The sequence below is a fragment of the Papaver somniferum genome, chromosome 5, assembly GCF_003573695.1.
Source record: "Papaver somniferum cultivar HN1 chromosome 5, ASM357369v1, whole genome shotgun sequence".
NCBI lineage: Eukaryota > Viridiplantae > Streptophyta > Magnoliopsida > Ranunculales > Papaveraceae > Papaver > Papaver somniferum.
In genome coordinates this window covers 159,734,255-159,806,343 of record NC_039362.1, presented here as the reverse complement: position 1 = coordinate 159,806,343, position 72,089 = coordinate 159,734,255, and the positions used below count along the sequence as shown (strand labels likewise).

At 34.7% G+C, this 72,089-nt stretch overlaps 4 protein-coding genes and 1 long non-coding RNA gene across 11 annotated transcripts in view; 3 read left to right on the top strand and 2 right to left on the bottom strand.

Annotated features, from left to right (window-relative positions):
- Positions 1–3,012, top strand: part of LOC113283405 (protein ROOT PRIMORDIUM DEFECTIVE 1-like) — a 5,145-nt gene extending 2,133 nt beyond the window's left edge. For 5 of the 6 annotated variants that reach the window (XM_026532646.1, XM_026532643.1, XM_026532642.1 and 2 more), the window contains one exon: positions 870–2,650. In XM_026532646.1, the coding sequence (XP_026388431.1) occupies positions 1,023–2,225 (1,203 nt within the window). In that variant the 5' untranslated portion in view covers positions 870–1,022 and the 3' untranslated portion in view covers positions 2,226–2,650. Of the gene's footprint in view, positions 1–869; positions 2,651–2,770 lie in introns of those variants that run through there. The other variant, XR_003327451.1, reaches the window with a different exon arrangement.
- Positions 3,013–9,803: 6,791 nt separating this feature from the next.
- On the bottom strand, positions 9,804–11,042 carry LOC113278031. Its single transcript, XR_003325271.1, has 2 exons — positions 10,767–11,042; positions 9,804–10,447 (listed from the first exon to the last, which is right to left on the bottom strand). It is a non-coding gene; the product is annotated as an uncharacterized LOC113278031 (long non-coding RNA).
- A 15,577-nt stretch (positions 11,043–26,619) lies between these two features.
- Positions 26,620–31,831, top strand: LOC113283403 (magnesium transporter MRS2-I-like). 2 transcript variants are annotated; one of them, XM_026532640.1, is made up of 13 exons: positions 26,620–27,128; positions 27,215–27,244; positions 27,775–27,928; positions 28,177–28,298; positions 29,724–29,798; positions 30,127–30,351; positions 30,428–30,472; positions 30,565–30,609; positions 30,717–30,746; positions 30,878–30,997; positions 31,089–31,260; positions 31,448–31,533; positions 31,641–31,831. In XM_026532640.1, exons 1-11 carry the CDS (start codon positions 26,889–26,891, stop codon positions 31,173–31,175), a joined length of 1,173 nt encoding a protein of 390 aa, XP_026388425.1. In that variant the 5' UTR covers positions 26,620–26,888; the 3' UTR covers positions 31,176–31,260; positions 31,448–31,533; positions 31,641–31,831. The 2 variants fall into 2 exon arrangements, with proteins under 2 accessions (XP_026388425.1, XP_026388424.1); XM_026532639.1 differs by having other exon boundaries at positions 31,448–31,806.
- On the bottom strand, positions 31,711–32,759 carry LOC113283404. Its single transcript, XM_026532641.1, has 2 exons — positions 32,558–32,759; positions 31,711–32,378 (listed from the first exon to the last, which is right to left on the bottom strand). The coding sequence occupies exons 1-2, from the start codon at positions 32,748–32,750 to the stop codon at positions 32,164–32,166; spliced, it is 408 nt and encodes a 135-aa protein (XP_026388426.1). The 5' UTR covers positions 32,751–32,759; the 3' UTR covers positions 31,711–32,163.
- Positions 32,760–59,356: 26,597 nt separating this feature from the next.
- On the top strand, positions 59,357–64,164 carry LOC113283402 (cystathionine beta-lyase, chloroplastic-like). The gene is made up of 14 exons (XM_026532638.1): positions 59,357–59,554; positions 59,801–60,037; positions 60,137–60,293; positions 60,378–60,493; positions 60,777–60,847; positions 60,977–61,068; positions 61,163–61,250; positions 61,333–61,444; positions 62,296–62,392; positions 62,487–62,568; positions 63,007–63,124; positions 63,210–63,317; positions 63,603–63,705; positions 63,844–64,164. The coding sequence occupies exons 2-14, from the start codon at positions 59,978–59,980 to the stop codon at positions 64,017–64,019; spliced, it is 1,380 nt and encodes a 459-aa protein (XP_026388423.1). The 5' UTR covers positions 59,357–59,554; positions 59,801–59,977; the 3' UTR covers positions 64,020–64,164.
- Positions 64,165–72,089: the final 7,925 nt, after the last annotated feature.

Sequence of the window (72,089 nt, the reverse complement as noted above, 5' to 3'; positions counted from 1 at the left end):
AATACTTTGGCCATGGGCATCTTGTGATGAAAAACTTGGCAGAGTGAAGAGAACCCCTGCCAAGAAGAAATAGAAGGCCTCTTTCTTTGTTGTTTGTTGCTGGCCTACGTCGGTTTAGGCTTGGGTCTAGTACTTCAGGTTGTGTTTTTTTTGTGTTTGGGTTTACTTTTGTCTAATCCCTTATTTGCGCTTCGATTTATTGCTATGTAGTTACGATACAATTTTCGCATGCTAGTGTTTGTGAATATATTTTTCGACGTGTCGATTTAAAACCTTTGGGTAGTTTGCTTACGAGATCTCTAGATTTTTCGACAATAATGTATTGTTTATGGCACCATATCAAGTATTCTTTGATTATTAACGATAGGTATGTACCTTTGTAATTGTAACTTCACTATGGAACACTGGCATGGTCATCACCTGTCAGGTTTTTCTATATAGACTCATAGGTATGCGAAATGACACTGTTGACTCTAACCACCGACTGCAGAAATCACTGTTGACTCTAATGTACCAAACACACTGACCCTAGAGCTGCTGCAATTCATTCTCGCGAAATGTACCAACTCCGGAACACCACCATTTAATCAACACCAGAACTAGTGCCACTTTCTAAATCTCAGCTAATATGCATCTGTTGTTGCCATGTTTGTCCATATAGATTTTTTATGTTTCAAATTGTGCTGAATTTATTGTTAATTTCAAGACTTGTATGTCTAAATTCTTAAGTCAGGGGATAACAACTGTTTTGAATTGAAACATATTTATTAGTTATTGCTAGGCTTGTATTTCTGAATTGATTTATCAGTTTCTGCTTTCATTGAAGTGCAGCTGATGTTATTGATCTACTGGTTCTCTTTACGTTTCAGTATAAATCCTGGATGAGTACTGATAGAACGAAAAAACGCTATAGAGAAGGAGTCGCGGTGTTTCTGCGGTATGCTGTCAACCATTCTTCATTTTTTACTTGGCAGGAAATACAAAGAGAGAGTTACATGGTTCTATGAGTGAAACCTCCACTAATGGCGATTCAAACCCTAACAAGAATCAAATTCGTCTTCAAATACCCGTATACTAAACTCATTTCTATCAGATTCAAAACAACATCAGCTGAATATGTAGCATCAAGAGCTAGAGACCCAACTTTTGATAAACTAATGAAAAATTACAAGAACTATCTAAAAGTTGTTTCTGTTCAAGATCTTTTACTTGCAGACACTACCAATAACTCATCAATATCAGTCCATTTTCTTTCTAAACTCTCTCAAAAACTTCATCTCAATCATGGTGCTTCATCTTTCCTCCGTAAATACCCTCATATTTTCAACATCTTTTATAATCATTCAAAGTCTGAGCCTTTCTATAAATTAACTGATAAAGCTCTTCAAATCTCCCGAGAAGAAGCTGCAGCGATCGAAGCTTCGAAACCCATTGTTATTGAACGATTAGTTCGGATCCTATCAATGTCAGTATCTAAATCTTTACCACTTCGTGCAGTTTTTAAGGTGTGGAGAGAACTTGGATTACCAGATGGTTTTGAGGAATCGATAATTTCTCAAAATCCTAAGCTTTTTTCACTTTCGGATGCCCCAAATGAACCCAATACTCATATTATTAAATTGGAATCTATAAACCCTAATTTTATTACTGCAGTTGAGAATTGGAGAGAAGATGAGTGCAATAAGAAGGATTCTAAGGTTGATGAATCCCAAATTAGATTTGCTTTCAAACAAGGGTATCCACCTGGGATGAAACTTGGTAAAGTATTTAGAGGAAAAGTAAAGGAATGGCAGACGTTGTCATACGTTGGACCTTATGATCAGATGGGAGAGAAAGGGAAACCGAAAGCTGGTGTCAAGGCGTTGGAGAAAAGGGCTGTAGGAATTGTTCACGAGTTCTTAAGTTTGACAGTCGAAAAGATGATAGAGGTGGAGAAGATTAGTCATTTTAGAAAATGGTTTGGTATTGATTTGAATATTAGGGACTTGTTTTTAGATCACCCCGGAATTTTTTATCTATCTACTAAAGGTAAAACACACACTGTTTTTCTAAGAGAAGCTTTTGAGAGGGGTTGTTTAATTGAACCAAATCCTGTATACATTGCGAGAAGAAAGCTTCTTGATCTTGTTATTATGAGTCGACGAGGTTTGTTTTTGACACAGTCGGATACAAGGAACATAAGAGCAAGAGAGGAGGTTGAGTTGACCGAAGATGACGATGATTAGCATTTCCTGTTTGAGAAGTTGGATAGTGAGAAAGGATGAGATATCTTTGGTTGGAAAGGAAGAGACAATTGGCTTGCAGGAACAGAACCAACCTTGATCGTTTACTTGAAGATAAATTTGGATTTGGTGACATATTAAACCTTCACAACTACACCAAGTCTCCTCTTTATGCCTTGGTGTATTGGTGTTTGATCACTAGGCATTACATTATGCTATCTGCTTCAACTTTATCATGGTCTGTAATGAAAGCTGTGTCAGTATGTTTGAGGAGAAAAACTTCGAGGTAGTTGAATGCTCTGCCTTGCCCTATGTGTGGAATACTGATCTAATTAAGTGTCATTAGTTGTTGCATTTGCATGGATTGTAACTTTGAGATTTTTGTTCGTATGGCATAAATTCATTTTGAAGATCTTTCTTTCTAATGATACTGTGAAATCTTGGTATGTCATAACTCGTAAGAAAATGATTATGGACATGCCTGCTTTACTTCTTGTCCTGGTTTCTTAGATTTTTTACCCGTTTCTCACTGTTTAATCTAATGCCAGGATTGAAGTATAGTTCCAAACAAGTTAGATAATTTTGGAGGAAGTCGTTGCTGAACTATGCCAACTGGAGGTGTTACCCAAATTGGTATCTCATGTTCTTTATCTCTTAAATATAGTGTGTCATTCAGAAAACGCTAAACAACTTGTAAATCAATTACACTTGGTTGTTTTTTTTATAATTATCTTAAATTTTGGACACTATTGAACCCTTACTTGGGACCATAATTTTAAAAGTGACCAGAAGAGGGCTGTCACCAACCATTTTACGACAATTGCATTTTGTTGGTAGGACCGTTTGATAGAATGCTATGCCCATCTTAACGACTTCCATGTTATTGGAGCATCATTCTTCATTTTGTACCCTTTGATAGAATGCTATGCCCATCTAAACGACTTTCATGCCATGCTCAAAGAATTATTTTTTAAATATGTTTAACATTGTTATAACTCTTTTAAATGTTTAAGTGCTTTAATAAACATCAATTTGCTTAGTAGTTGGAGTGGGACTTGATGTGTAGATTGTGCTAATCAAATTTTGTACAATTGGGAGACTGTTGTTGGTAGATGTAATCGGGAAAAGAACACTCCCCTCTCTCTTGCTTGACCATTGTTTTTCCACACTTGTTGCTGCCCTTGCACCAGGGCTGTCAATGAGTATCCAAATACCCGGACCGGATCCGGTGAATTGGATCCATTTTCGGGTCTAATATTAGACCCGTTAGTAGTTTTAATACCCGACCGATAGATCCGGTAAGAAACCGATTACTTTCGGGTCCTTGTCGGGTCTACCCGACGAATACCCGTGGTTCCTGATTCAATTTTAATTAAAACGTAATAGGAGTACATATGTTTATAGCGAATCATCCCACTGCCTCTCAAATTTCTCCGACAGATTATCCCTATATCTCTACTTGGGTTAAATTTTTCAAAATTCTTAGTTGTTCATTTTATTTGACAATCTCTCCCTTATAAACCATAGTTTAAATAATTTAGGCAAGTTAAAGGGTGGTCCAGATTTCTCCCAAGAAAAGCTAAATCTACAGCTGTGAAATGATTAGTTTAATTAAATTTCAATAATAAATGTTCTATTAATATTTCATAATAAATGTTTGTTTAATTAATCAAATAAATATGCTTTCATTAATACAGTACATAATAAATTTATCTTATATTAAATCAGTAGACATTAATGGTGGTTGTGATGGTGGGTGGGAGTGGTGGATCAACGGTGGTGATAATGGTGGTGGGTGGGTGTTTGTGAAAATGGTGGAGTGATGACATTAATGGTGGTGGTGGTGATGGAAGATGTAGTGGTAGTGGGATGAGAAAGATGTCCTAAGATAGATAAATTACTTAGTTACCCTTGGTTTATTTTTTTATTTGATATTACTTTTTTTTTAATTTAAAATAATACTTTCGTTAATACATTACATAATAAATTTATATTATATTGAATCAGTGGACATTAATATTGGTTGTGATGATGGGCAAGGGTAGTGGATCACCGGCAGGATAGTGGCGGTGGGTGTTGGATGTGAGAATGGTGGAGTGATAACGTTAATGGTGGTGGTGCTGGAAGCAGTGGACTTAGAAAATTTTTAGTGAGGGGTCAAACCCTAATATTTAAACTTGAGAGGGGTCAAACACTAAAATATCTAATTAATTAGTACGTGGAAAACAAAATTGAGTGGGGTCTGCTGACCCCATTCGACCCCAGTGTGCGTCCGCCACTGGCTGGAAGAAGTAGTGGTAGGGAAAGCTAAATCTACGGTTGTAAAATGATCAGTTTAATTAAATTTCAATAATAAATGGTCTATTAGTATTTCATAATAAATGTTTGTTTAATTAATCAAATAAATATTGCTTTCATTAATACAATATGTAATAAATTTATCTTATATTTAATCACTAGACATTAATGGAGGTTGTGATGGTGGGTGGGGGTGGTGGATCAACGGTGGGGATAATGGTGGTGGGTGTTAATGAGAATGATGGAGTGATGACGTTAATGGTGGTGGTGGTGGAAGAAGTAGTGGTAGTGGGATGAGAAAGGTGTCCTAAAGTAGATAAATTACTTAGTTACCCTTGGTTTGTTTTTTTATTTGACATTACTTTTTTAAAAAAAAATTAAAATAATACTTTCGTTAATACAATACATACTAAATTTATCATATTGAATTAGTGGACATTAATATTGGTTGTGATGGTGGATGGGGGTGGTGGATCAACGATGGAGATAATGGTGGTGGGTGTTGGATATGAGAATGGTGGAGTGATGACGCTAATGGTGGTGGTGCTGGAAGAAGTAGTGGTAGTGGGATGAGAAATGTGTCATATGGTAGATAAATTACTAAGTTACCTTGGTTTATTTTTTTAATTGATATTAGTTTTTAAATTTGTTTTTCTTTTATTTTTTATCTTTTTTAAATTTCGAATAATACTTTCATTAATATAGTACATGATAAATTTTATATTATATTGAATCAGTGGGCATTAATATTGGTTCTGATGGCGGGCGAGGGTGGTGGATCAGCGGTGGGGATAATGGTGGTGGGTGTTGGACGTGAGAATGGTAATGGGATGACGTTAATGGTGGTGGTGCTGGAAGAAGTAGTGGTAGTGGGATGAGAAATGTGTCATAAGGTAGATAAGTTACTTAGTTACCCTTAATTATTTTATATTTTTTGATGTTAGTTTTTAAATTTATTTTTTTTTATTTTTTTTCCTTTTTAAATTAAAATAAATATTATGGGCCAGATATTTCTCGGGTCGAGACAAGAAAGAAAATGAACGATTGAGGACTATAAGGAAACCAAGATCATTCTGGAAGCTAGATACCAAACCAATATAAAGCGCGGTTATAATTGAAAAAATTATTTTGCATAAAAAGTTGCCTCATAAGGCTTTATTAAAAAACAAAAGAACAAACGTTTACACTGAGTTGATCGGTAGCCGAGCGACAAGCTGGTCCCCAACTGTTTTTGACATCTAAAAAATTATTTACATGTAAACTATAATTAATGTTTTATTTTGCATCCATTCCAGAAAAAAAACTGTAAAATTATCTTTTTGCGTATTAATCTAAATTTTGCATTTGGACAAGTTGGGCAAGATAAAGAGTGGCTGAGATTTGGTTAGAGAAAAGATATATCAATTGTCGTGGTTGTTTATATCATTATTGTATCATTAACTTCACATAATAGATATTTTACTAATCTCTCATTATAAATGAAATATATTTTCATTAAATAAATAATAAATTTGTTAATAATCATTACAGATGATCGGGTGGTTTTTGTGAGTGGTGGTGCATGGAGCCAGTGACGATATTGTTGGTGGTGGAAAAGGTAGTGGTGATGAGTGGACTGGTGATGGTAGTGCAGGTGATCAGTGTGTTAGTGGCAATGTTTATTCTATGTCGTTAAGATATAAGTAACATTTATTATGGAAGTTGCGGTTGATTTTCTTTACGTGAAAGATGGTTATTAATACAAAAGAAACAATTGTACAGGATGACCACAATTTTTTCCAAAATATAACCCCTGAAAAACTCAGCGACGATAGGGATAGGAAATGTTTTAGTTGGTCTCACTACATGTTTCGCCCGGTGATTTTTCCGAGAAAAATATTTAGGTCAACCTAGCAATTCTCAGAAAGAAAACATAACAATTTAAAAAAATGGAGAATAATTGTCATTTTATATAGAGCCAACAAAAAAAAATGACAAAGATTAAAATTGACATAACTAGTTTTTCACCCGTGCGATGCACGGGTCTATCTATTGGTATGGAATATTGGAAACTGGTTACATAATATTATATAAAGAAAAAAGTACAAAAACTGATGGCTAAACAAATATCTTGGTGTAAGAGTATGTAATTTGCTCAATTATTTTTAATAAATTAATAATTATTAATTTATATATTAGAAAATAAAATGAACAAAAAAGCTAAAGTAAACTTCATGGGAAACAATGCAATGAAAAATTATTTCTTCTTACTATTCCTCTTTCCTTTGTCTCCACTTTATCTTGGTAAGGAACGATTAATATCTTGGTAATGGAGCGTATTTCCTATGCAAGGAACTATTGATGTCTTGATTGTGGAATGGCTTTCTGTTCCATGTACTAGTATGTTTATTTTGTAAGCATATTACTATAATCAACAAAAAGAATAGTTATTAGGATAACTGATTTTTGATACCTTTTTATAAAGCTCCTCTATGAACCCATGAACTCTTCTCATGGTCTGTCCATAAGAATGAACACTGCATTGTAAGTGTGATCCACCATTTTGAGATGAAATTTGATAGTTCAAACTTCATATTCTTTTTCTGGAATTTTTTATACGTACACTGGTTTAGTTGACTGGCTCCAACGTTATGCATCCAACGCAGTATGACAGATTATCCTGTGTACGATTTTGGTATCACGTGTACAGCAGTTCATGCAATAACAATCCTTTCTTTCAACCAAACTAACTGCATTTGCTTCACAGAAGAGCGTTTTTTATTTCCTGCACGGACGGTTAATTAAAACTCCATGTAACGGTTTGATTTCAAAATATGCGAGCTTTAAAAAAATAAATTACCTTGTTAGGGATTGCATCCAAGACATATTCCGCCATGTTGAAAACAATTAACAATAACTTGGTATTAAAAATAAGTGAGACACATACCCGAATCTCGAGAAATAGCTTCATATTTTATTTTATTTTTGGTAAGATAGCTTCCTATTGTTTTGATCCAAATCCTATATTTCTTAAATCTCTTTTTGGCCGGTCTCTGCCACTCATTGGACGCCACGCAGATTATATTTCAACAGGATATTATCTTCTCTCTATCCAACTATAATCCAATAACTATGTTAAATAGAATCTTCTCTTAATAAAAATTGTGATTCATCACTCTCAAAAAGAAAAGGGGTTTTCAAGAGTGGAAAATAGATGTGCTGAGAATTGAAGGTCATTGAAGATAAATAACAAATTTTTCAGAAAGAATGAACCAAAATATTCATCACAAAGACAGATAAAATTAATGGGTTTCTTCATTGATTTCATTTGAGAGATTTTTCTATTAAATCCTATTTGTGCTTAACATTTCCAAAACATGATTTAGGTAACGATCATAATAATTTTCTCTTTTTTGATAAGTTCATCAATTATGCCTTTTTTTTCCTTTTCTCATTTTCTGATCAATGATTTATCACTCATCAATTGAATAATTATTTCGTAAAGATGCATCGGTATAAAATTTATTTCCACGATTTGAAAGAACGGGATCTCGAGATAATATTTCTATACTGCTTAAATAAGAGCATCTCCAATGGTGTCTGGGTATATATCTTATGTGGAAACCTAAAATTAGGCATTTAATTAACATTATGTATATATAGAATCATGTTTTGATAAGCATCTCCATTGGTAGTTATATCTATATCTATTTTAATACAATACCATTTAGTTATAGGTTACTTAATCTAAAATGTAGGTCAAACTAATTATAAACAGAATTTTTTTATGACGTGGGTATGGATGAGAGTATCTAAATTTAGATATTCTCATCCAAACTCAAACCACCAACTCATACTAACTTTTGATTATCCAGCTACCGTTGGAGAGAGTTTTTTTTATGTTAAAATATCTAAAATCCTACGTGGAACCAATTTTTTTAGAGACCCAAACTCTATTATAGATGCTCTAAGAATCCAATAAAAAAATATAATATGTTGTAAGATCAAATAATCAATATGGCGACTTGTGAGTGGCCGAGACATGGGCACAAATGGCTTAAGGAACAGAGCATCCGGTGCCAAGCTCCGTATACATACGTGAGGAGTAGAATTAGGACTAAAATTGAGCAATTTTAATTTGTATTTACAACAACAAAGATCTCTGTTTATAGAAAAAATTATGGAAAATATAGCTACGAAAATTATTTATCTTGTAAAATATTGTGAAAAATATATACTATATTATTACTCAATTTTCACACGTTGTCATAATTAAGATTATGGCAGCAAAGATCATAATTATGATTCTCACTCTAAGTATTTTGATTATAGATTAAATAGTTTTAATTTCATAAGAATTGTAATTTTTATCGCATTAGGTCTAGTTTAATTATCAATAGATTAAAATTGTAATTATGATTAGTTTAATTGTAAAATGTGTAATTGGACATTTTTTAGTATTATTCTTATTTTATGATTGATTTAATTTTTGAGATTAAATCATGATGGTGATGTGACTTTATTTTAATTTTGTTTGAGAATATATTTTTGGATTAAATGTATCCAATTTTTTAATATCTTTTGTATGTTAAAGTTTTTATCAAATTTTCTTAAGGTAAAATTATAAGATTTTATTTTTTTCTTGAATGAAGTTGGCATATCATGGGATAAAAAAAATCTCTTAGAATTTTTTTGCCGAAATTTTTAACATTACCAAAACGAAAAAAAAAAGTAAAATGGTGGGGGTCAGATACTTGGTTACGAAAATTTGGCAATTTTATTTGATAGGTAATACATGTTTCCGTTTTGAATCTTTTGATAAAGGATGGTGGACCGCAAATACTTTTCTACCTCTAAACTATCTTTCTCTGTTTAGAGAACCACATAGACCAGTGTGCTACTCTCACCTAGTCTCCATGAAAAAAAAGTTTGATTAATTAAGTGATGCAGCATTGTGGTTAGTAGTCTTCCCCCTTTTATACAATTAATAAGGGCCCATGATTACACTGCGAGGAATTTTGATAAGGTGACACTGGTGGGCAACACAATCCATGACGAACAAAAAATATTTGTACCATACGAAAAGCCATTTCACAACAATATATCAAGTTTAAGAACTTATTTTCCGTCCTGAAAATCTTGCAAGCAAGAAATTAGCCGTATAAGTGCAAAATTATAAGAACCCAAATATTTAGTAAAAAGGGAACAATAACAAAGATGGAAGTTGGAACTAATGAATAATGAACTTGTGACATCAAAAAAAATTTACTTAAACAATTAATAACGTTGCAAGTAGGGAAGCCATTAGAACCTAATAATTTAGTATTCTCAAACTAAATGTCACAGGGACAAAATTTAGATTTACAACTTTACTTTCTAGTAATCAATTGGAGTGAGAAATTGTACAACCACACATGTTAAAAATCATTTCATTGAGTCATCCAATCCCACCTGTCCGTACACTTTTAGTAACCAGTAATAGATTATTTTGTACATCTCAACTCACACTTCATATTCACACATAGTAGTAATTGGAGCACAATTTGGATTATGAAAAAGTAGATGCTCACTTGTGTTTTACCCATCAACAGTACCTTAGTGATTGGAATACTAAATGACCTTGTAACTTGTTTGTTTCCAATCAAGGTGTTGTCTTTCGTTTCGTTTTATACAATGCACACGACTCGCTGATCATTACGAATAAGCATATTTTTGCGCAGAAATAGGCAAATGCCTGCTGGACAAAATAAACATATCTTAGGGAAAAGGGACTAATTTCCCCTAACTGTATATTCCTTCCCAATCCTTACACAATGTAAATTTTGCAACCTACAAAAATATCGTACTCCTTAAACGGAACCAATGTACACCAAATGACAACCCTTGGAAAAAATGGAAGTATGAATAAAAAAAAGTATGATTTTGTTACCTTATTAAGTCACGAACAACTGCAAAACAAAGTTCAAAGAATTTCTTGTTTAACTAATATAATCAAAAAAAATTAAATTCAATTAAAGAAGAATCAGAAAAATTTCTCAGCAAATTAAAATGACTTTAACTGAAAAAAAAAAAAGAGAAAAAAAAATTCTAAAATGTCTTTCGTTCGGTGGATATTCTACGTGACCTATTGCTATAACAAATGCAATATCGAGTTTAAAGGTTATATAAAATAAAAAATAAAATCAAAAAACATAGGTTTATGTGTTGAGATATATGTTTTGAATAAGAATGAAAACTCAAAATATAGCGGAATGAGTCCGAACTAACCTTGAATTCACTATTAATCTCGGCTAAACCAACGGCAAAACATTATGTGAAAGTACCAAAAGGTTTTCCGAATAGAAACTATCCATAAATTTTCTCTCTTTTATCAACTTTGCATTCCATCATTCTCTATAGGTAAAAGAGGGGAGAAGGAAAAGACGATTTAAAGAGATGGAAATTTACCAATACCTTCCACGGTAAAAGACGGGTAGAAAAACGGACATCGCTCTATATCGATGAAAAAAAATGGAGAAACAATAGGAAAAGAAGATCGAAATAGACGAATATTTACCAATTTTTTCGATGCGAAGATCTGTTTGAAATAACATTTATAATGTCAATCAACCTTTCCACAATACCTACAAAACAGCAACAAATCCGGGATCAGACAACAAAACGAAAAAGAAAAATACGAAGCCGTCATTAGAAGAGAGGCGGCGTCGACGGGGTTGGCTTATGCTCAGAGCTTTATATAAAGAGATATATTATCCATGAATAAAGAGATTTTGTTTAATAAAGAGATTTTGTTTAAATAAAGAGGCATATCTAAGAATATAGTATAAGAATTATATTTTTGTTTAATAAAAAGATTTTGTTTAAATAAAGAGGCATATCTAAGAATATAGTATAAGAATTATATTTTTTTTTGGCCAATTGCATTAAACCTATTGCATTATATTTTGGTAAGCTTAAACTACGAAAATCATGGATTTACCTGTTTTGTTATTTTTTTACCAATGATATTTTACCTAAATATCATGCACACAATATTTTTGCCACTTTTAGTTAAAATAGGATAAAATAAAAAAAAATATTTATATTTTTAGATACCCGCTATTTTTTCAAATCCCTACATTTATTTGGTAAGTTATTTTTCTGAAATAATGTTGAAAAATCTTCCACATTTTCGGAGATAGAAATTTCTTTTATTTGTTTTACTTTTTCTATGGAATGAAAATATTAAGAAAACTCATTCATTTTATCGATTGCACTTTTCTAACTACTTTTTTTTTTTGGTTTTAAGTTTGTCTAATTCATGCTTTAATACCCGCTATTTTTTATTAACGATTTTGTATTTCGATTATTTTGCAGGATTAAGTATCGATTTTTTGAAGAAGAGAAGCAGTTTTAATCTACAAGTAGCATCCATCCAACACTCTAAATATTTTGATTATTGAATAAAGAGTTTTAATTTCACAAGAATTGCAATTTTTATCGCATTAGAGCTAGTTTAACTATCAATAGCTTAGAATTGTAATTAGGATTAGTTTAATTACAAAATGTGTAATTGGATACTTGACATTTTTTATTATTTTTATTTTTATTTGATTGATTTAATTTTGTGATGAAATCGCAATAGTGATGGTGAGTGATTTTTTTTTAATTTTGTTTGAGAATATATATGTTAGGATTAAATATAGCCAATTTTTTAATATATTTTTGGTATGATGAAACAATGAATTTTGTGACTAATTATATAGAGTATATTCATTAATATATTTTTGGTACGTTATGAGATTTTTAAAATCTAGCTATTTTGGGCTAAAAGAATATTTAAGATTTAGCTATCTTATTATTGGAATAAAAAATATTCTTCTGATTTTTTTTTGTTTAAATTTAATAAGTTTTTCAAAAAAGAAAAAACTAGTGGGGCCATAATCAACCAGAAGCGAGAATTAACATGGAGCTCTAGTGAATGTGGAGCTCCGGTGAATGAGAACGCTTTAAAAAACTCTGTTATTATATAGAAATTTTTTTTACTTAATATGGAGGCCGTGCCGTTACGGCACGGGTGAAGTTCCAGTAATGAATAAAGAACATGTTATTGTTGTTATCGCACTTCTTTTTCAGTCAATAGATCTTCTTAATTTATTTATTTTGAAAAGGAAAGATATATATTAAAGGGGAAAAAGAGTATTTACATGTTATATAGAAGAGTTACAGGACCCCTTAAACAAGACACAAGAGAACTACAAACTCATAATATCCTCCTAATGATTAATAATCTGATTCATCCAATAATTCTTGAAAATATCTGAAGTAGAGCTCCATAGACAAATCCAGAATTTTACTGCATGCTCAAGCTCATCCTTAGACTTTGATCTTCTTAATTAAATGTTCTTGTTTGATTATGGGTCTTGCCACCACTACTACTCTTGTTACAAAATCAAAAGCTAATCAAACATGGTGAACTCAAACGTGAATCTTCTTAATTAATAGTTCTCAAGTTTTTTGTGTTCTTCTGTTTAAGATTTAAAAGTAATTTTGTGTTAGAGAATTTAAATGTGGTCTATACAATTTTTTGTGTTTAACTCTTGCTTAATGAAATGTGTATGAGTTTTAATGGTATATATGATTTTGGTGAAGATTAAACTGTTTTTGCAGTCATGAAAGTCATGTTTTCCGATTGTGATATACATTTTGTATGGAGTTTTTGAACTCGCCCATGACTTGTTTGCAGAAACGATTCAGTGAACCATGGTATCTGAACTCCACTGATATCCAACAATAAAAGAGATTAAAATTGTTTCATTTTTCTTATGTGACTTTATCCATCAAGCTTTCATGGAAGTATGAATGTATTGTAGTTACAAAAACTTGTTTTCCAGTTTAAACTATGGAATCTAGTTCCGTTGGTTACCACTATCTCGACACCATTTGATATTTTCTTTAGTCCCTGTTAATCAGGAACCAAACTTGCACGTTGTACCGTCATTAATATGTATCAACTGTGAAAAAGTGGGGGTCTAACAACCACAACCAATATTTCGTTTAGCAAATCTGTCTGGACAACTCTAATATAATTCCAAGAGAAACGATTAAACCCTCAGACTCAATCAAGGAAAATATATCCAAGAGTTATATCTCAATTTCTCAAATCAATCTGCAATCGAACAGATAGAAATCTGTAAGCCGGATTAATATGACAAATAACTTGGATGGTACCAAAGACCAATATTCAAACGTCAATCAATTTCAATCAACAACCAAAGGTTGGATTTACCAATTGATTGAACTACGCACAACTTGTGATATTTCAATTATATAAAAATATAATGCGGAAAAAAATAACACAGATACCAGAAATTTTGTTAACGAGGAAACCGCAAATGCTGAAAAACTCCGAGTCCTAGTCCATATTTGAACACCACACTTTATTAAGCCGCTACAAACTCTAGCCTACTACAAGTTAACTTCAGACTGGAATGTAGTTGAGCCTAACTAATCTCACAATGATTAAGGTACAGTCGCGTTCCTTACGCCTCTGTATCCCATCAAGACTCTATGCACTTGATTTCCTTAGCTGATCTCACCCACAACTAAGAATTGATACGACTCAAAGTCGAAGACTTGATAAACAAATCTGTCTCACACAGAAAAGTCTATTGAATAGATAAATCTGTCTCCTACAAAAATACCTACGAGTTTTTGTTCCGTCTTTTGATAAATCAAGGTGAACAAGAATCAATTGATACACCGGACTTATATTCCCGAAGAACAGCCTAATAATATCAATCACCTCACAAATCACAATATTCTTAATCTTATGGTAGAAAATAAAGATATTGTGGAATCACAGACGATGAGACGATGATGTTTGTGACTATTTTTTTTATATTACCTATCGGATATTAAATCTCGAGCAAACCTTAGAGAATATAGTATTCAATACGATAGAACAAAGTAAGATCAGAACACGCAACTACAAAGAAAATAGTTGGGTCTGGCTTCAGAATCCCAACGAAGTCTTTAATTACCTATAATGGTTTTAGGAAATACCTAAGTTAAAGGAGAGTCGACTCTAGTTGCAACTTGTATCACACATGAGGTGCGGGGATTAGGTTTCCCAGTTTCTAGAGTTCTCCCTTACATAGTCTTCAAATCAGGGTTTGCAATCAATGTTACCTTGGTAATAAAGCATTCAATATTCACCGTTAGATGAAAACCTGATTAGATTCAAGATAATATCTTTCAACCGTTAGATTGAACTTAGCTTGTTCTACACAAATGAAATGTTCCTTCATTTAGATATGAGTAACTGTACCTAAACGTGTACACTTGGTTGGCTCAACAATAGTTTACCGAAGTTAGCCATATGAACACTTTCATATCAACCTTATTCATCTTTATCACAACTAGCTAGTTCAAATGACTCAAATGAAACTAGTTATAGAGTTTTTAAATTGTTTATATTCTCATAGAAGTATACAAGACACAATTGAAGCAAAATCGATTTTGATTCACTCGAATCAATTCATGAACATTATAGCCACAGTTTGCAAAGATTGCATTCCTTAATATATAAATGTATTTGTTCATGAACAAACCGATTTTAGAACTTAATCCACTCAAATATGCAAATGGGTACGCATACTTCGAGTTCCAGACTTGGTTTGTCTGTCAGTATGCGAACGGGTACGCATACTGTCGTTCACGATCGAACTCAGTTGATTTAGTATGCAAACGGGTATGCATACTAAATTCACGTACCTGAATTGTTAAGCCAGTAAGCATACGGGTAAGCATACTAAGTTCCCATACTTCAACTGTTAAACCAGTACGCATGAGGGTATGCATACTATGGTTCCCGGACTTGGAGTAACTTACAACAGTTAGCATACTAGTACGCATATTGTGTTGTATCCAATCAATGGTTAATCGTTCTAAAATCCAACTTCAATCATTGAAACATTCTTGGAAAACGGGAATAGGTGTCTCACACAAACTATTAGCTTCAAAGCAATTTTCAAGTAATCAATAGATCAATACGAAACATTCTGATTCTACATCAAATGACTGTCTCACACAAATCATGTAACATGTTACCAGGCGATTTTCACATGATCATATTTTGACTTTCGTCAAGAATAAAAGATAAACTTGGTTAAAGCGGAAGCATACCAACATATATTTCGAGAAATATGTAAGTGAGTTAAACTCATCTCGAAATATCAAATGTGTATAATGTAAAATCTATATAGCTATACGTCTTTTGTCTCAATAAGATATAAAATAGAAATAGACTTCTGAGTGATAGATGAATTCAAGTCTCTACGTACCTTTTGTTGATGAAGTTCCACAAGATCCTCTTAGTAGTTCTTCGTATTCAATCGATGAACGCCGTGAAGTCTAAAGCTCAATTACACATTCTATCCTAATCCGAGACATAGTTATAAGTAGACCAGAAATCAAGACTTATAGTTTTGACAACTAAACTTGACAAACAAGCTTGAGATAGCAATGCTTGCGAGTTCGACCGAGCAGTGCTCTAACAATCTCCCTCTTTGTCAATTTTAGTGACAAAACTATCAATACATATGGATTACGAATTAATAAACTTTGTAGCTTCTCATCCAAATGCTTGATTTCCTTGGTTCTTCAACATTACTCGAAATCTTCGTCACTTCCAAGTACTCCAAAGATTCTGAATGTGTTCAACTCAGTATCATAGTTGTTGAAGATCCGTAGCCATAAAAATAAGAAAACCATTGATCTCAATTATTGTTATACAATGACATAGTATTATCACACAACATCAAAGTTCAATTGTATCACAACTTTGATAATAATACTACGGTGATATGTATTACTCCCCCTTAATCGATACTTCATCTCACAATGAAAACCAATCCCCTTTACATAATGATCTGTAAACCATATGTATTTGTAGTGTGAACTACACAATAATTCTCCCCATTTTTGTCAATATAAATTGGGAAAGGTACGAAAACTAGCGGGATCATAATGAAATTCTCATAGAGATACTTCATGACTAAAAAGAGAACATATCAACTTTGTTTAGATGATTTCACGTAGTCGAAACTTAGTGTGTTCATCAAGGAGTTTATAAAGATACAAGAAACTCCTACAATATTCTACAACCGCACTCCCCAATCAGACTCAATCAAGGAAAATATATCCAAGAGTTATATCTCAATTTCTCAAATCAATCTGCAATCAAACAGATAAAAATATGTGAGCCGGATTAATATGAGAAATAACTTGGATGGTACCAAAGACCAAATATTCAAGCATCAATCAATTTCAATCAACAACCAAAGATTGGATTTACCAATTGATTGAACTAAGCACAACCTGTGATATCTCAATTATATAAAAATATAATGCGGAAAAGAAATAACACAGACACCAAAAAATTTGTTAACGAGGAAACCGCAAATGCTGAAAAACCCTGGGACCTAGTTCAGATTGGAACACCACATTGTATTAAGCCGTTATAAACTCTAGACTACTAGAAGTTAACTTTGGATTGGAATGTAGTTGAGCTCTAACCAATCTCACACTGATTAAAGTACAGTCGCGTTCCATACGCCTCTGAATCCCACAAGGAATCTGTGCACTTGATTCCCTTAGCTGATCTCACCCACAACTAAGAGTTGCTACGACCCAAAGTCGAAGACTTGATAAACAAATCTGTCCCATACAGAAAAGTCTATTGAATAGATAAATCTGTCTTCCACAGAAATACCTACGAGTTTGTGTTCCGTCTTTTGATAAATAAAGGTGAATATGAACCAATTGATACACCGAACTTATATTCCCGAAGAACAGCCTAGTAATATCAATCACCTCACAATAATCTTAATCGTATGGCAGCGAAACAAGATATTGTGGAATCACAAACGATGAGACGAAGATGTTTGTGACTACTTTTTATCTTACCTATCGGAGATTAAATCTCGATCAAACCTTGGAGAAGATAATACTCAATACGATAGAACAAAGTAAGATCAAAACACGCATGTTAGAGCATTGCTCGGTTGAACCCACGAAGCGTTGGTATGTCAAGTTTGGTTGTCATATTCTAGTGAATCAAAACTTATTTAAAGAGTCGCTTGATTATTTACTAGAGTCAACTTCGTATAGGTTAGCTAGAAAGTTACTAGGATATGAGACTTATAAGTATTACATGAAGACTTGAAGAATGTGAAGAAGTAAAGAGCTACAATGACGACATCATCCTTCCACTTGAGGTTAGTAATATTTGACTTGAACTGTTTCATTCCTAACGTATATTTCAAGTCGTGCATATTGAAAACATAACTGCGAAGCTGTGAATGATTATTCTCTAGTTAGACATAGTATTAAGGAATTGCACTACGAAGTATAACGTCTATCTTTTGAAATTCGTATATAAGACATCGACATAATCGTATGAATGCTATTGTGATTATGTGTATGGGTATGGGTAAAGATTTCGTCCTAGGAAATAATGTTTTACGTTCGTTTAAAGGAAGTACATTCATAAACTTTTTTTATGAATCGAAAGGGAAATCGCTAGGCTTATTGGTATTGTTATTCATTGCAAATCTTTGGATTACCAATATGTGTGTTTAGTATAACCGCTTATAACTTGTTTATGTATCTTGGTAAAACTATTCATAATGCCTGACTCTTATATTGGTATGACTTTTATTAGTGAAACCGATCCTAAGTAATCACCTGAGATGGTATGATCGATATTTGTAATTGGTGTGACCATTCCTAGGCATTGGGTGACCGATCCTAGAAGTTGGTTGGGACTAATCACAAGATGTGTAATCGATCCTTGTAGAAGGTTAACAAGTTTTAGTAATTGGTGTGACAGATCCTATAACTTGTGCTACCGAATACAAGTTTATACCATATATATGTGGTGACCGATCCTAGTACCTAGTCAACCAACTTTTGGTAACTAGTGTGACCGATCCTAGTACCCACATGGAGGTAGAACCAAAACTTGTTTTAGTAGAACCATTAAACCCGTGAATGGTGATTGAATGTTTTTGATCAATCACATAGTTCATGGAAATCATATGAACCAATTCTAAACTCGTTTTGAAGTGTGGCAAATCGGTTCCAAGATTGTAAATATGAAAAAGGATTTACAAAGTAAAGATGTCGACATACTTTGAACATGTGCAGTAACTCTTATCTTTTATTGTTCAAAGATATCCCTTAATAGCTAAAGAAGAATCCCGGATATAAATAATTGAAAATATTTTAATTAAGGTTTTTGTTTTATATTCTTTTAATTTCCAGCAATTAAAATGCGTATCTTTAGAAAATAAAAGTTAGTAATAAACATTTACTAATTGGAGATTTTCTATTGAGATTTCGGTCAATATTTGGACAAAGCATTTCCTGGAATTATGGAAACCGAATTTGGAAATATATTGCATATCTTGAGAATATTTTCGGTTTTGGAAAGTCCTTGGTGTCCAAGCTTCCTTGGTCTATAAATATTGAAGTTTGCATTTCGCATCAAACTAATCCTCAGAGCCAGCAAAACTAGCTAGTTGTGTTTTTACTGGTGGAGCCGTATATTCGGAGAGGAAAGTACCCTAGTTAGGTGAAATCTCTTACGAGCGCTCGTTTTAAAGACTTCTTTGGGGTTGGGAAGATCTACGAGTACCGTTGGTGGGAAACTAGATAATTGCAATTTATTATTAGTTTTCGATTGATTTGATTGACTAACGGTTGTTGAACTTTGATTGCACATAGTTTGTTTATGCTCGAGAATCTTCTCATATGATATAAGATTCACTCAAACTAGATCGAAGTTTCAACGGGGATCTTTAGACTATTTGTAGATCTAAAGACGTCTTGTGATAATCCATTGTTAACAGACTCCGCTCTGTGTGTGATTTATCACAAGAGATTCGAGTTGATTGTGTGCAGGTGTTTATTGAAGATCTAAGAAGATTTGAAGACGAAGAAGATTTCTGATTTGGGTTCATAATATTTAGTGTGCACAAAACTTGATCGGCTGGGGATCCAACTATAATCTATTTATCTTTGTGATAGCCTTGATTGATTAGTTGAGTACATTGGCATCAATACGTTTCTTTGTGATTCGAAGTATTGATTGCAAAGTCTTGACAATTACTTTGGTAGTTGTTATTGGATAGATCTAAGAACCTGACAAAGGAGTTTATTGGGATAAACGGAAGAGCCTTTTGTCAAACTCATATCACTTATTTGAAAAGATTTGTTACCGAACAGATTTGTTGTTTCTTTACTGTTTGGAATACGAACCAAAGGAATTGTTCCTAGTGCTGACTTATTACAAGTTGGAGGCGCAGGGATATAGACGGAACTAGGTGAACTATAGGTTTAGTTTCTTGGTCTCAACTATACGAATTTGGTTTAGATTTTGTATAGCGTCTTAATCCTGAGAGTATTCAATTCTGGACAAGGTCCCAGGGTTTTTCTACATTTTCCGTTTCCTCGTTAACAAAATCTTGCTGCGTCTTTTGCTTTTCTATTTCCGCAATTAAAATACACAAACGTTAATTCCTATTTACTTGATAGAAATCCTATTGTGTTTTGTTAAGTCCAAACCTATTATCAAGTAAACATACTTCGTTGTTGTATTGTCTCGATCTTGTATCCATAGTCAATCACACAAGTTATCTTGTTGTCGTATTGTCTCGATCTCATATCCATAGACGATCACACAAAGTGTGAACCTATTAGTTATATTATCTCGACTCAGTCCATAGAAAATCACTTTCAGAGAAAGGACTTATAGGTGGAAAAGTTTTAGATTGAGGTATATTTGGGTACCCTCGTCTTTTTAATTGGTATTAGAGAAGGCAAACACGAAAAAATCTAACAATCTGTATTTTGTGCAATCCAACCTATAAGATATGAGTCAAAATAAAAAAGCAAAGCTAAACTTATGAAGAAATCAATTAACGTATGTCAAGATAATGAGAATAAGATCTCAGAGAAGGTTAATGGAAATTGGTCTCGAAAGTCTTTTCGAAAATCAAAGAAAAAGTCTATGACTAATAACTTGATTATGAATCAGGTTCTTGATCAGAAAAGAATGAATCCAAAACTCAAGAAATATGTTTTGGATCCGACTCCAATCTCTAGTGAAAATCGTTTGTTTCCTATTGTGAAAAGAGATTAGATTCACTAGCTTGCCCAAGTTCTGAATTTCGTAAAGTGTTAGAAAGATTTTTCAAACATGTTGAAAAAATTTCAGAAAAGAAAAAAACCATTGACAGTCTAGATGATGCCCTAGAACTTATTGTTCAATTGAATGTAAGAATTTGTGAAGGAAAGCGAGAAACACTCAGTCTTCAAAATAATCCGATAGATTATGTGGAACAAAAATTGGCTCTATGCAACAAAGTTCATCAACAGACTGCAGAGTGTGAAATTCTTACTCAATCGGTGGAGCATTCACAAATAAGGAATAAGATCCTTATTGAAGATATTCTTACAGAGACATGTCGAAAGGTATATCTATACAAGTGTTTAGAAAAACATTTCTAACAAGGAATGGATACCTTAATAGGACATATAGAATGTCTTGAACAAAAGACATCGGCAATCTGTCGGATGGCAGATCTAGACCACACGGGTACAAGTTCAAGGAACATACCATCCTGGGCACAAGATGTAATCAAGGATATAGCATCTCACAATATTCCTAATGAAGAGGATGAATTCAAAACCCACATAATGGATCATGTGTCCCTAAAAGTAAGGAGGAAGAAATTCCTCAAAAGAAATTTAGTGAGGAAGATCCTCACCTCAACGCTTAATTTCGTTGGAATGTGCATCCTTACAATGCCCAATCTTCTGATGTAAGGAAGCACACATATCTGGAAAATCTATATCCTGTCGATAATCACTTATTCAATATAGAGAGTTTACACAATCTACCTGAAGATGCATATCTGTCTCCATGTATAGAAAAGTTGTCTTACAAACAACTTGTCTAAACAGGATAAGTTTCCTATCTAAAAGTATCTCTTGATACTGATCTAGAAGATAATTTCTTTTCGAAGAAAGTTATGAATCAGTAACACATAAGATGCGAAAATCATTTCAAATCTTGTCAGAATTATTTATTTAAGGCTGACATCTATATTTGGTATGTGTTAAATATATTTCAAGTATATGTACTCAACGTGTCTTAGAACTTATGCTAAAAGGATGTATTCTCAAACCAGATCTCAAGGAAAACTTCTGAAAGCCTTGATTGGAATTACTTCTAAGGAAACTGTTCATATTGATGATACCTTCAAGAAATCTGGTTGTGAAGATATAGAAAATGAAAAGGAAGACGTGACTCATCTCCTTGTCCAAAACAGTTTGGATGCTAAGATTGATATTATCAATTTTCGACAAGTCCTCCTCAGTATTGTTGAAACTCATCATAGACAGGAAACACTACTAATAACTGTTATCCGTAACCAAAGAAAACTGATAAAACTTGGAATTGGTTATAGGGAGTGTGCTCGGAATATTAATCGAAAGGTTAATGCTTTAGCCTGTGAACATAATCAAGGTACTGTGTGCAGAATCCGAGATATCAGTCGAGATATTGTTGATAAAGATCCTGAAAAATTTGAGAAAATTGAAGATAATCTTTGAAAAATATGTTGAAACATAGATATTAGTTTTTGATTATTTCAATAAAGTTTATTCTGAATAATTTATTATTTATGAATAAAATTATTATTTTATAAATTTTCTTGTGATAGTTTTCGTTTACATAGCCTGGGCTTGAATGCTTTATATTATTGCTATGTATGTTATGGGATGTTCGATTTCGGTTTTCATAACCTTAATATTCGATATCATATTTTGTGAACCCTTATGGTTTGGGTGACTTTTTGGTTTAGCAGGATTAAGTTCTAGCCCATGTTGGTAGGCTTTATCAAAGGATCATAAGGGGTTCTGATTGAAACTAATATGTGAAAAAGTCACAATATATTGAACCATTTGGTTTAGCATAAAATCATATGTGTTTCGGGGTTCCAAATTTTGCACCGCATTAGTTAAAACCGGTTTTCAACCTTTATCTGGTAAAGGTTGGTTTTTGTTGTTGTTCTTTTGTCTTGCGAGAGGATGACGACACAAGGAGGAGAGTTCTAATGTGAACTTGCGCTTAATGACATATCTTTCGGGTGAGAAGATGATGTGGAATCTGAGGTGACAAATTTGTTAGTTAATCGTTTTCTTGTTTAAGAAAAGCCTGATTTTATTGCAAATATTTATTGCTTTTTCTTAACAAAATTTCGGTACAATTGATGTTTATTCTATTATTTGTGTATGGATGCGTGTGTGATTCAATTGTTTCCGGTTAAGAAAAACTATTGTTTTCTTGCTTTATTGTTTGGTATCAATTGTTTAGGCTTACGAAATTTCGGTGCAATTGTGGTACTTTATTGTCTATGTTTGTTTCAATTGCTTCTAGTTGAGGTAAATAATTATGCAAGTTGATTTATTTGGTTTGTATAAATTGTTTATCGCTTAACAAAAAGGTGTTCGGGTTGAATTGTTTAGTCCAATTCGATTCCGGATAAGAGAAACTAAGTTATTTCTGATCTTAGTTAGACTTATCAAAGTGGAGGTTTCGGTTATTCAAGTCTAATCGAATGCCTTAACAAGAAATACTAGTTAACTAACCTAGTACTTGTCTTGTTTAAAAGTGAAAGGTTTAAGTTATTATTTGAATAATTAGAACCTGGTGATAAAAATAGAGTTAATTTTGATCTTTATTTTGGTCTTATCGAACAAGCGATTGTATTTGTACAATCGGTTTAGCAAAAGAACTAAGGTGCTTAGTCAATTTTTGATTTTCTAAACTATTATGGAAAATTGCTTCGAGCAATTGTTTCCTTGGTAACATATAAAAAAAAAACTTTGAAGTTTCGGTTTTGATATTGGTTATCTAAATGGTGTGTGGAACCCTCGTGCTTATCTCTTATAGGTTTTTCAAGTCTTTTGAGATTTTTAAGATCCTTTCGGTTTGTCTTTTATTTGCTCGTACCTTTGTCATTTTGTGACAAAAAAAAGGAGAAATATATGGAGTAAACAAGTTATTTGGTATCACTAAGGAAAGGACAATGATGCTTTAACGTTATATCTAACAAAAGAGTAAATCATAGACTGAGGGGGAGTAACATATCATATTGATATTTGTAGTAATATGGACTACAAAGAGAATAACAAAGACGTGCGAATTGAAAATCTACCCATCTTACCTTTAGGGGAGTATTAGCTTTGTTATTATAATATCAACAACGACATTTATGGATTGAACACATACAGGTTATTGTGCTGTTGAAACTCGGAATCAAGCGTATGTGTAATGCATTCTTGTAGTTTGTTTATCCATATGATGCAAGAGTTTTGTCACTAAAATTGACAAAGGGGGGGGGGGGGGAATGTTAGAGCATTGCTCGGTTGAATCCACCAAGCGTTGGTATGTCAAGTTTGATTGTCATATTTTAGTGAATCAAAACTCATTTAAAGAGTCGCTTGATTATTTACTAGAGTCAACTTCGTATAGGTTAGCTAGAAAGTTACTAGGATATAAGACTTACAAGTATTACATGAAGACTTGAAGAATGTGAAGAAGTAAGTAGCTACAACGAAGATATCATCCTTCCACTTGAGGTTAGTAATATTTGACTTGAATTGTTTCATTCCTAACGTATCTTTCAAGTCGTGCATATTGAAAACATAACTGCGAAGCTGTGAATGATTATTCTCTAGTTAGACATAGTATTAATGAATTTCAATACGAAGTATAACGTCTATCTTTTGAACTTCATATATAAGACATCCACATACTCGTATGAATGTTATTTTGATGATGTGTATGCGTATGGGTGAAGATTTCGTCCTAGGAAACAATGTTTTACATTCGTTTAAAGGAAGTACATTGATAAAATTGTTTTGTATATCAAAAAGGAAATCGCTAGGCTTATTGGTATTGTTATTCATTGCAAATCTTTGGATTACCCATACGTGTGTTTAGTATAAACGCTCATAACTTGTTTATGTATCTTGGTAAAACTATTCACAATGCCTGACTTTTGCATTGGTATGACGTTTATTAGTGGAACCGACCTAAGTAATCACCTGAGATGGTATGATTGATATTTGTAATTGGTGTGACTATTCCTAGTCATTGGGTGACCGATCCTAGAAGTTGGTTGGGACTAATCACAAGATGTGTAATCGATCCTTGTAGTAGGTTAACAAGTTTTAGTAATTGGTGTGACCAATCCTATAACTTGTGCAACCGAATACAAGTTTATACCATATATATGTGGTAACTGATCCTACTACCTAGTCAACCAACTTTTGGGTTCATAACCGTATTAATGTATTGGTAGCAGTAGACTATGTGATCGAAATAGTTGTCGACTGTTAACCACATTGGAGGATAAAATGGATTTCTCTTTGCTCTCTAGAAATTCTTTTTCATAATTCAGGTCCCACCGTATGTCTAGCAGCCTGCACAGATGTGATGTATAAACCCTCCTCCAGTGTGACATGTTCTTATTGTATTCTCAGAGGTCATGAGCTATCAAAATGTTTCAAGTACAAACATAAGATAAGATATGTCAACAACCTTCAACGAAGAGCAAATCGGTTAGCTAACAAGCTTAAACTTGTTCAGGAATCTACTGAGGTATGTAATCTTATCTCCTCTTCAAAGAAGTTAATTTCCAAAGATGTGTCTAGACCATTAAGAAAAAGATATTGGCCTGAACAGTCTGGGAAACAAAGAACTAGGAATTCCATTCAAGAAAGGTATGGTGGACAAATTGTTGTTCACCCCAGCACAACATAATTATGTTGGTAAAGTGTCTTGTCTCACGCGCCTGGTTCAAAAGAGACAAGAGTTGGCACTCCACATGCTTTAGAAAAGGTGTTCTTTCTTGGTTTTGTTGTTGATTTCTTTTTACTGTTTTGGAATTCCTCCATCTTTTCATATCTAATTGCTACTGAAAGGACTCTTCTCTGTTCCATCAATAAAAGAGGGTTAAAATAGATAATTCTGCCTTTTTTTAGGGTAATAGTTGCGCGTGGTAACCCGACTTAACGACTTAAGCTTATGAGGATTTCCTCACCGTTTAACGTGGGAATTTTACTTGTCTAGGCCTTTAAATCTTTAGATAAGTTTATTTGCCAGGCCACCTGGCATGCCAAAACCAAAATTTTTGTAGCGTCCATAGGAACCTGCCATAAAAATTTCAAACTTTATATCTACCAGTCTATGTGCTTTTTCCATAGCAAGGCGGTGAGTTTTCCAGACCACCTGTTATGATAAAACCAAAAAATCGACAATCACCATAGGAACCTACGGTAAAAATTTCAAACCATGCAATTTTATTTTCCCGTTAAGAAACAACCATAAATCAACTAACTCATTGGAATTTGTTTTTATAAGCACGACATTAGAGATTTTAAGTATTTTGATAAATATTTTCAAAATTGGAAGATAATTCGGTAATAGAAGATGTTACATGAAACCCAAAGCTACTAACAACATTATACTTTAGCACGAGGATAAAATTAATAAGATGCAACAGATTATATGTAGCAAAAAATAATATTCATATATACAAAATAAAAATTATACAACGGCAAAGTCATCTGGAGATGATATCGGCTACTTGAGTTTGAATTTGTGTGCATCCAATTCTTTTTCTTTTTTCTTCCTGCTTAAGGATTAAAATAAAAAATAAGTAAAAATAACGTTTAGGCATGTGATGGAAAGCCAAGGTAGGTTTAATGTGTTTTATATTTATGCATGAGCAGGGGAAAAAGACGTGTTACTAACACCCAACTACAAGCCAGACTTCAGCGAAGGTCACAGACTCATAGTCGTACCATTAGAGTCATGAGTTGCCTTGATACGTCCGGATATCCCATTGCTACAGCTTACACTTTCCACGTTGGCATAAGAAAAATATTGACATTTATACCAGTAATAGCATCCGTACATAACTTTAGTTTCGTCGGCCTAATTTCGTCATTTCGAACTAACTTGGCATATTTACCATCAATTCCCCGTGTGACACATACAACACATCCCTAACCACCCCCAAACACAACAATCTCGCCTTCTTCCTACAAATTTCTCAGGATCTTTCGAAATTACTTAATCCCACTAGGGTCTTTACAGAATTACCAGAAGATTCATTCATCACTAAGAGAGGTGGTTAATTGGGGCGAATAGTATCAGATTCTTAGATTCTTTGATTTGTGATTGAAAGAGTTTTTTCCTGATTTATAATTTTCTGGGGGTTCGTTTTTTTTTTTTCCAATTGATTTGGGTTGGGGGAATGATTAAAAGAGATGGGTCGAGAAGGGCATATAGTTCCATTGGATACACATGCTGTAACGAAGAAAACAGCAGCAGCAAGAAGTTGGATTATGTTAGATTGTACCGGTGAAGGTACTGTTTTAGATGTTGATAAATATGCTATTATGCATAGAGTTCAGATTCATGCAAGAGATTTAAGGATTCTTGATCCGTTATTGTCTTATCCTTCTACAATTTTAGGGAGAGAAAGAGCCATTGTTGTTAATTTGGAGGTAAATTTTTTTTTTTTTTTTTTTTTTTTTTTAATATTAGTTTGGGTTTTTAATGATTTGTGTTTATTTTTGTTGGTAATTTTCAGCACATTAAAGCTATTATCACTGCAGAAGAGGTGAGTTCTTATTTGATCTTTTTGGGGTTTTCAATAGTTTTGTTTGTTGAGAATCCTGAGTTTGATTCAGTTAATAAGCACTTGCTTTGAAAATCAGTACAATGTGGCACTTAATAATGGCACCCCCGTATTCTTATGCTTAGTGCGAATCTAGACGGCGTGTAAAATGGTTTGCGAAGCTTGAAGTGTTAGAGAAAGATGTTATAATGTATCTCACATAATTAAACAGGTTTAACGTTGTGTGTTTGTGGTTTAGTAACTTGTTTTTTCTTTCATAGGTGTGTCTTCGAGCTTATGCACAGTTCTTTCTCAAACGTCTTTGATTCATGTTTACTATTGGCTCTATGATTTGGGCTCGTGACCCTTTTGAATATGCTAAATGGAAACTGTGTGTTCAACTATTTGCTAAGCATGGATTGTGAGAAAAAGTTGGCACAATGCACATCACATAATTAACCAGCTTTAACACGGGGAGATGTGTAATGTTGCGTGTTTGCAGTTTAGTAACTTGTTTTTATCTTGGGTGGTAGGTATTACTTCGGGATCCAACTGATGATAATGTTATTCCCATTGTTGAGGAGCTTAAAAGGAGGTTGCCTCCTGCAAATGCATTTCGTCAAGGTCCAGGAGATGGGAACGAACAATTTAATGGGCAAAATGATGTTGAAGCGGGCGAAGAAGATGGTATATCCTGGTGATTTGACTCATGCATTTTGGTTGTTTGTCGTGTTTCTTTTCTTTCCTTTATTTTGACTGTATATTTTAAAGAAAATGATTTCTACCCTGTGGGAGGGTTCATTGTGCTCATGAGTCATGTCAGTATTTCTTGGTTAGGCTGTTTGTGCTCTCTTTCGTTTGTTTCAAATGCACATGTTACTGTCGACTTGTATAATTCATGTTCTGAATTTTGTATATTTGTTCCTGTAATGTAGAGTCTCCCTTTGAGTTCCGCGCCTTAGAAGTGGCACTGGAAGCTATTTGCAGTTTTCTTGATGCCCGTACAACAGAATTGGAGACTGCTGCTTATCCAGCATTAGATGAGCTGACATCCAAGGTAGGTGGGAGTTCATATCTAAATGTTATCTTCTGGATATCTTTTGGAACTGTTTTCTTGTGAATGTTTCGTTCAAAACTAATTATTTCACCAAATTAGCATGAGTATATCCATTGCTCAAAACTTGATCATCTATTTATTATGAGCTTTGAGTAAACTAGCACCTTTAACTATCCAACTTATATGGTAGCTATAGTAATCTACTGATCTGTGAAAAAGAACAATTTGTTTATGATATTTATTCTTTTATGATGTGCTATTGCTGAGATTTTACTGATACATATAACAAACATTTAACAAATGCTTAAGATACAGTTTTGCTTCTCAGGAGTTGGTAGGTTAACCCAACTTCACAAATCATTGCCAGATGGAAGATATGGTTACACTTTACATCCATGGTATTCCTGTGTAAACTTTGGAATTTGATTGTCGTAGTAAAGATTGTTGTTTGTGTTTTCAAAATGTAGCTTTAGTTGTATAAATGAGTGGGCTTAATACGAGTATGTCTCTCGACCTTCTCCTCTGTCATTGAGTAAAGATCTCTCTAGTGTCCAATCTCTAATATATATAGCTCTAGGCGTGGATTGGGAGATCTGTAATTGTATTTACTTGAAATGCTTATTGTGTTGTCCCATTAATCGTACTCTACCAAATTGATTGATGGGATGAGACAATAATACTAGTTTCTAACTGCACTTCCTTAAGTTGATCAGTACTATAATTCAAACCTCTAATCATGTTACTTCTATTGACCTACTGAGGTTTTGGTACAAGCTATTAATTGTTAGTTTGTTACGGTACTCTAATAAGATTGATGTAAAGAAAGATACAGTCAAATCCTAGCTAGATAGCAGCAAGATTGAAGCAATACTAGTTATAGACTAATAAATTATCGTATTGTTAGTTTGTTATTAAACTAGCATTAATACTAGTTTGTCTTCACTCAGGGTTCAGGGTTCATGATTATACTTGAGGTATTAGTTTACTTCTGAATCTTGTGATATGTTGCTCATATTGTAAAGAGCTGGGCTGCAGTCATGTCCATGTTTCTTTTTATAGTTGTCCTATTTGACGAGGATTCATGACCAAAATATTTCTCAGTGAAATAAAGTATCGCTGCATTAGTGCCACAAGGATAGCGCATTAGTTGTTTGATTAGGAATCAAGAAGGTGTCAGGTGTTAAGTGCACATATAATCACTGCAATAACTTTTTAATAAGTACCTGTACTGATTAAGTATATTCAAGTAATATTCCTAATTGTTTTGTAATTATTATACCTTTTTTTGTTATCTCCGAATCTTAGTTTTAACAAAACTACCAAAGAGGCTTAATTTTCTTCTGAATTTATGGTGTTGAATTTGTTGATTATATGCTCAATCTTTCGTCCAATATAACATATCGATATCTGTTCTGCTTACTGTAGATTAGTAGTCGCAACTTGGATCGTGTTCGTAAACTGAAGAGTGCAATGACGAGATTGACTGCACGCGTGCAAAAGGTATGGTTTATGTTTGTGTGTTAGTATCTACCTCTTCCAACAAAGATTTTTTAAAAACTCTCCACTGCTATGTGCTGGTACCGAGAAGATTTATTGCATCAAGGTTTTTTCCAAAAAACACTGGTGCAGTCTTACACTTTATCGAGCAAAAGGATTTGAATCTCTCTGAATGACTAAACTAATCGAAGACTCAATTGAAACAAGATGGACACATTTACTCTTCAATCTGCCTAATTGCATTACAATTCTTTTTTAAAAAGGAAATAAAAAAGAAACACACAGTTTTTCCATTAAGCTGGTTAATTTTGTTTGTTAATACTATTCTAAGGTGAGAGATGAGCTTGAACAACTTTTGGATGACGACGACGACATGGCCGATCTTTACTTATCGAGGAAAATGGCTTCATCATCACCCATCAGTGGATCTGGAGCACCCAATTGGCTCCCTGCTTCTCCTACAATAGCTTCCAAGATATCTAGAGCAAGTAGGGCTAGTGCAGCAACATTTCGTGGAGATGAGAACGATGTTGAAGAGCTTGAAATGTTGCTAGAGGTAGTACAATTTGGCTTCCCTATACACTTGATCTTGATTAAGATTGAACTCTAAGCCATGGTCTTTGTTACTACAGGCATACTTCATGCAAGTTGACGGCACGTTGAACAAATTGACCACAGTATACATCTTTCACTCCCGCCCTTCCCCGTCCATCCTTCTGCTGCCATTTAGTCAGTGATCTAATTTGTTTGTTATTTTATTTTCTTGCAGTTACGTGAATATATTGATGACACTGAGGATTATATTAATATTCAGGTAATGACCTAGACCTTTCAGTTATATGAACTTCATTAGGAGTACGTTTAATTGCAGAAACAATACAAACTTTTCTTGCACTAAGTACCAGTCCCTGTTTTTTTCAGCTTGACAATCACAGAAATCAGTTGATTCAGGTAAAATTTATTAAATTCATCATTGTGCAGTTTCTTTTCCAAATGTATCACATCAACACCCTTCGTCATTTACCTTGAACCATATGGCCAGTCTTGAATGAATTTACTTTTCTTCTACTTCGGCACTGCAGTTGGAGCTCTTCCTAAGTTCTGGTACTGTTTGCCTCTCAATATATTCCTTGGTGGCTGGGATATTTGGAATGAATATCCCATATACATGGAATGATGGCCATGGCTTCATGTTTAAATGGGTATGTATCAATTTCTGGCATGACCTTAATTTTCAATCAGGATTTACCTATGGATTTATTATATGTAATCTGTTTTGAACATTTTGAACAGGTGGTCATTCTGTCGGGAGTTGTATGTGCTTCCCTTTTTGTACTGATCATCTCGTATGCGCGCCACAAGGGTCTTGTTGGGTCATAGTTTAGAAAACCTTTCTTATAGTACTGCCATCTTATGCTCTCAACCTCTAGAGAATATAATTAGGTTGATCAGAGTCTACATTGAGGTCAGTACTGCGTTACTCTTGTTTTATTTGCTTGCTTTTTGGTTAGACTTATTCAGTTATGACACTCCACTGACCCTTCTGACAAACCAATCATAAAATTGGACATAAAACGGCCTTAGTTCAGATAAAGGATTTTGTAAAACCAAACACATTCTTCATTATTCTTACTCAGGTTTCTGCTTTCCAGATTGAAGCAAATGAGTCTTTCACTTGAAGACTCCTACTGTAGCAGTTCATGGAAGGCGTTTGACGATATAATTCAATTCCAATCTTTAGCATTAATCAGCAACTGCATTTACTATCTTTTAATCTTTGTTATAAATTCTTCCTCCCTTTTTCGATTTACCTCCTACTAACAGTAGGATGCACGATTAAAGAGCTAGTATCATTTGTAAGTAATAGCTACTTCAGAGAAGAACGAAAGGGAAAATAGAATACTGTATATTGTTCAATAACATAAGATGATCTTGAAAGTGTCAAGCAGCATAGGCTGCAACAACTTATTTTGGTGCTCCTGGTTGGTGTAATTTATGTTATAGCTCTTTATTCTTTTCTTTTGGGAAACATTTTCGGTGAAGAAATGCAGTATCTCTGTCAGAAACTCAGAATCCAAAATAATCCCGATTAGCTTTCTTCTTCATATTTTCTCCATTTCCTACCTAAAATATAGGATATGTCTAACCTAATTGGCCTGTGACCTGTGTTGGTTCCACCAGTGCTTAGTTCATTAAATGTCAACTTTATACTTTTAACATATAATGAAAACATATAGATTTTCAGAAGGGTCAGTGGAGCTTTATCATCATCCTTTTCACTAATAAGTAGTGCTTTACAAGAAGGAAAATAAAAATAATTTTCTTGAAGCATCCGAAGAGTTTACAAACGGAGACTGAATCACATCTTTTAGTACCAAGGAAAGACATGGTGCAGTAGGGGCCTAGGAGGAGGAGGAGGAGGAGCAGGAATGCGGAATGTTATAGGAGGAAGACCAGGCTCTTCAGGGGCAAAATTACGGTGCAACCAATTTGAACGTGGCGAACGGATTGGATACTTTATTTCTGGCACTCGTCCCAGCAACTTCCTTGGAACATTAGAAATCATTTTATTGTCTACTTGAGCTGCAAAAAATAAATAAACGAACATGAATAATCAATTACCAAATATACCAGAATTATTATTAATCATGGGTCATTTTTTCTCTCCAGGCAGAAGTTTTCAGAGGGACAAAAAAACTAATATTAGTCATAGCATTAAGTGAGTATAAAACTATATGGTGAGGTGATTAATGTTAAAGTACCTGAATTGAATGTAGTTACGAGCTTAAAAATAATGAGGAGACACAGGATGAAGAAGATGGTTGGTCGAGCTTTTCTTCTGGTTAAAGACTCCATTGCTTTGGCAGAGAATGAATATGCCATTGAGAAGTTGGCTAGAGAACAACGATTTAGCTTTCTTTTTTCTTTGAGAATAAGAGAGGATAATGCTTTCATTTCGACTTAATAACGAAAGCCCATACATAATAAGTCAAACAAAGGGGTTCGTCCTGGATTTATCCGCTACAAGTGGAATTGTCTGCAATAAGTCACCGAACGATACTTCACACTTTCGTTGACGAATGAAAAAGATCAACATGAATTTGTGGATGAGAAAAGAGAGTCGACATCAAAATTTGACTTAACCACTGTGTGGATGCAAGTGTCGGACCATCGGCGTCTGAGAAAGATGTTCCTGATAAACACTTGTAAACTACTTTTTTTTACTCTTTCCGTTTCTTTTTTAATAGGCCAGTTTCTATAAATAAAAGTTTCAAAAAAAATAGGCCAGTTTCTTAACTGGGAAAGTCAAATGTTACTTTAATTTTTTGGGACCACTTTTCTCTTAACTTCTTTTGGTGACAAGTGTCATGTGGACCACTTCACTTTACTTCTTTTGCTAACAAGTGTCACGGGGACCATTTCACTTCACTTCTTTTATTGACAAGTGTCATGAGAACCACTTTCAATGACTAGTTCTCTTAATTTCCTTAAATTTCACTAAAAACAAAAGTGGCCTATTAAAAAAGAACGGAGGGAGTATTTTTATTTATTTTTTTAATAAGAAAGGAGATTCATTTAAATCTTAAAAAAGTTACATACTGATTTTATCCTGTTGAACGAGGATTTGAGTCAAGACCATTATTGAACCAATTAAAAGCATCTGCCAAGTGATTTGCATCTCTGTGTGCATACTTGCAATTCCAAGACTCATCTGACTCTAAAACACTACGAGCATCATTTATAATATTATAAGACGTCCATTTAACAGCTCCCACATTTCCATTAAACGCCACAATAACATTTCTGCAGTCTCTCTCTAACTCAATTCCCCGCCATCCATTCCTCTTTTCCCAAATCACTATTTCTAGTAAAGCTTGCGCTTCCGCTTGTTCTGGATCTATGGATGTGCAAGTATTTCCTGGCAGTCCACTGTTGTTACCTGTAAAATCCCTACAAATTAGTCCCAATCCTGCTGGAGCATTTCTGTCAACGTAAGATGCATCAAAGTTAATTTAACTGACACCAGGTTCAGGGTTTGTCCAAGTATGAATAATGCTACTGGTTCTAATATTCTGGGCATTAAGTATAATCTGGGTTCTGTTCCACTCATCCAGCTGCATTTGAATAGCATTAGATACTTCTTTTACATTCACAGATTCGTTCTCAAATTTTTTAGCACACCTTACTTTCCAAATTAACCAAACAGTAAAACAAGACAAATCATATAATTTAAAATCTAATTGTACAGATATATTGCTAATCAGAAAGTGATTACAGAACCACTGAGATATATCACTGTTATGAGTCTGGTTTGTGAAACCCGGACTGACAGTATTCCAAACAATTCGAGTGACAGGGCATTCATAAAACAGGTGACGAGGAGATTCATTAGCTGCATCACAAAGGGAACAATAATTGTCCTGATGATGTCTAGAGAATCTAGATAACCTAGATTTAGTAGGCAGACAATTATGCATGAGTTTTCAGATAAAATGTTGAATTCTAGGAGGTAACTTATGCTTCAAAACAGTTTCCAGTTGATAGCTAAATTATTTTTAGTAGGTTTATAAGAAAGTCTAGCATCAAGAATAGCCCTGTAAGCAGATTTAATGGTAAATTTTCCATTATTAGATGCTTCCCATATCAACTTGTCATTTCCTGAGTAGGGAATTCTTATTCTAGTGATTTCAGTAACAATATTCACATCAAAAAGAGCATTTAACATATCCAAATTCCAAGTTTATGTATCATGATTAATCAACTGACTAACAAAAGTAATATCAGAAGAGTAGAAATGAGATGGTGGGGGCTTGTGCATATTTCGGATCCAATTATCCTTCCAGATATGCACAGAAGAGCCATCACCAATCTCCCACACATAAAACTTTTTAATAATGCTCAAACCTGTACAAATATCGTTCCATATCCAAGATCCTTGTTTATCAACAAAATCAGTCAATGGATTAAAGTTTTCAAAATATTTCTCTCTTAAAATGACAGCCCAGGGTTCATCTGGAGAAGTAATCATCCTCCATGCTAGCTTAGTAAGAAGAGCTAGATTTAGAATGTCAATTCTTCTTATGTTTAGGCCACCTAGTTCTTTAGGTAGAGCAATGTCAGTCCATCCTTTAAGAAAGAAACCTATTTCATTTTCTTTTTTCCCCCACCAAAACTTCATTTGTATGTTATCCATTTTGTCAGTTAGGTCCTTAGGCATAGGGAATACTGCTAAATAGTGACTAGCAAGACTGCCTAACATACTTTGGTTTATTATAGTTCTACCTGGTGGGGCTAGGAAAATACTGTTTTATATTTCAAGTCTAGCTTTATATTTGTCCAGGAGGTGAGCAAAAGATTCAACTTTCTTTTTTTGAAGTAGCAGAGGGACTCCCAAATACTTCTCCTGCAAGGACATTCTCTTAATTCTCAAAATATTAGATATTTCATTTTTCACAGAACAAGGAACCTTATAACTGAATGATAGAGCAGATTTATCGAAATTTATAGTTTGGACAGAGAATGTGCTAAATTGCTCAATTAATGTGGCTAGGTTCCTAGCATCTCTAGTTATTTCTTTAATGAAAATTAAGCAATCATCTGCAAAAAATAAGTGAGAAATAAAAGGACAGTTCTTATTAGCCTTAAAACCATGAATGAGGTTATTTCGTTCAGCTTCAATTAAGCTCCTAGATAAAGACTCCATGCATAAGATAAAAAGATATGGGGATAAGGGGTCTCCCTGTCTAAGACCCCTTTGTGGCTTATAAACCTCACCTGGAGAACCATTCGGCAAAATAGAAGTCGAGACTGTGGAAACGCAGTGCTCAATCATACCACAGAAATCATCAGAGAAACCTAGTTTCTTAAGACTAGCAATCAGAAAACTCCACTCTACCCTGTCAAAATCTTTTGACATATCCAATTTTATGGCAACACAACCATTCTTAGCCTTAGTTTTTTTCATGCTATGAATCAGTTCATGAGCTATAATGATGTTGTCATGAATCATTCTATCAGACAGGAAAGCTGTTTGAGCTGGGGAGATAATTTTATGGAGTATATTCTTTAATCTAGAAGCAAGTAACTTGGATATTATTTTGTATGACATATTGCATAGACTAATATGTCTGAAATCTATTGCACTTTTAGGGCAATTATGCTTGGGGATGAGAGTAGTAAAATTGTGATTTAGTTGTTTCACAAGATGATGGGAGTGGAAAAAAGCTTTGACCATTTTTACCACATCAGGGCCAATAGTTTCCCACATAAGTTGGTAAAAACCCGGTGGGAAACCATCTGGTCCTGGGGTTGTCCAAGGTTTCGTATCAAATATAGTCTTTTTAATTTCCTCAGCAATAGGAGAAGCAACTAACATAGCATTATCAGAATCAGATATATTAGCATGCACATTGTCCAAGTAACTATCAGGATTGGGAGGAGCCGAAGTTCTACTCATAGAGCTAAAGTGTCTCAACAATTCACATTCAGTATCTTTTCTATCTTCCAACCAAATACCTAAGTTGTTTTGTAAAGATTCTATCTGAGTTTTTTGTCTTCTATAGTTGGCTTTGTGATGAAAATAAGCAGTGTTTCTATCATCCAAAAGTAAAGCATCATCCTTACCTTTTTGCCTCCAAAAATCAGCCTCAATGTCATACCAGTACTGAGATTTTGCGTTAATTCATTAACTCTGCTAGTATTATGATGATTAACCTGTCTAGTAAGATCAGAAAGCTGAGACTCTAGGTTAGAAATTTGAGAACTTATGTTACCAAAATGGTGATAATTCCAATCACTAAGACCAAGCTTGGTGTTTTTCAGGCAGTGGATTAGCTGGAAAGCAGCAGATCCATTAAAATTACAATTCCATTTGGTCTTTATCAGTTCAGAGCAGCTTCTATCTCTAAACCAAGCCTTATTCAGTCTAAAAGGCTTTTTAGTATTGACTTCCAATTTGCTGGTTAACAACATTATTGGGCAGTGATCACTTCCAAGGACAGTCAAGTGATATAAAGCAGCATTGGGAAATCTATCTCTCCAATCTAGAGAAATTATAGCTCTATCTAACCTTTCAAGAATCAGTTCATCTCCATCTCTCCCATTGGTCCAAGTGAACGGATTTCCAATATAATGCATGTTGAGAAGATTGTTATTGGTTAGAAGAAGATTATTTCTATCTATCTCTGTTTGACTATAATTGTTACCTCCTTCCTTTTCATCTCTATGTAATATGAAATTTAAATCTCCCATTACAACCCAAGGATTAGGGTGAGATACTCTAATATTTCTCAGATGGTCCCATTTTTTATCCTGATCAATACTGTTTAAAGCACCATACATACAAGTAACGAGAGAAGTGTCATTTTTGCTATCAAGTTTAACTAAACAGTTAATCATGTTAAACTGCTTGTCGATGATTTGCAAATCAATATTATCCTTCCATAAAAGACAAATACCCCCAGAGAGACCTATTGGTTTCAAAAAAGAAACTTTGGGGTATTTATATCTAGCAATCAGATATCTCATTCTTTTTTTCCTGATTTTTAGTTTCTGACAAGAAAATGATGTCTGGGTTCTGGGTTCTAATAAGCATGTGTAAATGATTTCTAGTGTCTTTATTTCCAAACCCATAAACATTCCATGATAAGATTTTCGTGCTTATATTCTCGTTTTTAAGAATGATATGATGTAGAGCATTAAATTGTGAGAATATGTAGTAATGGCCAGAATCAACACAGAGATTGAAAGCAATGCATACAAGAGAAAAATCTAAATGAAAATATTTAGGGACGAAAATATTTGGTTGAAGGATTACCTTATTCTCATCTTTAGGGTTGATGTCATGTTTCCCCTTTAGTGTGTTTCTTTATGTAGCTTGTATTTCCAGTTGACCCTCAGTCCGACCAGTGATGGGGATGGTTATTGGGTTGTCTGAGTTGGTTGAAGAAGGGACAGAAGAGTCAGCATTTTTTGGATCTTCTTTTCTTGGTCTTTTCCCTAGCCTTGCTTGCAGATCATTGTCATTTGTCTGATCACTTCTTTCATTCATAGTTCTAATAATAAAACCATCTTTTGGAGGTATAAAAGGAGTGTGCTTGAAAATTTCCTTCGCTTGAAATGATGGAGTAGAGGATCCAGTAATACCTACTGTGGTTTTCTTATTAGGTTGAGTGCTGTTAGCTCCAAAGTAGCAAGGTTTGGCATGTGCTTTAACAAGAAAATCAGCAACTGCAGAACATGCTCCCCTAGTATTTTGATGATGAAATAGCTTGGACAGAGGTTGTGTGGCTGTTTTTCATAAAAAATATTTTATCCATCTAGTGTAACCAGCATCAGTTTTTTCCATAACACCTCTTCTTAATGGTTCATTGATGTCGATGATCACACAGACTCTTACACCCTCTTTATCCACTGGTATAGCACCCTTTGGTTCAATTCCAATTACTTCACCCATCACTCTTCCTATCTTTGTCACAGAGATAACATTAATATGCTCCGGCAGCAGTTTCTTTAGTTGAATCCAGAAGCATTGTTTGTTCCAATCTAATTCTTGGTAAACAGTTTCAGAATTGTATGGATGAAAAATCACCATATATTTATTAATGCTCCAAGGTCTGGTAATAAATACTTTGTTACATGTATCTTCATCTTGAAACTTGAAAAACATTACATTGGTATCAATCTCTACCACTTTAACTGCCTCTTCAGGGATGAATGGCCAAGTGAACTTGATATGGCTCTGAACAGCTTTAAAATCCATCTTTCCTTCTTCCATTATTATCATACCTACTGAGCAGTGTTCCCATTCATTTCCTTGAACAGTTTCTTCTTCATCTCCAGTTGGGATAATTGTTTCTGATACATCCCCCAAATTTAGAGCTGCTTGCCTGAATTTGGCTACAAGATCTATAACTTGCTCATTATTCTCAGCTGTCATTTTCTTAGTATATATATGTGCTGGGATTGTTGTTTTGTCTATCAAGAAGGTAAGAGTATTTAAAGGGTTTGTGATGTCAGAATTAGGGTTTCCTGGAGCAAGAGGATATTTTGAAGAGCATATATTGCAGTAATGGGGCATGTGAGATATTCTTTGGTTATGATCGAATAATCGATTTTTGTTAAATGAATGAATGACTAACAGTAGAATGAGAGAAAAAATGCAACCTTTCCTTTGATTTTTTTTGACTAATTTTATTTTTGAGCTTCCTTTTTGTCCGCCCTTTACTTTTTTGTTTCTTCTTCTTCTGAGTTATCTTGAATCGGTATTGAACGAAATGGTACCAATCAGACTTGAGGATCCATGGAAATACTTTAGCAAACGCCATTAAAGCTAACAGAGCAAACGCTGTAAACACCACTTCAAAAAATGCAAACGCCATTGTAGGGGAAACAATCTGTAAACACATTACGGGAGAGGGAAGAAGGATTAGTTCTTCATTTTTTATTCAAAACAAAATCAATAAAATTTAGTAGATAAAAGATGTGGATTTTAGCAGATCTATAAGTGACCTAACAAGAAAATCATTGAAGAATTATGAATAAAACAGATTTGTAATCAAATAATCATGGAACGAGAGTGGGTTAGGAAACGATTCCACCAATTCAAATTCACTGTTGGAGATGGTATTTTATATATGAGATCCTTAAGGCACAACATTTGCTTCTATGGATTATGATTTTTGATGTTGTGCCTGCTCACTGTTACATTTGTTCTACCGGTATGATTTTATTCCCTTCTTAGATGTCAAAGATTTAACCTCTGTTTATCGGTTTGACTCGCACTTGTAAACTGCTAGGAGGACCATATTTTACTAATTAGGGGAACAAACCTGTTGACCCGAGTCACAGGAGGTTCGTGATAGTGAATCAGAGTTATTCATATTTATTTGGTGCGGTCCGCCGATTTTGTGCACAATAACATCTTAATCTCCGTCATTGATATAATTTAAAGAATAATGTAATAAGAACCGAGATTCTAAACATGGAGGATAATGAGATCATCAGTTAACTAATCAACTAATCATATGAGCATGTCAAGTATACACTTTTTAGAGGAGTGTGCAACTCGGTCCTATGGGTGGTAAGCATCTTGTTTTGGGGTTTAATTAATTTTAAAATCTAGTCCATAAAAATAGACCTTGTGTTGTGTGAACAAGTCTTGTATGGTGTGGCCCACCATTTTCACTCGAGCAAAATCCTGAGAATTCTGGACAGTATCCACCTCATTTGACCATTCGAATTTACTTAACCATGAAGTTTTTTAATTTTACAAAGCACATGTACTTATCTTGTTTTAATTGACTCAAGGTTAGAGGCTATAAATAAACGGTTTTTTAGGGACCATCTTTTTTTTGAAGAGATCATTGTTTTATTTTGGGCAAGACATTAGAAATAAATCTTGGTCACCTCTTATCTAAATATTTATGTTAATAACAAAATTACCCTCCTGATTATTTTTGTGTAAGGGTTAGTTGGTGTGATTAATCATTGATTAAGGTTAAATTAATAGAAGATCTTTATTTTAAAAAAAGTAGAATTATTGACTGATTAAACTAGTAGAAGAAGAAGAAGATGAAGATTTTTTTTTTAGATTGGTGAATATGGAGAAAAACATCCTTTTGAAACTTAGTTAATGTTGTTATAAATGGCCTAAATATCTTCAAAATGAAAATCGTAAGAAAAATTTCAACTAGGTCAATATAGTTCGGTTATATTATATGAAGAACATGTAACCGAACTTTCTGCAAAAGTAGTTCGGTTAATAAATTCAAAATACACAGGTAGCCAAACTCGCTTTTAATGGAGGTTTTGATGAGTTCGGTTAACAGGTTCCGGGACAGGTAACCGAACTTTTATTCCAGAGCATACAGAGTAATGTTCGGTTTCCAACATTAATTTTCGAATGAACCGAACTCAATATTAGAGTGAAGTTCGGTTAGAAAACTTTTTTTTTGCGAACTAACCGAACTCAACATATTAATTTTCAGAGAAGGGTTCGGTTAGCAATTTTTTTTTTGCGAACCAACCGAACTCAACATATTGATTTTCAGAGAAGGGTTCGGTTAGCATTTTTTTTTTTGCGAACCAGCCGAACTTAACATTTGCTATTCGAAGTCAAGTGTTCGGTTAAAGGAAAAAAAATTCCAATTTACCTAACCAACTGAACACAATATATTGGTTTTCAATGAGAAGTTCGGTTAAAACTATTTTTTGTGCCGAGTTCGGTTACAAAAAATTAAATTCGTGATAACCGAAGTGTTTTTCGTGTTCTTGGTTTCAGAATGTTCGGTTACAAAACTAGTTTTTTTTAAAACTATTCCTAACCGAACATGCCACTTTAACTTCCATTTAAACCATATTGTGATGATTTCTACTCAATTTTCCCAATCAAAAAACAAATTTGAAAAATTGATAGGTTTTTCAATCGAACGAGGAACGTCGAGGAAAGGAGAAGAAGAAGGGAATATTATTTTTTTTTCAAAACTAAAAAATTTCGATTCCCCTCCTGTTTTTATTTTTGATTTTGGTTAATAAATTCATTTAGATTAGATGTATACGATTATATTTATATAGTTATTAGGCTAGTTTTAATTTAAATTAAAGTAAAGAATAAATATGTATTTACCTAACTTTAGGACACCCCTTATAAATATAAAGAGGTTGACCTAATAAGACCATGGTCCCCAAATAAACCATGGTCCCTAAAAAATGGTTCCTATAAATAGCCGAGTGGCCCCTCCCACTTTGTAATGTAACAGAACTTGAGAAGAAGTAATAAAACTCCTTTCACCCCATTTCTCTTTTCTCATTTCTAAGTTAGTGGTTCGTCCATGCAGTACTATGTATACAGTACTTTAAGCCAAGATAGTTAATTAAATGTTCACATTTAAGCCAAATTAATTAACTAGTGATTACATAACATGTTATCAGCACGAATCGCTCGATAACTACAGTGTGTTCGTTTTATCGATTAAAGGAGATGTAGCGGGAGCAACATCTATAATCGGTGGAGATTATTATTTTTCGTTTCCTAATTCTTTATGTTTTATATTTATTAAATATGATCATAACTTTGTACTTACCTATATTATTTTTGTTGTGGTCGGGATAGCATAACGGATTAAAGTTTCGATTTCTACAGTTAAATTGAACTTTTTCCTAATTAAGGCGCATATATATATATCAACGTGATATATATTTTACTTTGTAATTGTTGGTAAGTATGGGATGGTGTATTCGTAACTCTGTGAATTTTGTCAATTTTCTTTATCATTTTATTATGGTACTAACGGTTTTAATACCGGTAAAGCGAGAAATTAACGCATCCCTGAAGGATAGCGTAAATTTGATTTTCCCAGCTTTGATAATCTCCAGAAATTTTGAAATAGTTCCACCACAAGATGGAACATCGTGTGGCATAATATGGGTGAAAAATGTGTGCTCCACTAGCCCGTTGGTCCCAGAAGTGACCCGTTACAAAAGTGCTAGCCGTTCCTATCTGCGGTCCATGAAGTGACCAACTAGGCGATTTTTCCATAAACATTTTATCCATTTGCGCACTTGTAAACTTATATTTCGTTGACCCTGAAGGTGACGAAGTTGGAGATTTATTGATATAGTATTAGTACCATATGTATTTTGATGTTTATCTTTTGTTTTAAGTTTTATTTATTTTCTTTACTTATTTTTATAAGTAATGGATTTCAGAAGCAATCCATGAGATGTTGTCGATTCCAGAAGAAGTCCAACATATATTTTGTGCCTTCCTGTAATAATCCAAAATTCATGGGTTCCAGCAGGAATCCATAAAATAGACTCCGTAAGTGGTCTATCGAAATAGTTGGATTCCAGGAATTAGCCACGAATTTTTGGGTTCCCGAAGCAGTTCATGGTTACGTAATGATTTTGTTAATTAATTATTAATGTTTGGCTCTCGTCTATCTGTGATAACGGATATGGATTCCTGAAGTAATCTATCCATTTTAAATAGACGATAGAGATACCTGTCTCAGAAACCGGAACAATAAACACGATTTTTCGAACCACTAATAATTTTATAACCTTGAAGAGGTTTGATTTTTGGAAATGTAAAACATCATTTCAGTTTCGAATAATATGATAGACGGCTCCGGAAGAGCGTGTATCATTTCGATGGTATAACATTCATCATTATTAACGTCTTATATTATTCCGGATTCCTGAAGAATCTGTTGAGTTTTTGAGAATATTTGGCGTTTCCACCTTGAAATGATAAATGAGCATTTTTATGGAGTATTTTGTTTCTTCGTTTGTTTTTGTGCCAGAAGCACGTTTAGAGAATCTTGAGGCTCTCTCTTTTATGGGGTGTGCCATATAAAAATTCTATCAGTACGGTGTTATTAGCCAAAAGTTTAACGACCTCGATATTTCATGCTCAGGAATGGTCGATATGGCCACCAAAGTTCTACCAAGATGAGTAGACAATTTAAAATGCTCATAGACATCCTTTACAGAACCTGAAGATTCCGTCAAATAACGATGTAAATCGTGTTGTTTTTCCTATGAGACATTTGGATCTTTAACTGGAATTAACAATAACCTTACGATAACCAGCTGAATCACCAACATTCTAGCAAAAAGGATTTATGGTGGCATTTTGTAGGGCTATTTTCCTACATTGTGGACAATCAATACTTCAGTGTATTAATAGACGCATCTTTTAGATAGTCTCTTGTTTATATTGACACACAATGATGGATTTATCGAACTATTCGTGTAAATCATGAGGTTTCCTATCCATTTTGGACTTTCTAAGTAGGTCCATTATTCCAGTGGTAAATTGATAGGCTTTTGATGCTTTGCCTTCAGTTGGTAGTATATCGAGCACATAGTTAGCACATGTGCGCATTCGACGTGGTCTAGTTGAGTTCTTTGCTTAAGCATCTTTAGTTTATTGCTCGACCAACTATTTACCATCAATTATGTCTTGCGAAGCAACCTTACTATTTACGTGTTTGGTACATAGTGTCACCTAGCTATATATATTGGTTACGATCCATAAGACATTTAAAACCATGTGCTGGTAATGTCTTATTGAAGATGAGACTGTATTCCCGCCGTTAGGGGGAGGAAGCAAGCCGTCAAAAAGGAACGGCGTGAAATGTCTCATCTATTGTCGAGCATGTAGCTTTTTTCGGGTACTTTTTGTGTAGTTAAATTAATACCCCCCCACCCCCACCCACCCCATCCCACACACACAAAAAAAAAAGGTTCTCCCGCCTTAACCAGGGGGAGAAAGACTGCCATCTGAAGATAACACGTATTATGTCGACAAATTTAAGGGATTTCCTTTGAAGTCATGGATATGACAGGCATCACCTAAAGGTTGCAGTGAGAGATGTCGACAATCAAATAGGTTATCTGATTAAGTTTTTATCCTGATAAAAGAAAATATGGCGGTCACTAGAATTGGCATGAAACATCTCATTTATTTTCTCACACCAATATATTGGATGTAATTGAGGTGTTGGAGATTACTTGTGATTAAAACAAATAACTGCAGAAGCTCTGGGAAAATATTGATGGTCACTTGCTTGAGGATGCAGATACAGGAAGTTGTCTCATCAGGTTAAATCATGCATCTCACAATGACCAAGTCGTGTGTTAAGACACACTTGAGGACTGAATGAATGCCTCATATATGCCTCACAAAAGAGAATCCAATCGCTTTTATAACTTGTAGTGCTCTTGAAGAAACTACAGATAGTTCTCATGGAGACTATCGGAATATGATCCACATTCTCTAAGTTTATACATCATTAAAAATAAGAAGATGATAATGCCCCTGAAGTGGCGCTGGTACCAGTCTCTGAAAATTTTGTTGAGTATGCATGTATTAGAGAACTGTGTGGGATCTATATAATTGTCGATTATCTATTTACAATAGTAGTTGTGTACCCCTCTGCAGAGGAACATCGACACTGTGATTGGTAGGCATATAATTTGATCCCTCAATTATGAGGCATGAATGTTACAGGTTGGTGTTTGAGATGATGCGCAAAGAGAGTAATATAATGCTCAAGGTGCGATTTATAGGGTTTCTTGCTGACCCCAGGATTGGTTCTTTAAAACTAAAAATATTCTCCTATGTAGATGCATTTTAGCGTGGTAGTCCCTGAAGGGCTCATATTGCATCTTGTTATGACTAGTAATTGAATCCTTGAAGGATTCAAGTTTCTGACTCAAGAAGCCACCTGACTTTGTGAACTACGTCAGGCTTGAAATTAGGTCATAATCACTAATTCGAAAAGGGGAAGTTTGTTAACAATCCTTGTATGTGTTTTATGTTATTAATTTAAGGTTCAAATCCGGATGAAGTAATGATATCATCTTTGGCTTCTAGAAAAGCCCTTAATAGCGCTAAAATCCACGCTTAAACTGAATTGTGAAATCTCGATGAGATTGAAATATTTCTCGGCCTGAAGTTGGAGAACATACTAGCGTAAAATTTGTCTATGCACTAGAGTATCCAGTTTTGTTACTTGTGATGCTTGTTGTACTGCTAATTAACACTTTTAATATGGGATCCTTTAGAATGGAACATGATCGATCTGTCTGTTACGTACGTAGATATATTACTTTATGGTCCAGAAGTACCATGTAAGAATATAATGCATGCATTATCTTGTTGTTGCTCTAACTTTTGTTTTGCATGTTACACTTTTAGAGGCTGAAATTGATTCTACGGTATTTATGAGTTTACAAAAGGCCTTTCATTGTTATGCCTGAAGTTAAAGCGAAAAAACTAAATTTGGTGTGCAATGATGGAGGATTTAAATGCTAAGTGTACATTAATAGTGGTGCACTCGATGCAAGACCTGCAGTCAATCCTTCATAAACTGCAAATGGTAAAGCAGTTTTCTGAAGGCTATATATATTTGCACTACCAATCGCTTTAAGAAGTCATGCTTCAGGGGAGTAAACTCGTAGAATCATAGACTGGACTTAAACGCTATGTACTCTTTTTCCTTCACTAAGGTTTTGTACCAATGGGTTTTCTTTGTCAAGGTTTTAACGAGGCAACATATGCGTGTCCAACACCATTATCGGGCGACGCCCGTTGTACTCTTTTCCTCTGGTCTGGTTTTGTACCACGGGGTTTTCCAGAAGAGGTTTTTAACAAGGCAACATCTTCATTGGCGTCAAAATTATTATGAGTTTTAGACACTCAGGTTTTGTCCCAAGTGGTTTTTCTGGCGCAGGCGTTTAGATTTTGTCCCAAGTGGTTTTCTTAACGCAATTTTAAATGGAAGAAGTATTTCCTGACGCTCATATTTTTGTCCCAAGTGGTTTTTCCTAGCGCATTTTTGTCAAAGAAAATACTTCATGATGGCGACCACCCTCACTTTAAGCTCAGGTTTTTCCTAAATGGTTTTCCTGACAGAGTTTTGACAGTGAGAGAATTTGTGGATGAGACCACTATTATTTCAGAAGCTTCACGTATTCGGGTATTGTCCCAAGCTATGTTCCTGGCACAACGAAGGAGGGAGAAAGTTTTGGAGACCCACGCCGTTTTAAAGCTACCAGTATTGTACTCTTTTTCCTTCAACCAGTTTGTTTGCATTCCAATTTTTTTGGCAAGATTTTAATGAGGCAATGTTCTTAAAATGGTGGTCCAAGGGAGTGTTGTGTGAAAAAGTCTTGTATGGTGTGTCCCACCATTTTCACTCGAACAAAATACAAAGAATTCTAGACAGTATCCACCTCCTTTGACCATTCAATGATAAGATCATTTGAATTTACTTAACCATGAAGTTTTTATAAATTACAAGGCATAAATAGCCGAGTGGTCCCTCCCACTTTGTAATGATAAGACCATTTGAATTTACTTAACCATGAATTTACTTAACCATGAATTTACTTATCTTGTTTTAACCGACTCAAGGTTAGAGGCTATAAATAGCCGAGTGGTCCCTCCCACTTTGTAATGTAACAAAACATGAGAAGAAGTGATAAAACTCCTTTTACCCCATTTCTCCTTTCTCATTTTTAAATTAGTGGTTCGTCCATGCAGTACTATACAGTACTTTAAACCAAGATAGTTAATTAAATGTTCACATTTAAACCAAGTTAATTAACCTCGCGTTTTTAGGGGCCACTCAAAAGGATTTAGAGGCCAATAATAAAACAAAAAAGGTCATCCAAAAGGAAAATGTAGCCAGCTCTTATCTCGCGTAATTCTAATGGCGAAATTACCCTTATATATTCGGAGGATATGATAACATTGTTATCCTCCGATTGTAATCGGAAGCCAAAATATTATCCAGACTCCTGATTGTAGTCGGTGCAGTATTAAAATGATTTCTGTTTCATTTTTTCCATTTATTTTTCATTTTTGAGTTGTTAGAGTTATAGAGAAGAATGTGAAGGAAAAAAGGGAAAACCCATCTTATCACTACAAAAATGGATGGATATGAAGAAGAAGGTGAGAATCATGGCGAAGAACAAAATGTTGAGGGTTCACGACCGTTTAGAGAAGACGATTTGGGGTATATGTTGAATGATCCAAACTTTTGTGGAGAGGAAAACCTAGACGACGCTTTCATGGAAGAAAATGGAGAATCGCCTGATATTGAAACACAAGTATTGTGTTAAGAAACTCAAATACTCGATTTTCATGTGTTTGTGTGCTTTTGTAAACAAGAAAAACCGATTATTGCATGCATTGAATGCCATGAACTACCCAGATTCGGTAGATAATTTCTCGAATAAACTTACGAATATAACACACTGAGTACCAAATATGTATATTCGGTAGTTCCAAGATAGTAGTTTACTGTCGAATATGAGAAAAAACCCCAAACTGGTTTTCCAAAAAAATCTACATTCGGTAGTTATGTAGAGTTATTTACCCCCGAATGGCCCCAAGAACGAATTCCTCAAAAATTTTCAAAACTCAGTATTCTTATCCTTTACAATCGGTAATAGTTTAACATTATTTGACTGCCGAATATAACAGTGACCTCAAAATAAAATTTCCGAAAACTTGAAAATCGGATGTTTATCGATTAAAGTTATCTCCCGGTTATTTATATTCGGCTGTTTTACTATATATTTTAGCTTCCGATTATATCATTTTTTTGCACTCAGTAAATTGTGTACATTCATTTGCATAAATCGGGTGTTTTGGATAACCGATAGGATTCCGAATATAGTATATTCGGCAGTTTGACTTATTTAATAACCTCCGATTATTGTATAATAATTTGTTTCTTTCATATGCAGGCCATTAAAGAGTTTGTTGATAATTTCTGTTTGAGGCCCGACACTTCCCTATACTATGCAAACAATTTGGTATACTCATTACTACTTTTTTTCCAAAATTTATATGTTAAATGGTTATGCTTATTAGATTTGTTTTGTTTTATGCACGTTTAGACATTTGGAAGTAAGAAGGAGGCAAAGGAATGGCTTATGAACAAGGCAAAAGATAACATGTGCGTGGTAGTTCAAAATAATCATGTTAGTGACACTCGATTTGAAATGATTTGCGAGCGAGGTGGGACGCGAAAGAGTCACGAGGGAAAGAAAAGTAAGTACGTACGGAAGACGAATAGGAAATACCGAAGCAATACCAAGAAGATAGGATGCCCATTTAAGATTGTCTTCTATAAGCCCGATGGTATTAAAGGTAAAGAGTATAAAATGTATAAAGTTGATAACGGTTGTCACAACCATGATGATCCGTTGGATTTAATTGGACATGTAATGGTTGCCAAGTTAAAACCACATCAAATGCAGACGGTGAGGTCTATGCGGATCCAAAAAGCGAGTGCGATCTTAAGTAAAATAAAGGCGGAAGACCCCGACAACTTGTCTTCTTTGTCTACAATTAAGTCGGCCCTAGCTACGATCAAAAGGACTGAATGGGATGGTAGAACGGTCATGCAACAATCGGAGTGGTTAGCGGAGTTACACGGCTACACCTTGAGAAGGGAAGAAAAGGATGGTATAGTGGTTCGTATTTTCTTGGCACATACCGAAATGATCCAATTGTCTCAATGCTTTCATAAAATTTTCTTGATAGATGCTACTTATAAGACAAACAAGTATAACATGCCGTTGTTGAACATTGCTTGCCATACTTCGGACAAAAACACGTTTACGATTGCATGGGGTTTAATGGATCATGAGAACAATGTGAGTTTCATTTGGATGTTGGAGACGTTGAGGTCCATTTATAACGATGATAATTTTCCAAGGGTTATTGTAACGGATAACGATCAAGCCTTAATGCATGCAATAGCGGTAGTGTTTCCGGAAGCCCAAAACTTGCAATGTACGTGGCACATTCAATGCAATCTCAAAACCAATTGCCATCATCATTTCCAAGCTAAAAGACCAAAGAAGGGTACCAAGAGGTCAAAGGAAGAGGATGAGCGCATTAGTAAATTAACCGTGGAAGAACGTAAGGAAGAGGATAGGATATTTGAAGAAAAGTGGAAGGAGGATGGAATTATTTGGAAAATTTTCATGAAAGCATGGGACAAAATCGTTTGGTCGATGACCGAGGAAATTTACGAATGTAACTTGAAGAAATTTGAGGATGAATACGGCACGGACTACCCAAAACCGGTTGAGTATTGGAAAAAACAATGGTTAACGATTAAGGAGAGGTTTGTGTTTGCATGGACATATGAATATCGTAACTTCAAGAACGAGGCGACAAGCATTGCGGAGGGGTCTCATGGTCGACTAAAGAAAATACTAATTGGTAGTCAAAATGGAGTTGTGTCGATCCAAGAAGCAATCCATGAATTCACCAATCGTGATCTCGTAAAGATTAGGAAATGTATGCAATTTAGTGTACACCAATTCCCGATGGAACATATTAAGGAAAAATTGCTTCTAAGGGGAGTTGTTCATAAAGTTTCAAGATGGGCAATAAATCGCATGATGAAACAATTGAAGTTATATAAAACTTATGATGACGAGAATACGGTTTGTGTTTGCAAGGATATGATAGGTATTGGACTCCCGTGTCGTCATAAGTTGGGTAGGTATGTTGAAGTGATTGACATCGATGATATTCACCCATTTTGGAAGCAATTAAATTTCGGAGTTGGGTAGGTATGTTGAAGTGATTGACATCGATGATATTCACCCATTTTGGAAGCAATTAAATTTCACTCCGAACACCCCGGTAGTTGATGGTCCGTCTTTCTTTGAGTCGGAATTGTGTGCACGAATAGACGAGCGTTACGCTACATCAAACGGCACCAAGAAGCAAATATTGATGCATAATTTGGAGGAAGCCCTTCACCCTTCTTTAAGGGAGGTTGATGAACCTATTAAGAAAAAGAAAACCGGTAGGCCGAACACCGAAGTGTCGAGGACCATCCAAAGAAAAGAGTTGAAGGAGTATTTGTCTAATAAAAGAATATTGTCTAGGCACGAGCGTTCGGAAGCCGAATTTGAAGATGATCCGGAGCCTAAGAAAAGAGGTCGGCCAAAGATCTCTACAGAGCCTTCTCAAGTAAGTCAACCCAATGTTGTCGAATAAGTTGTTGAGCAAATGAACGCCTCGCAACAAACCCAATCAATGGAATTTCTTACTATAAAAGAGGACAAAGGTACTCTTCGTTGCCCTAGAGATCTTAATGGAAGATCAAATCGATCCACATATACAATATACAAAGAGTATTTGGAACAACTCCCTCCACTTATCATTCCATTTTTTTTGTCGACCGACGAGGTTGATGGGGATGGAAATTGTGGGTTTCACGTTGCTACGGAACAAATGGGTTACTTTAGAGAGGAGGATATCGAAGATGTCACCCAATGCCAATATTTAAGAAATAAGATGGCGGTACAACTAGTGAAGGACAAGGGTTTTTATATGGAGATGATGAGGCGAGGAGATAGATACGACAAAGAACAAGAGTTCAAAGACTTAGTTGCGCGTGTGAAGTGCCGAAAGGGATTGAAGACAATCAGATCCAAGTATTGGATGAGAATGCCTAAATTTGGATATCTCCTAGCGGACGTTTTGAATTGCGTGGTACATTTCTTTGTTCCTCCTATGTATGGACTTAGCATGACGTTTTCACCCACAAGAACGTCTTGCGACGAGTCGGCTAAAGATAGAAGAATCGTCATGGCATTTGTGAATGAAATGCATTTTATCGGTTTAAGAGTAAAGAAAGATTGTCCGTTACCTCCATTGAGTAAGTGGCACGATTACTTCCCGATGAAACATTGCAAGGATTGGGTGAAACAATATAAGTCCAACATGGTTGATTGGGATCGCGTTATGGACCACAACTTTCCCGATGAGTTACTCGAATTGATCCCCTCGGATGATGACGATGTTTGATCTTTTTTTTCGAACATGTAATTTGTACAAGTTTTTTGGAAACTTTTTTGTGAAGATATATGATTTAATCGGTCGCAAATAATACAATGTTGTCTCCCGAATGTAGGAATCGGGCTCTTTGATACACGTTTTGATTACGAATATTAATCAGTAATCGCAACAACAGTATTATGACACTTCAATCCGATTAATCATATTCGGGAATTCCATATTTTATCAAACCGCCGATTAATATTAAAAATTTGAATTTACAGCACTCAAACATCACATGTTATTCTTTTTCCCAGTCCGAGATGCAACAATCAATGCGGCTTCGAAATGTAGAAACGACTCTCCTCTCCACTTGGAATAAGCATCTTGTGCCGCAAACCTGTCGTCTCTGTGCCTAGCAAGAATACGGTTGTACTCGGTGCACAATTTTATAACATGGTGCACCCTTGAAGAAACATGGGATGGTTCATAATTGTGGCGTGGCTTCTTGTACTTACCAACAAAAGGACCCAATGAAACGTTAATCCAAAATATACGATCGTCCTGCTGTTCTTTGGGTAGATCTTTCACAATGTAATAATTTTTTATCCATTCGGTCTCTTCCTCAACTTGTTTTAATCTTTCTCTATGATGGAATTGTTCTTCACCTCGCTTCTTAGACTTGATTTCCTCTTCCTCCTCCTTCGTTGCCACTAACGATGGTTTAATTTTTTTGGGTTGTTTGTTCCTTTTTTGTATTTCTTCTTCCATTGCTACAATTGATGTAGTTGTTCGCTTGCATCTTCGAAGTATGTTGTCGATTGATGATGGACTTGCCATTGAAAATGTTTTTCATTCTGATTTTTTACTCAATAATAACTGAGAGGGGTTACCCTCCTTATATAGATTAGAGTTCCAACGGCTCTAATTTTTGAAAATATGGCCGTTGAGGTTTCTGAAAATATGGCCTCTGAGGTTTCGTACCAATGATGCACTAAAATCGGTTGCTAACGATACACGTATTCCCTCCGAATAAAACATTCGGAGGATAATTTTTTTTGTAAAGTTCCGAATGAACGATGGCCCAAAAATCAGAATTTGGGAAAAACTGATACTTTTCAAATTTTGAACTTCAAATAATCGGAAGTTAACTCAGTTACGAGAACTTCCGAATATGGGGTGTCTAACCTTCTATATTGGCCCTTGGAACCACCTAGAGCCATGGCATGGTTTGTTTTGAACTTGTAATATTCGGAGGATAATTTTTTTTGTAAAGTTCAGAATGAACGATGGCCCAAAAATCAGAATTTGGGAAAAACTGATACTTTTCAAATTTTGAACTTCAAATAATCGGAAGTTAACTCAGTTACCAGAACTTCCGAATATGGGGTGTCTAACCTTCTATATTGGCCCTTGGAACCACCTAGAGCCATGGCATGGTTTGTTTTGAACTTGTAATATTCGGAGGATAATTTTTCTTGTAAAGTTCTGAATGAACGATGGCCCAAAAATCAGAATTTGGGAAAAACTGATACTTTTCAAATTTTGAACTTCAAATAATCGGAAGTTAACTCAGTTACCAGAACTTCCGAATATGGAGTGTCTAACCTTCTATATTGTCCCTTGGAACCACCTAGAGTCATGGCATGGTTTGTTTTGAACTTGTAATATTCGGAGGATAATTTTTTTTGTAAAGTTCCGAATGAACGATGGCCCAAAAATCAGAATTTGGGAAAAATTGATACTTTTTAAATTTTGAACTTCAAATAATCGGAAGGTAACTCAGTTACCAGAACTTCCGAATATGGGATGTCTAACCTTCTATATTGGCCCTTGGAACCACCTAGAGCCATGACATGGTTTGTTTTGAACTTGTAATATTCGGAGGATAATTTTTTTTGTAAAGTTCAGAATGGACGATGGCCCAAAAATCAGAATTTGGGAAAAACTGATACTTTTCAAATTTTGAACTTCAAATAATCGGAAGGTAACTCAGTTACCAGAACTTCCGAATATGGGGTGTCTAACCTTCTATATTGGCCCTTGGAACCACCTAGAGCCATGGCATGGTTTGTTTTGAACTTGTAATATTCGGAGGATAATTTTTTTTGTAAGGTTCCGAATGAACGATGGCCCAAAAATCAGAATTTGGGAAAAACTGATACTTTTCAAATTTTGAACTTCAAATAATCGGAAGGTAACTCAGTTACCAGAACTTCCGAATATGGGGTGTCTAACCTTCTATATTGGCCCTTGGAACCACCTAGAGCCATGGCATGGTTTGTTTTGAACTTGTAATATTCAGAGGATAATTGTTTTTGTAAAGCTCCGAATGAACGATGGCCCAAAAATCAGAATTTGGGAAAAAATGATACTTTTCAAATTTTGAACTTCAAATAATCGGAAGGTAACTCAGTTACCAGAACTTCCGAATATGGGGTGTCTAACCTTCTATATTGGCCCTTGGAACCACCTAGAGCCATGGCATGGTTTGTTTTGAACTTGTAATATTCGGAGGATAATTGTTTTTGTAAAGCTCCGAATGAACGATGGCCCAAAAATCAGAATTTGGGAAAAACTGATACTTTTCAAATTTTGAACTTCAAATAATCGGAAGGTAACTCAGTTACCAGAACTTCCGAATATGGGGTGTCTAACCTTCTATATTGGCCCTTGGAACCACCTAGAGCCATGGCATGGTTTGTTTTGAACTTGTAATATTCGGAGGATAATTTTTTTTTGTAAAGTTCACAATGAACGATGGCCCAAAAATCAGAATTTGGGAAAAACTGATACTTTTCAAATTTTGAACTTCAAATAATCGGAAGGTAACTCAGTTACCAGAACTTCCGAATATGGGGTGTCTAACCTTCTATATTGGCCCTTGGAACCACCTAGAGCCATGACATGGTTTGTTTTGAACTTGTAATATTTAGAGGATAATTTTTTTTGTAAAGTTCCGAATGAACGATGGCCCAAAAATCAGAATTTGGGAAAAACTGATACTTTTCAAATTTTGAACTTCAAATAATCGGAAGGTAACTCAGTTACCAGAACTTCCGAATATGGGGTGTCTAACCTTCTATATTGGCCCTTGGAACCACCTAGAGCCATGGCATGGTTTGTTTTGAACTTGTAATATTCGGAGGATAATTTTTTTTGTAAATTTCCGAATGAACGATGGCCCAAAAATCAGAATTTTGGAAAAACTGATACTTTTCAAATTTTGAACTTCAAATAATCGGAAGTTAACTCAGTTACCAGAACTTCCGAATATGGGGTGTCTAACCTTCTATATTGGCCCTTGGAACCACCTAGAGCCATGGCATGGTTTGTTTTGAACTTGTAATATTCGGAGGATAATTTTTTTTGTAAAGTTCCGAATGAACGATGGCCCAAAAATCAGAATTTGGGAAAAACTGATACTTTTCAAATTTTGAACTTCAAATAATCGGAAGTTAACTCAGTTACCAGAACTTCCGAATATGGGGTGTCTAACCTTCTATATTGGCCCTTGGAACCACCTAGAGCCATGGCATGGTTTGTTTTGAACTTGTAATATTCGGAGGATAATTTTTTTTATAATATTTGTTTTGGCTTTTTGGGTACCACTTGGTTGTCCTTCTTCTTTTACTCTTGGCACTGGATCAACTGGTTCAATTTCATGGTGGGGTGTAACTTGTGGAGCAGTTGGTTCTGCACTTTGTTGAGCGGCTTGTTCAACACTTGGTTGCACCCCTTGTTCACTGCCTTGTTGTTCTACACTTTGTTCAGCACTTGGTTGCACTCCTTGTTGACTGCTTTGTTCTTGTAAGCTTTGTTGAGCACTTGAATTATCTTTGGCGCTCCTTTCCCTCCTAGCACTAGCTTCCACTTTCTTCCTCCTTTCTCGACTTTGTCTAAACAACAAAGAAAGGAACAATATTTACAAACTATACAATCGGAAGACAAAGTATGGAAATATAACCCGAATGAACACATTCGGAAGTAAAAAGGCACATACTGTTCCCGAATACAAAACAATCGAAATATAACTAAACATGTTTACAACCGAATATGCATCAATTGGAGTTCAGAAGCTGTAAATTTTTCATCCTACACAATCGGAAGACAAAGTGCACATCTATAACCCGAATGTATAAATTCGGAAGTAAGAAGACACATATTTTTTCCGAATGAAAAACAATCGGAATATAACTAAACATGTTTACAACCGAATATTCATCAACTGGAGTTCAGAAACTCTAAAATTTTATCCTACACAATCGGAGGTATAAAACATTATATTATCTTCCGAATAAATACTGGCCCCAAAATGGGATTTTTCCTATATCAGAAATTTTGAGATTTTTTCAATATATACATTCGGTAGTGAGTGTTCTTCCGAATACTCTGTGTCTACTTAAATATATTCGGTAGCCAAAAAATTCATTAAACTACCGATTATTAGCAGTTTGTATCCACAAAGATATGGCCACAAATTCGGCAGATAATCATCAAATCTTTCTCCCGAATACTGTCGATGTTCTTGAGAAATGAAGAACACGACTACATTCGGAAGTAAATGAGCATGAATATCGTCCGAATCTGGATAAATAACCGAAAACCCTAGAAATTTTTTTTCTCGATTCGACGAATTAAAGCGAAATAAACACCAAAAATGATAAATTCTTACCTAATTAGGGCCATTTGAAGTTGACGAAGTGTTTGACTATCGGAATCGCCACCACCGACTACATTGCCGGGTACTTGTTCTTCGCGTTCTTCTTCATTTGCAGCAAGAATTTCTTTATTTCTTGCTAAAATCCCAATCTTTGGATCGATACCCCGAGCAACATTTTTGGTTCTAGGTCTGTGGGTTTCATTTCCCTTATCCATTGTTTTATAAACGAATCGACGATGTTTTTATTTTACGATTCGCGGCGATGTTTCGGTTGAACGAGGAAAGTTTTTTTTCTTCCACAATCGGAAGATATGAAACTGGAAGAAGAAGAGTTGAAATGAGTAGAATTTTTTTTGATTTGGTTTTTATACGATTTTACCAAAAGGGCATTTATGTAACTTCAATATCATATAGGGTACCCCTTAACTAGAGTCTTTGGATGAGTATAAATTGATGGTCCCTAAATCCTTTTGAATGGCCCCTAAAAACACGAGGTTAGTTAACTAGTGATTACATAACACCTTCAAATTTATTTCACTCAAAATTTGAAAAGTAGATGATAAAAAAAAAGAAGATAAAATATACACTTAAGAACATTTATAGAGGATTCTCTGTCACTATCCCTATTATGTAGTTTTATTTTCTTAAAAAATTGCGATACAAAATTCATATCATGATGATCTCTATCTCTATCTTCATAAGTTCATATCATGTCAAGCAGTATAAGAATGGCTGCAACAACTTATTTTGGTGCTCCTGCTAACGTAATTTATGTCATAGCCCCCTCCCCCAACCCCCCTCCCGACTGGCTCATTTAGCTTTGTTCCTCATTTTTTCTCCATTTCCTACCTAATAAAGTATAGGATATATCTAACCTTAATTGGCCTGTGACTTGTGTTGGTTCCACCAATGAGCCCACGGTGATTACTCTAGTAGGTCATTAAATATCAACTTTATACTTTAACAGATGAAAACATATATAAAAAATATGAAACCTATTATTGGGGCAGTAGGGGGTCTGGGTTTTTGGGGGTTTAAAATCATAATTATAACCAACACCTGGATACGGGGGGATTTAATCTAGGTAAAATATCAAGACTCCCACGGCTAAGTTGAATATATTACCTTATTATCCAATTTAATCTATTAAAAAAATCTATTATCCTTTTCTTTTCTTCTCCTTCATCAATCATGAACTTTTTTTTTTTTTTTGACGGATCAATAATTAAGAAATTGAAACAACTAAACGATCTTATAATCTTCCATCCATAACTTTTATTACGTAAGAATCGACAAACCCGTTAATATTTTTTGATTACTTAAATATGTTAAAATGGTCAAAATATGATTCAGTTTTAGTTTCAGGAAATACTTATAGTCAGGAATTCATCTTTTCCGAGAAGCCGATATTTTCTTCATTTACGGCTGAGAAATGGTGAATTCCTAGACGTAGTAATATTTACGGCTAGGAGTTCATCATTTCCTAGCCGTAAGTTGACCAAAAATTCAGAATGAATATTTGAAGTATGTTTTATACCCAATCTCAATATTTGAAGTAAGTATATGTATCACTATACAACCGAATTCAAATAGATATAAATTCATATTCGATTTGAGAATGGGTATGGTTGTAAAATGATATGGTTATAATTTATTTCAAAATGAGTAACACTTTTTACTCGATTTCAAGAGGAGTAAAAGGTTATACTCGATTTAAGATCCTGTACGAAGTGATACTAAGAAATTCTTAGCTCTATTCATTTTATGAGTACTAGTATGTACTCAACCTTAAAATAAGTTCAATTATATACAAATTTTTCATATAGCATAAAGGCTCATTGCGGCTGGAATAGTGCTGAATATTTAATCGTAAAAAAAAAGGTTACGGCTGGGAAATGTTGAATATGTAGCCGTAAAGCAGGTATACGGCTGAGAAATGTTAAAATCCAAGCCATAAATATATGTTTACAATTAGGATTTCATAGGCTATGCACTTCCGATTATCATAAAAAATGAAAAAAAAACAGAGGTTGTGTTGCAGCAAGGTTTTCCCAGCCGTAATTTATCATATGGTTGGGAAACCCAGCCGTAATTTATTCTGAAAATTCAAAAAAAATATTTTCGGCTGAGAGTTCTTTATTTCCCACCGTAAAGTATTGATTTCGGTTGGACCGACAACATATCCCAACCGTAACCCCTAGAAAATCTTTTTATGATTTTTAACGGATTTGAATCAATCAAAACTGTTACGGGGACATATTTATAAGGTACTCTTGACTATTTTTTAGAATATATTTCATCACTTTCTTCAAAAAAAATTCTAAAAATATCATCAAAATCCTCTTCTCCATCCGACAAATCCAAAAAAGAAGAAAAACAATAGTTTTGATTTTCAAAAATTTAATCTAATGATTAGTATAATCCTTCACTAATTTTAATTAATTTAGTTAATCAACTTAATTAACATTAATTTAATTAAGGATACATTAGGTATTATTGAAAATAGGTGGATAAAGGGTTCTCTGGATTGCTGTTTCATGACCCTATACGCACCCTCCCAGAACCCAGCCGTTTAAAGCTCCAATAATAGGATTCAAAAATATACTTGGTGGGAGCTTTATCAACCTTCTCATAAAATAAATAAACTGATAAGTACTGGTTAACAAGAGGGAAAATAAAACTAATTTACTTGAATGATGAAATGAGTCTGCAAATGGACACTGAATCGAGGACCCAAGAGAATCACATCTTGTGTATCACATCAGTATTAAGGGAAGACATGGTGCAGTAGGGACGTAGTGCATTAATAACATTGATAAAATCAAATATAAAGAGGAGGAGCAGGAGGGGCATGGTAATGGCGGAAGACATTTGAACTTGGTGAACGGATTGAATACTGTTTTTCTGGTACTCGACCCAGCAACTTCCTTGAGATATTAGTATACATCTTATCGTCTATTTGAGCTGCAAAAGTAAAAAATGAACATGAATAATCAAAAATACGAAAATAATCAAAAATGGGTAACTTTTTTTCTCTCCAGGCTATTGAGATTGGGTTTTCAAAGGGACACAAAAACTACTATTCATAGCATCTTAACATATTAAACTATAGATTTGGTGAAGTGATTATTGTTAGAATACCTGAATCGACTATCGTTACGAGTTTGAAAATAACGAGGAGACAGAGGATGAAGAAGACGGTTGGTTGGGCTTTGGTTCTGGTTAAGGACTCCATTGCTTTAGCAGATGATGAATTATTGAGATTTTTGGAACAGATAACGCTTTCATTTTTGAATTAATAAGTCAAACAAAGGGGATCATTTTGGAATTATCCGCTACAAGCCAGTTGTCTGCTATAAGTCAGCGCTTCGGATGCTGCAACGGGTGCTTTCATGTAGGGGCTTCATGGACTTATTGGTCGTAACACTTTATGCCGCCATACTGATTGGTTTGGGTTGGAACTTGGACTCATCACTTATGCTCTCAAGCTCAGTTCGCAAAGAGAGACTGGGGTACAACTCACCAGTGTCACCACTACAAAAGACGGTAGGTCCAAATCGGTGTAACTCGTAGCTGTCTGGAAACAAATTAGTTAAAATTAAAAAATAGACAGGGGCCTAGGGTTTTCAGAAATAATACTACTCCCAAATTTAGTAGGTGGTAGTGAATCGAAAACCTTCCTCATTTGGGGGTAGAAGATCATAAAGGAAGGAAGCTCGGGTCTTCTTCGCTTTGGAACTTGCAGAATCGTATCATTCATATCCACAGCAGGTACATCTCTCCTTCTTTCTCTCTTTATTGTCTTCTTCTATTGATGCTATTTTGTATCTTGCTATGCTGGGGTAACTAAAAACCATCAAGGGTTTTGATTAAAACTCATCAGTGATTGCCAAGTTTACATCTTTATTAACATTTCTCACAAATTTCAGTTACCATCTATTCACAAAGCTGATTTAAAGTCTCTTCACATATCCTCAAACTTACAATATAATGCTTACATTACAAAATTTGATGTAGTTAGAGGACACTGGAGTGGTATCCAACTTCTGGTGCTATCCAATTAGCCTGCCTAGCTACAATTTATCAAAGAATTGTTTAAGAGCTGAAAAGGGGCTTCTCCAATTCCGGTGAAACTGTATTTATGTGATGCTTGAAGAGAAACAATAGATTTCTCCTGCATTTCAACTTCTATCAATGGTTACTTCCACTTTCAACCCTTCATTCTGCTCTCTTTCTTCTAACCTCAATCACCAGGTAGAACTTTGCTCTCGCTATTTCTTATCATAACATGAATTGACAAGATTTCCGTCCTCTGTTTCTTATCTTGATTTTTTTCATTTAAATGCCTTTTAGGGCTTGTCACGTGGAGTTCATTTGGGGAGGTTTGCATTGAGCAGGAAGGTGTCTCCACCAGTTTTACCAAAGAAATTTGAATTGCGTTGCTCTATAGAAAGAGATATGGATGTTAGACCATCTGTTTTGGTAGATGATATCCCTGAAAGCTTAAATGGTTAGTTCAGTTTTAATTCTACACTTGGGTGTTCGAGGAGTTCATTTTTATTTGCTCATCATGTTAGTTGTTGGTTGACTGCAGGAATGGAGTCGACTAAGGAACCAAGTGTTTCCACAATTTTATTGAACTTTGAGAACCATTTTGATCCCTATGGTGCCTCCAGTACACCTCTTTATCAAACGGCTACCTTTAAGCAGGTAAGGACTCAAACAGACACTCACACTCTGGAAATTATTTACATCTTGTAAAGGAAGTACATTTTCAGTTCCATAATGGTGCACTGTTGTTCATGTGCATATATCAACGAGTTATGTCTTATTAGATTCATGTATAAACATTTCGGAGTTCCATTCATTAGAATGATAGGTAGTATAACTGCGTCCATGGTATTCGTGTCTATGTGTATCTCATCTGGTGTATCAATATCAAATCATATAATTTTGTATTCTACTGCTTTTGTCTATTCACGTTACAATACAGCCTTCTGGAACAGAAAATGGCCTTTATGACTATACTAGAAGTGGAAATCCTACTCGAGACGTACTGGAAAGGTGTGATTAGTTATTTCTTTGTCAATTTCGAGTCACGACTATGAATATGTTGAACTTTGAATTGCTGATTTTTTCTTGACAATTCACAAGGCTACTTTTATAACTTTTTTTGTGTTTGTACATGATCAGGCTTCTAGCCAAGCTTGATAGGGCAGATCGTGCATTTTGCTTTACAACTGGAATGGCGGCTTTGGCTACTGTGACCCATCTTGTTGGAACTGGTTTTTACCCAAACATTCCAATTGTCTAGTTCGGTAATAGTTTGCATTTGCCACGTCCAAGTATATAGTGATCGAGGAAATCTTTCACATACAGGTCAGGAAATCGTTGCCGGAGATGACATATACGGTGGTTCAGATCGGTTGCTTTCACATGTACTTCCAGGAAAAGGAGTAGTTGTGAAGTTAGTTCACTTTCTCTTCTTGTGTTTTTTACTAGTGTCGAATATATAACGAAGTTTTGAGAATGCTAGTTTCAATGTGCAGGCGTGTTAATATGTCTGATCTGAATGAGGTTGCTTCTTCTATTGGTCCCTTGACAAAGCTAGTGTGGTTGGAAAGTCCAACTAACCCTCGCCTTCAGATCTGTGATATACGTGTAAGAAATTTGAAAATTTCTGTTATCAAATAGTGTCATACTAGTTTTATGAAATGTTATGACTAAGAAGAGTAATATTGCTGATTCTTACAATTTACCTCGCGTGTTTTGATTTATTTTGCAAGCTGTTGTTTTGTTGATGCTTCCTCTTTTGTCTTTTTATTCCTTTATCAAGCCTGTTTGCTGCTTTAACACCACCATTTGGTAGGGCCAATGCTACTTAACTGCATGGACTTCCTCTCACTCCAGGACCTAACTGAATCTAGTTTAAATTAAACTCATGATACTTTTAGACATGGCTTTGGGAACGGGAGGATGAGTAGTCAACAGGTTAAAAAAATGACAAAAGGGACAGAAGCTACAATCCAAAGACCAATTATCTAGAGGTACGACTTGTGCCTAGGATGTCATGTATAGGTCCCTGGTAAAGGGAAGGATAACCATAATGCTCAACACGTTTACGAAAACTTAACAGAACTCACTAAGTTGCCTAGTTTCCCTTCAGATTTCACCGAATAAGAGCGAATTTACCAGTTCTTTTCATGAGAATGATTCTGCGTTTCATCGGAGCCAATTTACCAGTTCCACTTATGTAACATTGCAAACTTGAATGAGATCGGGAGGTTTAGTTATCTTGCTTAAAGAGGAGGGATATCTTGCACAATGTCTAATTGCATCATATCTGAGGACAAAGTGGGAATGACATACCTGTTCCAGAGATGTCTTTTCTTTTTTTTGATCGATTTCCTGAAAATGTCTTGTTATAACTGGAAGAAAAAAAAAAGAGTGAATGTTATTGTTTTTTCTACTCAAAAATAGCTTCCTTTCATATTGTTTATTTTCATTTTCAGAAAATTGCTGAGATTGCTCATGATAATGGTGCTCTTGTGCTGGTGGATAACAGTATAATGTCTCCTGTATTGTCACAACCATTGGATCTTGGAGCAGGTAATTGCATGTATATCCGGCTGCAATATTACAAGTTTAACAATGTTAATGAAGTTTCAGTTAGGCTCCTACTAATTAATTTTCATCGTTGCAGACATTGTAATGCACTCAGCTACCAAATTTATATCTGGGCATGCAGACGTCATGGCAGGAGTCCTTGCTGTCAAGGGAGAAAGGTGTGCAGCTTCCACAATAAGCTTTTGACTGCATGTATCGAATCTAGAAATGAGGTTTTATTGGGTGAATTTTTCGCATCCATATCTTTTGCTTTCTTTGATTGACGACATATAGCATTTAAAAATAAAATAAATACATACAAGATCCATCTTTTGTATCTTTTCTTGCAAATAATTTGTCGTCAATCTGGATTATTAGGCACTTAAGTTATAACTAATTTATTGACTAGACACTGTGTCACTATTGAATAAGTTGTAGATGTCCAAGTGAAATCTCATGATTATAGAACTTACGCTTAAGTGTCTTATCAAAACTATCCTCGCTTATTCTCTTCTGGTTATAGTTTCTAGTGACTATTATACATTTGTGGCTACGCGCTTTACATATTTCATGGCTAAAGTACTGAACTGCATGTTTACTGTGGTTTGCCATTCCAGCTTGGCGAAGCAAATAGCCTTCTTACAAAATGCAGAGGGAGCTGCATTAGCTCCGTTCGACTGTTGGATTTGCTTGCGGGGCATTAAAACCATGTCTTTACGTGTTGAGAGGCAGCAGGTGCGTAATTAGTCAGCTGATGTTTGTTTTCAGTTTAAGTTTCTGATATGTGCTGTAATTGGAGAGTGCCATCATATTTTCCCAGGAGAATGCCCAAAAGATTGCTGAATATCTGTTTTCAAATTCTCGAGTGAAGAAAGTTAACTACGCTGGTCTTCCTGGCCATCCTGGAAGCTCTTTGCACTATTCTCAGGTACTCCTGTAACTTTCATGTTTTGCCAGTCAAATGTTTAGCTTCTGACGTCGCAGAGCGATCTGTAAATCTTTTGCTTTCCCGATTAGTGATAGACACTACCATTCAGTTATGTGAAGTCTACTTTTTATTATCTTATATAATGACAGAATTTAGCACGCTGATAAAGATATGTATAATGAAAGCGGGCTTGATGAGATTTGATATCATAAGCTTCACCTAGTGTTTGTTACATTTTACTATGAAAGTTAAAAAACTCCTGTTTTCTTTGTGCTCCACCATCAGGCAAAGGGAGCTGGTTCTGTGCTGAGCTTTTTGACGGGATCCGTAGCACTCTCAAAACACATTGTGGAAGCAACCAAGTACTTCAACATTACCGTCAGTTTTGGTAATCATCCTTCCTGCTTCAAAATATATAAGTGACAGGAAACAGTAATTACTATTCTTTTGAAGTTAAGCATGACTGATAGATCCAGAATGTGTATGGTTGATTTAAAATTTCCTTTTTTCCCACTCTGTTATGCAGGAAGTGTGAAGTCACTTATAAGCATGCCCTGCTTCATGTCCCATGCAAGCATACCCGCTGCAGTTCGTGAATCGAGGGGTTTGACAGAAGATCTTGTGCGTATATCTGTAGGAATTGAGGACGTTAATGATTTGATTGCAGATTTGGATTATGCAATAAGAACAGGACCTGTTTAAGGTGCTTGAGTTGCACATATCTGTTTCTATGTACCACCTCTCTTCATTGTGAAACCTTGTAATAAAACAATTCTTCTTGTGTTATTACCGACTCTCTTTAACTTATATTCGAATACAACAATGAGTATTTGTATGGATTCACCAAGCTAGAATTGTCAGTATAATACAAGTTAAAGAAATGAAAAGAAAAGATGGACGAGAAGAGAACGTGATTTTCTTCTTGCAAATGAAAACGTACAGACCTACCTATATGATTGCATGATCTGTCAAATGACACGAGTGTGTCTTCATGCCACCAACACGAGTGAGGTTGATCACCGTCATGAGATATTTCCTCCGTCGACACTGCGTCAGCAAAATCACTAGGGACAAAACCTAAACGCCTGCGCCAGAAAATCCACTTGGGACAAAACCTGGGCGCTTCAAAATCGTAATAATGCCTACGTTAATGAGCATGTTGCCTCGTTAAAAACCTCGTTTGGAAAACCACATGGGACAAAATCATACCAACGGAAAAGAGTACAACGGACGTCGCCCAATAATGATGCTAGACATGCATATGATGCCTATTTAAAACCTTGACAAGGAAAACTCCTTGGGACAAAATCTTGGCTAAGGAAAAAGAGTACACTGCATCCAAGTCCAGCGAAAGATTCTACGAGTTTACTCCCCCTGAAGCATGATTTTCTTAAAGCGGTTGGTGGTGCAAATATTAAACAGTTTTTACAAAACTGTTTTACCATTCACGGTTTATGGAGGATTGACTGCCAGGTTTTGTACAGGATGCACAATCGCCATTGTACACTTTGCATTTAACTCCTTCGTTGCATTGCACTCCGGTTACAGTTTTCCTCTTTAACTTCAAGCATAACAGTAAAAAGTCTTTCGTAAACTCATTTTTACCGTTGAATCAATTTTATTCTTTAGAATTGTAACCTACAAAACACAAGTTAAAACAATAAGTTAGTGCATGCATTATATTCGTATATGGTACCTCTGGACCATAGATTATTTCTATGTATGTAGCAAATAATAATGATGCTAATTTCAGTAGCACAATAAGTATCACGAGTATCAAAAATTGGATACTCTAGTCTATACAAACAAGTTTTTATGCTAGCATGTCCTCGAACTTCAGGCCGAGAAAATATTTTAATTTCAACGACACCTCATACTTTAGTTCAAGCGTGGATATTAGCACTATTAACGGGCTTTTCAAGAAGCCAAATATGATATCATCAATTCATCCATATTTTAGTGTGGTTTCATTAATAACTTAAAACACACAGAAAGGATTGTTCACAAAGTTCTCCTCTTCGAAGTGGTGATTATGACTAATATTCAAGCATGGCGTAATTCACAAGGTCAGGAGGCTACCTGAGTTAAAACTAGAATCCTTCAGGGAGTCAAATATAATCACCAAACACCAGTTATAACCTATGTTGCACAGACACTGACATAGGACATGGTTACGGGATACGTCAAATCTCAAAAAAGCTGGTTACGGGGACACGTTATGTGTATTACACACTATTAAAATCAAGTTTTTCACAAATAATACTTGGATTTGACTAAAAGGTGAATAAATTAGCTTCACATTTAGTTTATTTTGATTTTACAAATAAAAATTAATCATTTATGGTGTGTCTGAAAGTGTCTAATTAGTGTCTGCAAAGTGTCCAATTCGATTTCTACGGGACACGTGTCCATCACGTGTCAAGAAGTGTCGTGTCTGATCGTGTGTCCGACACGGTTACGAAATCTTTCTAGGTGTGTCCGTGCAACATAGGTCATAACATGATGCAATATGACTTCTTTAGGGACCATGCTAAAGTGCATCAATATTATGAGAATACTTTAGTTTAACAGAACCAATTCTGGGTTCAGCAGGAAATCTTCAGATCGCATTTAAAGCGTTATATTACTCTCGATGCGCTTCATTTCAAACACCGACTTGTAACATTCGGGCTTCACCATTTTTACGTAATGAGTTGGATCCGAAATTTTGCTCTTTTTCGATAGATTTCCAAATCTCTAGCTTAGTTTGAGAGTATTGGATTATAAGCCTACCAATCACGATGTCAATGTGTTCCTCTACAGAGAGGTACATAACCACAATTGTAAATAAATAGTCGACAATCATAGATCTGGCACATTCTTTAGTGCATGCACATTCAAAAATAAATAATCACAAAGTGGTACCAATACCACTTCAGTGGATTTATCATCTCATCATCTTAAATAAGGAGGCATAAACTTAGAAAATGTGGAACATACTCAAATAGTCTCCACGAGAACTATCTATAGTCTCTTCAAGAGCACTACATATTATAAAAGTGATCGGATTCTATTATGAGGCATAAATAAGAAAGTCGTTCGCGCTTCAAGAGTTTCTTAACTAACGACTTGGTCACTGCGAGATGTATGATTTAACATGCTGAGACAACCTTACGTGTCTGCATCCTCAAGCAAGTGGATAACAATATTTTCCAAGAGCTGCTGCAGCTATATGTTTTTATCATGAGAAATCTCCAACACCTCAATTACATCTGATTTCTTGGTATGGGAGAAAAAAACAGAGATGTTTCACGCCAATTCTAGTGGCAGCCAAACTTTCTCTGATCAGGATAAAAACTTAATCAGATAATATATATTATTGTCAATATTGGTTAAGAGAGACCTAAAGTCTGTCGACATAATACGTGTCATCTTCAGGTGGCAATCATTCTCGCACTGGTTAAGGAGCAAAAAATATTTTAGGTTATCATAATTTGAACCATTCTCTTATGGTGCCTTTTCTCCCCCTGACTAAAGTGGGAGACCCTTAAAGGTTATGAACTTTAAACTCACCCCAATATATGATGGCGGGTTGCCATGCCAACTGCCGGTGGCATTTTAGTTTTCCTTATTGCAGTAACATTACCATCTCATTTCTGGAAACTACTGGCTCCATAATTTTGTCTGATTTTCAAAGACAATTCTACTCATGATAGTTTATGGGTTTCAACTAAACCAAACAAAAGTACCCCAAAAACAATTGCAGGATCGACAAAATATGAGACGTAGCGAATTATTTCCTCCCTCTAGCGGTGGGCATATAGTCTCATCTACAATAATACATTACCAGTTAAGGGTTTTAAATGTCTTATGAACTGTAACCAACATATATAGTTAGGTGACTCCATATACCTAACAGGTAAATATGAAATGTAAGGTTGCATCCAAAACAATATTGATGGTAAATAATTGGTTGAGAACTAAAGATGCTTAAACAAATAACTCAACTATACCGTGTCAAGTATGCACATCTACTATTCAGAGCTCGACATAATACCAACCGAAGGGAAAGCATTAAAAGTCTGTAAATTTACTACCAAAATAAATGGCTTAATTAGTAAGTCCAAAAATGTATAAGAAACCACAATATTTGCACAAACAGTTTGGAAAACACAACATTACGTGTTTAAATATAATCAAAATGTCATCTAGTAAATGCATCTATCAATAAAGTAAAGTATTGAAAAATATCCATTGTGCAAGGTGAATAAGCTTTACAAATGCCACTAAAAATCCAATGTAGGAATGTTAATGTTTCAATGAGTTATTGTAGTGCCATTGTTAATGCCACTTAAAGAGCCAAACGTCTTAAGGAACGGACAGCACAAAACCCCCCTTATTTAACAGAAGCTTCAGGTTCTGTAAAGGATGTCTATGAGAATTTTGTATTGTTCTATTCATCTTGGTAGAACTTGGGTGTCCAAATCAAACATGCCTAAGCAAGAATATTTCAAGATCATTAAAATTTCTGGTTAGTACCAATGTGAGAATCGACTGTTCGAATCCTCATATGACACAACGCATTAAAGAAAGCCGGAAACTTATTTATAACATGTGATTATGGTACCAATAGATGAAGTAATAAATATTCAAAAAAGAAATGCTCATTTATCATTTCATGGCGGTAATACCAGACATTTTTAAACTCAACAGATTCTTCAGGAATCCGTAATAATATAAGTCAATAATAATGACTATTGTACCACCAAAGGGATAAACGCTCTTCCGGAGCCGTCTATCATATTATTCGAACCTGAAATGGTATTTCAAATTTCAAAAAACCTACTCAAGGTTATTAAATTACTAGTAGTTCGAAAATTTTGTGTTTGTTGTTCCGCTGTCTTTGAAACACATATCTCTATCGTCTATATCAATACTTGATAGATTACTTCTGGAACTATATTCTTTAGTACAGATAGATGAGAGAAAAATATTAAAGTTATTAACAAAAGCATTTAGTAAACTCGGGTTACTCCAAAAAAATTATGGTCACTCTTGAGTCCAAATTTTCTCGCCGACCACTTGTGGGGTACGTATTTTATGGATTACTGCTAGAACCCATAATATCTGGATTACTACAAGAAACCATAAATTCTATGTTGGTCCGTTTCCGGGATAGAATTGTGATTATCACCTTTCCCATACTTACCAAGGGACACAAAATCACACATACATACACACACACAGATAAATATATGTGCCTTAATTAAAATAAGGTTTTATTATATTGAAACCATAATCCTTTATGATATCCTGATCACGACAAAAATAATGTAGCTGAGTACATAGCTAATTCCATATTAAGAAATGGTAGATTTTCCATTAGTAGGTGGATCTTTTACTTGGTATGATATGCATTCAGATCCCCTTCTTTGCAAGTTAGACAGATTTCATCCAAATGCGGACTTAGATAATTTGTTTAATGAAGTTATTCAGATAGCTCTAATAAGGGTAATTTATGACCACAAACCCATTTTACTTATCATTAAGCCAAATATTAAAGTAAATCTTATGTTAGAATTGAAAATAGTTGGCTTTTGTACAAAGATTTTGTGAAGAAGGTTGATGAGTGGTGGGGCATTATGGAATTCCATGGTCAAGCTAGTTTCATTTTATTCAAGAAATTAAAAAAAATTAAGTTTTTTCCTCACGAAGTGGAGTTTAGAGGAGTTTGGTGGGATGGAGAAGGAAAAAAAAAGGAGTTAGCTGAGAAGATTGATTTGTTGGGAGGGAAAAAAGTTGTCTGATGTGGATTTTCAAGTGAAAATGAGGTGTGTTATTGAGTTGAGAAGAATTGAGGTGAGGGAGGCTAAAAAGTGGCATTCAAGAGCTAAACACGATGAATTCAAACAGGGGGACTTAAATACATCTTATTTTCATAAAGTAGCTAGTGGGAGAAGGAAGAGAAATATTATTATAAAATTAGAAGTAGATGAAATGGATCGTTTTGACTAGGACATAATTAAGATGGAGATGAGGGAATTTTATGCAAATATGTTCAACGAAGAAAATGATGTGGCCTTTACTTTGGATAATCTTCAATTTCCATGTACTGATGAGGAAGATGAGAGGTCGATGGAGAGAATTTTTAGTGAAGTATAAGTGCTTGAGGTAATTGAATATTTTGGGTCTAACAAATCTCCTGAGTCAGATGGCTTTTCTATGGAGTTTTTCAGATATTGTTGGGACATTACAAAGAAAGGTTTTATGAATCTTATGGAAGAATTTTTCAGGTATAACTTTTTGGATTGGAGACTCAATTGCTCTTTTCTGTCTTTGATTGCTAAGAAAGAAGCTACATGCTCCACAAATATTTTAGACCTTTGAGTCTACTAGTAAGTGCTTACAGGATGTTGCCTAAGTTTTTAGCTAACAGATCAAGAACTGTAATGCACAAGCTTGTTTCTGAATTTCAAGGGTCCTTAAAGATAAACAGATTTTATATGGTGTTTTAATAACAATTGAATGTATAGATAGTAGAATGAAAGAGAAGAAGACCAATGTTCTTTGTAAGATATACTTGGAAAAAGTATTTGATAATGTCAAATGAAAAATACTTTAATTGATTCATTCTGGAGAAGTATGGGTTTGGTGAAAATTGGATTTCATGGATGAAATAGAGTGTGTCTACTTCTCATATCTATGTGTTGTTAAATGGATGTTCCACTAAGAAGTTTAAACCTTCAAAGGGGTTAAGACCAAGGTAGTTAATATCGCGTATCGGTCTCGTATCGGCTGGTTCCGATGCACCTATACAAAATAATATATCGGTTTTTATCGGTGATACATCATTAGAATTAGAACTTTAAATATTTTTAAAACCATAGAAAATAATAATAAGAATCATACACATTTCTCAAATTTCCAAACTACAAGGTGGTTTATTAGCAATCGTTGTGATTGTTATCCCATTATGGTGGAAAATCTTTCTTATTATCCTTCACTTTTATCTTTTATATCTTTCTACCTTGCAATAAAAATACGGTTTGCATATTATATCCTACCACATAGTCATTGATTTTATATCATAAATATATTAGGGATTTTTACCTTCTCCGGTTAACGTTGTACTTGTCTTAAAGATTAAATGCATGTTTATGGAAAATTTAGTCATTGAAACCCATATTATCAGTATATAGGTAAAACCGATATATCAGTCTGTACCGGCCTGTACAACCGATAATATCATTATGTCTTTGTATCGCTGATATTTTCGATCCGTATATGTATTTTCCGATATTCGATAAAACCCGTAATATCGGCATGTACAACCGATATTGACTACCTTGGTTAAGACAGGGTGACTCACCTTTTCTGTTTCAGTTGGTTGCGGATGTTTTGTCTAAGTTGGTGGACGATGCTGTGAGAAGAGGTCAGATTTGTATTTTTCAAATATCTCCCGAGGGGTTTAAGCATTTCACACTTATAGTTTGTAGATGATAATCTGTTGTTTATCAATGCAGATAAGGATGAATTAGAAAGTTACTGCTTATTGTTTTCACTTTTGAGGTCTTAACAGGTATGGAAATGAATCTTGAGAAAAGTTCTACCGTAACTATTGGAGCGGATGACATTATAAGTTCTTCGACCATGGAGTTGGATAGTAAAGTTGAGAAATCGCCAATTAAATATATTGGTATGCCTTAAGGTGTTTCTTCTAAAATATTTTTTGTATGGGAGGAAGTTATTTAGAGGATGGAGGTAAAATTAGCTACATGGAAAAATAAATATCTTAATAAGGTTGGCATACTGCCTTTCTAGTTTGCTTATTTACTTTTTATCTCTTATTCATATGCCTGCAAGTGTGGAGTTAAAAATTACAAGGTTGATGATAAATTTTCTATGGGATTTTGATGATGTTATAAAGAGGATGTGTTGGGTGTATGGTTAAAGATTCGTAAGCCATAAAATTTTTGTGGTTTAGGTTTTCAGAATCTTAGACTTACTGGTAAGTCACTCAAAGAGAAATGGATATGGAGGTTTAGTATTGAGAAGAAAGCAGTTTGGAGAAGAATTGTGCATGAAAATTTAAGAATAATAATGATCATCTTGTTCCCAGTGATAATTCAAAACCTTAGGGCATTGGTATCTGGAAGAATATACTTAAGTCTACGAATTTTTCACATAATCATTTGAAGTTTCAAATTAAAAATGGCAATTCTGTAAAGCATTATGTTCCTGCTAAAGTAAGCTTTATGATATGGGAGAACATTTATAATTCGTCCCACTTTATATATGCTACAATATAGAGGAGTTAAGGTTTAAGATATGTTGTGTGTGTTTGCAAAACAGCGGGATGAATATGCAGATCACATCTTCTTGCATTGTTCTTATACTTTTCATATTTGGTCTTATTTTATTCAAGCTTTTGGGATTTCTTAGGTTGGTTCTTTTGATATATTGGGATACTTTGAAGCATGGACATATAATGTTCTCTCTAGAAGGAACAAGAAGATTTGGTGGAAGATGATGTATGCTATCCCTCGGCACATCTGGAATGAAAGAAACATTCAAACTTTTAGAGCCAGACCTAAAGATGAGAAAAGGCTGATTTTTTAATCAAACAAACTTTAGCTTTGTAGTTTTGTGAATCTGATATATTTAGTGGCATTTTTACAAGCCAAATTCTGTTCTAATGGGAATCTATTTTGCATACTTTTTTTCCTCTAAGCATGCATTTATATATATATATATATATATATGTATATATATATATAAAGGATTAGTTTGCAA

Bases quoted from the DNA above. Each gene is read 5' to 3' on its own strand.
- LOC113283404 (XM_026532641.1), bottom strand. From the start codon at position 32,750: ATGAAAGCATTATCCTCTCTTATTCTCAAAGAAAAAAGAAAGCTAAAT. The intron at 32,379-32,557 runs GTACTTTAACAT...TATTTTTTGCAG, and splicing joins CGTAACTACATTCAATTCAG to CTCAAGTAGACAATAAAATG.
- LOC113283403 (XM_026532640.1), top strand. From the start codon at position 26,889: ATGGGTCGAGAAGGGCATATAGTTCCATTGGATACACATGCTGTAACG. The intron at 28,299-29,723 runs GTAGGTGGGAGT...TGCTTACTGTAG, and splicing joins TAGATGAGCTGACATCCAAG to ATTAGTAGTCGCAACTTGGA. The intron at 30,998-31,088 runs GTATGTATCAAT...CATTTTGAACAG, and splicing joins ATGGCTTCATGTTTAAATGG to GTGGTCATTCTGTCGGGAGT.
- LOC113283402 (XM_026532638.1), top strand. From the start codon at position 59,978: ATGGTTACTTCCACTTTCAACCCTTCATTCTGCTCTCTTTCTTCTAAC. The intron at 60,294-60,377 runs GTTAGTTCAGTT...GGTTGACTGCAG, and splicing joins TATCCCTGAAAGCTTAAATG to GAATGGAGTCGACTAAGGAA. The intron at 61,069-61,162 runs GTTTTTACCCAA...TTTCACATACAG, and splicing joins GACCCATCTTGTTGGAACTG to GTCAGGAAATCGTTGCCGGA.